Below are 72,089 nucleotides of genomic sequence, written 5' to 3' on the forward strand. Positions count from 1 at the left end.
ATGTCAGGTGATGTTTTTGGTAGAACCTCGAACAATCAAATTACCATGGTCCCTACTCCCACCTTGAACACCTCATCTACGAAGGTCAGGTGGTCAAAGGTCCAGTCGAATCCTCATTTGTTATGTGAGATTTACCTGGCTTTTATAGATAATTTGACCCATACCACGACTATGACTCTAATGACATCCCATTCTTATCCATACATGAAAATATGATCATAAGACTACAACGTATTTTCTACAGGAAGGCTGGGGGTAAGACATCAAGGAGGCACCTCTAGCTCATGGTTTGATGAATCCTGCCACACGGCTAAGATGGGACTAAAAAGTGCCCTCATGGAAGGGTCCCACGGGGAAATACAACTAGCTAGACGCATTTACAAAGAATCCACCACCGAGCCAAAAAAACATGGGAAGAAACAATTTGGCAGGAGCTGTTGGATGCTACCCAATCCAACAACAACAAATTGTTCTGGGAATTGTTAGGCAAGCGAGAGAAAGAGGGCAGGACTGGTGTAAGAAATCACATACAGCCAGAAAGATGGGTTGAACATTTTTTAAGTCTATATGATAAAACTGAGACCCCTACAATTTCCGCCATAGAGGAAGCAGGCTAAGACCCCCTCACAATCTTGGATGCGCATCTTGGTCTAGCTCCCCTTGAAGGGGGCTCACAGGACTCTAAGGGCCACATCCGCTTCACTATTAAAGAAACTGCTGAGGCTATTCGTTCTTTAAAACTTGGGAAAGCTCCAGGCCCAGACAAAATTCCAGGGGATCTTTACTACTCTGAGCCAACAGTTTGGACCTGGTATATTAATACACTCTCTAACAAAATCACTGAAGGGGGGCAGATCCCTATGACATGGAAGGGTGCCAAAATCATTCCCATTCATAAAAAGGGTAACGTAAACCACCCGACAAACTATAGACTAATGAGTCTAATTGACAATCTTCAAAAAATATTTGCCAAGCAACTTCTAGGCAGATTAACTCATTGGGCCACAGATCAGCACATCCTTTCTCCCCTTCAAGCTGGATTTCGATCAAGGATCAGCACAGTAGACCAGGTCTTGAGACTGGCCGTGCTGTACTAGAAATATACAGCCCTTGCAAAACAACCGCTATATATTGCTTTTGTTGATTTGAGATCAGCGTTTGACTTAGTTCAGAGGGAAAAGCTGTGGGAGCTGTTACAAAAAATAGGGACTCCAGTCAACTTAATCCAACTCCTGAAGTGGCTGCACGAGGATACATACGCGCAAGTGAGATGGGGTAACCTAGGCAAACTAACAGACAAAATCCCCATAAATAGGGGTGTTCGCCAGGGTTGTGTGTTGGCACCATTTTTAATCTCTATTTTCATTAATGAGGTGGTACAGGCCTTAATGACATGCCAGAATGATGCCCCTACCCTATGCGCCCAAAAAATCCTGATTCTTCTTTTTGCAGACGACTCCCTTCTTATTTCCAAATCTCCTATGGGCCTCCAAATTCTCATCAATAGATTCAACTCTTTCTGTCGAGATTACGGCTTAGAGTTGAATCATAAGAAAACTAAGTTAATGGCGCTCCATTCAGGAGTGCGGAAGAAATGTACCATTCACTTAGAAGGGAATCTCCTGGATAAGGTTTGTTCCATAGAATTATCTGGGTGTAAGGCTCACTGACAAGCTTAATTGGGTAGAACAGGTCAACAAAAGTGTGGGTCGTCTGCAGCATGGTGCAGCATCCATCCTGCATTTCTATAGGGGTACGACAGCAAAAACTGTCTCCCCGGCAATCAAGATCTATATTGCCAGAGCACAGGGTGCTGCTGCCTATGGTGCCGAGGTCTGGGGCTTTTCTGACTGCAACAGGCTAACCATTAGTGAGAATAGTTTCGCGAGGTCTCTATGTGCCTGTCCCCCTAGCACTCCAATGATACCACTGTTTTTAGATCTGGGCCTGAGACGCATAGCCGATTTAATCATTTTAAGACCACTCTTATATTGGATAATGCTATGGACTGTTCCAGAATTGGATGTTTACAAGACCTCACTCCAAGATCTGTTAAAGTGTTCCAACTCAACCACTATTCCCTGGGTCAAACATGTATCCAGATGGTTTAATAAACTAGGACTCGGTCACTTTTGGGAGAAACCCCACAAACTAGAAAAGGCCCACTCCAATGTACCGAAGCGTGTATACTGGTCCTATGTATGCAACGATTATATTACCCACAGAGCTTACGGTTCCCTAACAAATCTCTTCACAGATTTTAAGTGGTATCCACAATTTGAACCATATCTAGATACTATCCCTGACATTTTAGGCAAAAGCTTATATGCCAGATTCCGCTTTGGGTCGCTGCCGCTGAAGTCATTGGTGTGCAGATGGGGTACAAAAACAGATACAGATATATGTCCTGTTTGCAGCGTAAAAGCTGAAACAGTTGAACATTTTATGTTCTTTTGTCCTGCTTACTCTCTTCCCAGGTCTAAGTGGATCCGTAACATTTGCCGCGAAATGGGGATAAGAGACTGTGCTTCTGCTTTGAGGATTTTAAAAAGCCACCACTCTATGGTTTTAATCCACGCTGTCAGCAAGTATTTACTAGCAACAATTCCACTGTTAGGATTGTGTTTTAATCACAAGTGGTCTATACTTTTACTCCTTATAGAATTGTAGGGGGGGGTTGCAGCTGCATTGTGTATTGTTGAGGAAATTTTAACTGAATTGTATTTTATGTATTTATGTCAATCACTACTTGGATTTTACTACTATTATTATTATTGTATATTCGCTTTGATCATCAATTGATCGAATAAAGCATGTGTCAAATCACTGCCCCTACCCCTAATTCAGATGCATCAGTTTGAACAATGAATTTCTTGGAGTAACATGGGCGTTTTAGGACAGGTGCAGAGCACATGGCCTGTTTGAGCTCCTCAAAAGCTTTCTGACAGCTAGCTGTCCACAATACCTTTTTAGGCATCTTCTTCCTAGTGAGATCATTAAGTGGGGCTGCTATGGAGCCATAGTTTTTATTGAATCTCCTGTAATACCCAGTGAGGCCTAGGAAGGCTCTCACTTGGGTCTGAGTTGTGGGGGAACCCAATCCATGATTGTTTGGATTTTCCCCTGAAGTAGTGCAATCTGTTCTCCACCTACCAGGTGTCCCAGATAAACCACCTTTCCCTGCCCTATCTGGCACTTTGAGGCCTTGATAGTGAGGCCTGCCTTTTGCAGGGCCTCCAACACTTTCCAAAGGTGGACCAGGGGCTCATCCCAGGTGGAGCTAAAGACAGCTATATCATCAAGATATGCTGCACTAAAAGCCTCCAACCCTTGCAGGACTGTGTTCACCAACCTCTGAAAAGGGGCAGGTGCATTTTTCAAACCAAAGGGCATCACTGTAAATTGGTAGTGCCCTCCTATAGTTGAAAATGCAGTTTTAGGTTTAGCATCCTCAGCCAATTTGATCTGCCAATACACTGCAGTCAAATTAAAGGTGCTTAGATGCTTGGCAGATGCCAGTGTATCTATGAGCTCATCTGCCCTGGGTATAGGGTGAGCATCAGTTTTTGTTACCTGATTGAGACCTCTGTAGTCTACACAAAACCTCATCTCCCTTTTTCCATCTTTTGAGTGAGGCTTTGGTATAAGCACCACAGGACTCGCCCATGGGCTTTCAGAAGGTTCAACCACTCCTGAATCAAGCATTTTCTGAACCTCTTGTTTTATGCAGTCCCTGACATGGTCAGGCTGCCTATAGATTTTACTTTTGACAGGCAAGCTGTCTCCAGTATCAATTGTGTGTTCACACCAGGATGTGGTGCCTGGCACAGTTGAAAAGAGTTCAGAAAATTGTCCAAGGAGATTTATGCAGTTGTCTTTCTGTTCTGCAGTCAGGCAATCTGCTAAAACTACTCCCTCCACTAAAGCATCATTTTCAGTGGTGTAAAAGAGATCAGGGAGAGGGTCACTCTATTCTTCCTGTCCCTCATCTGTTGCCATGAGCAGGATGAGATCAGCCCTGTCATGGTAGGGTTTTAGGCGGTTGACATGAATCACCCTAAGGGGACTCCTGGCAGTGCCCAGGTCTACCAGATAGGTAACCTCAGCCTTTTTCTCAACAATTAGATTGGGGTACACTCCATTTGTCCTGGCTCTTGGGGCCACAGGCTCCAATACCCATACCTTCTGTCCTGGTTGGTACTGGATCAGAACAGCCTTCTGGTCATGCCATTGCTTCTGGAGCTCCTGGCTGGCCTGGAGGTTTTTACTGGCCTTTTTCATGTCCTGGGCCATTCTGGATCTTAGGCCCAGTACATAGTCCACTATGTCCGTTTGGGAGGTTTTAAAGGTTGTTCCCAACCCTCCTTCACAAGTGTTAGTGGACCTATTACAGGGTGTCCAAAGAGGAGTTCAAAGGGGCTGAAGCCCATTCCTTTCTGGTGTACCTCCCTGTAAGCAAAAAGGAGGCAAGGTAACAGGACATCCCATCTCCTCTTGAGTTTTTCAGGGAGTCCCATTATCATACCTTTGAGAGTTTTATTAAACCTCTCTACCAGTCCATTAGTCTGTGGAGGATAAGGAGTGATGAATTTGTAGGTTACACCACATTCCTTCCACATTGCTTTCAAGTATGCAGACATAAAGTTGCTACCCCTGTCTGATACAACCTCTTTAGGGAAACCCACCCTGGAAAAGATTCCCAGGAGGGCCTTTGCCACTGCAGGAGCTGTAGTGGTCCTTAGAGGAATTGCTTCAGGATATCTTTTGGCATGGTCCACAACCACCAAGATAAACCTATTGCCTGAAGCAGTAGGAGGGTCAAGGGGGCCAACTATGTCAACCACTACCCTTTCAAAGAGGACCCCAACCACAGGTAGTGGAATAAGGGGAGCCTTTGGTGTGCCACCAGTCTTGCCACTGGCTTGGCAGGTCACACAAGACTTGCAAAAATATTTAGTGTCCTCTGACATCCTAGGCCAGTGAAACAGGGAGGCAAGCCTCTCCCATGTTTTGATCTGGCCCAAATGCCCAGCCAAAGGAATGTCATGTGCAAGAGTTAGGAGAAGGAACTCTCTGTACTGCAGGGGAATGACCAATCTCCTAGCTGCTTCAGGTTTTGGGTCCCTTGCCTCGGTGTACAAGAGGTTGTCCTCCAGTAAAATCTATGTGAGTCACTGACATCCCCATTTTGCTGTTTGACAGCTTACTGTCTGAGACCCTCTAATGTGGGACAGGTTTGCTGTGCCACACTCAGCTCTTCCCTGGCAGGCCCCCCTCCACCCAAAAGCTCAACAGTGTCTGCTGCCAGCTCACCTGGTGAAGGTTCTGCACAGGGAGGAAATTATTCTTCCTCAGAAGGAGAATCATCTGTAGAGGGAGGGATAGTGGGTAGGGATGTACCCTTGCTAACCCTAGCTTTAAGGAGCACTTGGTCCATTGTTCCAGGATCCAAGTTACCCTGTCCTTTTTGCTTTTTGGCCTGAGCCCTTGTCAAAGCAAAAATATGCCCAGGAATGCCCAGCATTGCTGCATGAGCCTCCAACTCCACTTCTGCCCAAGCTGATGTCTTTAAATCGTTCCCTAGTAGACAGTCTACAGGTAAATCTGAGGCAACCACAACTTTCTTTGGACCAGTAACCCCACCCAGTTGAGATTCACAACATCCATGGGATGGCTAAGAGTGTTGTTATGAGCGTCTGTCACTTGGTACTGCTGACCAAGTAGGAGTTGTTCAGGGTGCACCAGTTTCTCTATCACCATGGTAACACTGGCACCTGGGTCCCTGTAGGCCTGAACCTCAACACCATTTATTAGGGGAAGTTGCTTGTACTTATCCATATTAAGGTGACAAGCAACCAAGGTGGCCAAATCAATGGCACCTTCAGAGACTAACACAGCCTCTCTCTATGGTCTCCCTAACAAGACCAACCCCAACTACATTACCAATAGTGAGCCCAGCTACTCCCTTGGATTGGCTATTTGTAGGTTTGCTCCCACCACCACTGCTATTACTAGGGGCACTAAAATTTGCAGTAGGGGTTGTGGTAGTGGGAGGTTTGGTGTTTTTCTTTGGACAACTGGCATCAGTTGTCCAATGGCCTTTGACTTTACACAAATAACACCAAGTCTTTTTAGGTTGATTATTGGAAGAGGATTTGGACCCACCACCCCACCAGAGGATTTTTGTGGGCCTGATGAAGACTCAGGGGGTCATTCCAACCCTGGCGGTCGGTGTTAAAGCGGTGGCCAACCCGCCAACAGACGGGCGGTAAAAGAAATGGAATTCTGACCCTGGCGGAAACCGCCAACAGAGACCGCCACTTTAACACTCCGACCGCCACGGCGGGACAGACAAACAGCGCGGCGGTCACCGCCAACAGACAGGCGGGAGTCAATGTACCGCCCACCCTATCACAACCCACCAATCCACCACCTTTTCCGAGGCGGTAGCCCCGCCGATAAAAACACGGCGGAAACAGCCATTTCAAACGGAAAACGCTCACCTCTACACACTCCACGAGGAATCTGGACAGCATGGAACCCGAACTACACATACTGCCAGCTATTGTATTTCTGCTCCTCTATCGCAGAAGACAATGGTGAGTACTGCACCTACGACACAGGGGAGGGGGGAGGAGAAAAGATTACGGGCACACACATACGCGACACACCCACCCTCACCCACACCCACCACTACACACACATCAATGCATAGCAACAACTCAGAGTGACACCCCCAAACCCCACGGAAGAATGCAAAGACAAAAGGAAATGATGATGAAATGGGAATTATATTGTACGGCTGAGTAAAAAAATATATCAAACATCTATAACTATATACATATATATATATAAAAAGTCCAGTCCGAATTGTGTAACAGCCATTGTTCGTGGGCCACTGGACAAAAACACATGGGCAAAGCCCACACAGGATACCCGAGTCCAATGGAGAGAACACTGCAGGGGCATCAGATAGGAAAACTACAGGCACCTCAGGGGGAAGGGAAGGGGGGTACCTCAGCCAGATGAGTCCATGACGCCAGATCCACAAGGGGCCTCCATGGCCACTGTGCCATCCTGGGGAGTGCAAAGCCACAGTCTCTCAAGTCTCTACAGTGGGTGGGTTGCCCACTGTGCCATCCTGGGGAGTGCAAAGCCACAGTCTCTCAAGTCTCTACAGTGGGTGGGTTGCCGACTCTTCCATCCTGGGGAGTGCAAAGCCACAGTCTCTCAAGTCTATACAGTGGGTGGGTTGCCCACTGTGCCATCCTGGGGAGTGCAAAGCCACAGTCTCTCAAGTGGAGTACAGACTCCACTGGTTCTGGAGGAGGCATGGTGCCCAGAGTGCTTCGTGCAGCCCTGCCCGACATAGATGCGGGCCTGCCCCTTCTGCCAATGGGCCAGCGGTGCTGGAGACGGCGGTGCTCAGTGGAGCGGTGCTTGAGATAAAGGGCCCAGCGGAGCGTTGCTTGAGATGAAGGGCCCAGCGGAGCGGTGCATGAGATGGCGGTTCCCAGCGGAGCGGTGCTTGAGATGAAGGGCCCAGCGGAGCGGTGCTTGAGACGGCGGTGCCCAGCGGAGCGGTGCTTGAGACGGCGGTGCCCAGCAGAGCGGTGCTTGAGATGAAGGGCCCAGCGGAGCGGTGCTTGAGACGGTGGTGCCCAGCGGAGCGGTGCTTGAGACGACGGTGCCCAGCGGAGCGGTGCTTGAGATGAAGGGCCCAGCGGAGCAGTGCATGAGACGGCGGTGCCCAGCGGAGCGGTGCTTGAGATGAAGGGCCCAGCGGAGCGGTGCATGAGACGGCGGTGCCCAGCGGAGCGGTGCTTGAGATGAAGGGCCCAGCGGAGCGGTGCTTGAGACGGCGGTGCCCAGCGGAGCGGTGCTTGACTTGAAGGGCCCTGTTCAGCGGTGCTTGACTTGAAGGGCCCTGTTCAGCGGTTCTTGACTTGAAGGGCCCTGTTCAGCGGTGCTTGACTTGAAGGGCCCTGTTCAGCGGTGCTTGACTTGAAGGGCCCTGTTCAGCGGTTCTTGACTTGAAGGGCCCTGTTCAGCGGTTCTTGAGACGGCGGTGCACTGTTCAGCGGTTCTTGACTTGAAGGGCCCTGTTCAGCGGTGCTTGACTTGAAGGGCCCTGTTCAGCGGTTCTTGAGACGGCGGTGCACTGTTCAGCGGTTCTTGACTTGAAGGGCCCTGTTCAGCGGTTCTTGAGACGGCGGTGCACTGTTCAGCGGTTCTTGACTTAAAGGGCCCTGTTCAGCGGTGCTTGACTTGAAGGGCCCTGTTCAGCGGTGCTTGACTTGAAGGGCCTTGTTCAGCGGTTCTTGAGACGCCGGTGCACTGTTCAGCGGTTCTTGACTTGAAGGACCCTTTTCAGCGGTGCTTGACTTGAAGGGCCCTGTTCAGCGGTGCTTGACTTGAAGGGCCCTGTTCAGCGGTGCTTGACTTGAAGGGCCCTGTTCAGCGGTTCTTGAGACGGCGGTGCACTGTTCAGCGGTTCTTGACTTGAAGGGCCCTGTTCAGCGGTGCTTGACTTGAAGGGCCCTGTTCAGCGGTTCTTGAGACGGCAGTGCACTGTTCAGCGGTTCTTGACTTGAAGGGCCCTGTTCAGTGGTGCTTGACTTGAAGGGCCCTGTTCAGCGGTGCTTGACTTGAAGGGCCCTGTTTAGCGGTGCTTGACTTGAAGGGCCCTGTTCAGCGGTTCTTGAGACAGCGGTTCACTGTTCAGCGGTTCTTGACTTGAAGGGCCCTGTTCAGCGGTGCTTGACTTGAAGGGCCCTGTTCAGCGGTTCTTGAGACGGTGGTGCACTGTTCAGCGGTTCTTGACTTGAAGGGCCCTGTTCAGCGGTGCTTGACTTGAAGGGCCCTGTTCAGCGGTGCTTGACTTGAAGGGCCCTGTTCAGCGGTTCTTGAGACGGCGGTGCACTGTTCAGCGGTGCTTGACTTGAAGGGCCCTGTTCAGCGGTTCTTGACTTGAAGGGCCCTGTTCAGCGGTGCTTGACATGAGTGTACAGGTCACCAGATCCGGCCATGCCATGGATTTCACTCGCCACCTGACATGTGGCTGCCAGGCCCTTCCTGCCCATCTGTCTCTTCGCTTGCGGGGCCCTCCTGTGCTGCCGTACCGGGCCTGTGGGTGTCCTCCTGCACACCTGGAATGGGGCTGGTGGGGCCCTCCTGGGCAGCTGGCCTGCTGCCGGACTTGTCGGGCCTGCTGCCCTTGCCACCCTTCCCTGCTCGTCTGTGGCCCTTTCCTCCCTTTGGCGGTGTGCCAGGTGGCACCCCACTTCCTGACAGAGCCGTGGAAGGGATTTTGGAGGCTGCTGTCTTTGGCCTCTTGCGCCGGGCACTGGCTTTCTTTGTTTTTTTTTCAGGTGGTAGGCTGGCCGTCTCTTTGCTCCTAGCCGAACTAGCTGGCCTTGAAGGTGGGGGACTCCAAAATCCTTGGACTATTGTCTTTGTAGGTCCAGGTTTTGTGGTGGCTGAGGTGCTGATTGCAGTCTTATGAGATGGACGGGGTGGGTGAGTTGTTGGAAAGAGGTCAAGTTTGGAGAGGAAAAGCAATTTCTCAAGAGAGGGACGGGTATGTGTAGTGGGTATGGGAGTGGAGGAAGAGGATGTGGTTGTAGGAGAGCCAAGTCTGGTGTCTTTGGGTGCAGGTGCTGGTGCTGGTGCTGGAGGCTGTCGTGAGGTGGATGGCTGTTGGGTGGGTGGCTGCCTGCGTTTGTGTGCTTTGGAAGAGGGGGTGACAGACACACTGGGAGAGGACACAGGGGACGTGTAAATGGTAGTGGGGGTGGTGACTGCACGTGTGCGGAGTGTCCTGGTGGGTGTGCTGGTGATGGACGTAGTGGCTGAAGATGTTGTGCATGCAAGTGTGAGTGGAGATATCACAGGGAGGGAAGAGGGAGACGAGGAGGAGGGGGACACAGAGGAGGCAGTGGCTGTTCGTATGTCTGCATGTGGATGTTGCTTGGGTGAATGCTTGTGTGATGTGTGGTGCTTATGTCTGGATGAGCTTCCCTTGGGTGTTGAGGTGTGTGCAGGCTGGTCTGATGGTATGTCTGGGATAGGCAGAGGTACAGGGGAGTGGGACTGGGTGGAGGAAGTTGGAGGAGGGAGGCAGGAGACAAGGACAATGGCTGCCGTCAGTGCTGAGGCCAGAGCGTTGAACGATCGCTGATGGGCAGCCTGACCAGAATGAATGCCCTCCAGGTATGCATTACTCCGGTGCACCTCCCTTTCGACACCCTGGATGGCATTCAAAAGGGTAGACTGCCCAACAATGAGCGCCCTCAGGAGGACAATGACCTCCTCACTGAGGGCAGTAGGGGTAACTGGGGCAGGGCCTGAGGTGCCTGGGGCGAAGGAGATGCCCACCTTCCTGGGTGAGCGGGCACGGGGCGAACGCTGAGGGGATGCTGGGAGGGCGGGGCTGGTGCGCTGGGTGGCGGCTGCACCTGTTGTTGCGGGGGGCACGGATGTTGCCGCCACCACAAGGGAGCTCCCTTCCGAGGACGAGTCGCTGGTGTCACCACGTGTCCCCGCTGTGGAGCTCCCCTCGCCCTCCGTCCCACTGGTGTACTCTGAGTCTGTTGCATGGCCCTCCAGGGCCATGTGGGATGCAGCTCCCTCGTGCTCCGATGCCACTTCTCCTCCGCCTGATGATGCTAATGCACACATGAACAGGAAGAGCACAAAAAAATGGGGGGGGGGGGGGAAATAAAGACATGTTGAGTGAATGCATTGGCGACACCGTTGGCGGAGAGGACAGACACAGAAGCCCCCTGCACTACGTCGCGCACTTGGGGTACACTACTCAATCAGTGGGACATGGCCTACAACCCTATGGACGACAACTCCACACATAGGTGACACAGGGCCATGAATAGCTGTACTAGGCAACCTACAGAGGTGGGGGACGGGGGCACAGGGCCATGCCTAACGGAGGGGCCTAGCCTACAGAAATCGCCCTGGCCTAGGGAGACCCACAGCCCTCTTCCCCCACCCAGACACCTCCACTGCGTGCTAAATCAGCAGAATGTGCTTGTACTCACCCCCTTGTGTCTGCTGTGATGTCCTCACGCGCCCATCCAAATCGGGGTAGGCCACTGTGAGAAGGTAGCCTCTTTCTAGCCTTGTTACCCCCACTTTTGGCCTGTTTGTGAGTGTATGTCAGGGTGTTTGTCACTGTTTTCACTGTCTCACAGGGATCCTGATAGCCAGGCCTCAGTGCTCATAGTGAAAACACTATGTTTTCAGTATGTTTGTTATGTGTCACTGGGATCCTGCTGGTCAGGACCCCAGTGCTCAGAGGTTTGTGGCCTATATGTATGTGTCACTGGGACCCTGTCACACAGGGCCCCAGTGCTCATAGGTGTGCATGTATATGTTCCCTGTGTGGTGCCTAACTGTCTCACTGAGGCTCTGCTAACCAGAACCTCAGTGGTTATGCTCTCTCATTACTTTCAAATTGTCACTAACAGGCTAGTGACCAATTTTACCAATTTACATTGGCTTACTGGAACACCCTTATAATTCCCTAGTATATGGTACTGAGGTACCCAGGGTATTGGGGTTCCAGGAGATCCCTATGGGCTGCAGCATTTCTTTTGCCACCCATAGGGAGCTCTGACAATTCTTACACAGGCCTGCCACTGCAGCCTGAGTGAAATAACGTCCACATTATTTCACAGCCATTTTACACTGCACTTAAGTAACTTATAAGTCACCTATATGTCTAACCTTTACCAGGTGCAAAGTTACTTAGTGTGAGGGCACCCTGGCACTAGCCAAGGTGCCCCCACATTGTTCAGAGCCAATTCCCTGAACTTTGTGAGTGCGGGGACACCATTACATGCGTGCACTACATATAGGTCGCTACCTATATGTAACTTCACAATGGTAACTCCGAATATGGCCATGTAATATGTCTATGATCATGGAATTGCCCCCTCTATGCCATCCTGGCATAGTTGGCACAATCCCATGATCCCAGTGGTCTGTAGCACAGACCCTGGTACTGCCAAACTGCCCTTCCTGGGGTTTCACTGCAGCTGCTGCTGCTGCCAACCCCTCAGACAGGTTTCTGCCCTCCTGGGGTCAAGCCAGGCTTGTCCCAGGATGGCAGAACAAAGGACTTCCTCTGAGAGAGGGTGTTACACCCTCTCCCTTTGGAAAATGGTGTGAAGGCAGGGGAGGAGTAGCCTCCCCCAGCCTCTGGAAATGCTTTCTTGGGCACAGATGTGCCCAATTCTGCATAAGCCAGTCTACACCGGTTCAGGGGACCCCTTAGCCCTGCTCTGGCGCGAAACTGGACAAAGGAAAGGGGAGTGACTACTCCCCTGACCTGCACCTCCCCTGGGAGGTGTCCAGAGCTCCTCCAGTGTGCTCCAGACCTCTGCCATCTTGGAAACAGAGGTGCTGCTGGCACACTGGACTGCTCTGAGTGGCCAGTGCCACCAGGTGACGTCAGAGACTCCTTCTGATAGGCTCCTTCAGGTGTTGCTAGCCTATCCTCTCTCCTAGGTAGCCAAACCCTCTATTCTGGCTATTTAGGGTCTCTGTCTCTGGGGAAACTTTAGATAATGAATGCAAGAGCTCATCCGAGTTCCTCTGCATCTCTCTCTTCACCTTCTGCCAAGGAATCGACTGCTGACCGCGCTGGAAGCCTGCAAAACTGCAACATAGTATCAAAGACGACTACTGCAACTCTGTAACGCTGATCCTGTCGCCTTCTCAACTGTTTTCCTGGTGGTGCATGCTGTGGGGGTAGTCTGCCTCCTCTCTGCACTAGAAGCTCCGAAGAAATCTCCCGTGGGTCGACGGAATCTTCCCCCTGCAACCGCAGGCACCAAAAAGCTGCATTACCGGTCCCTTGGGTCTCCTCTCAGCACGACGAGCGAGGTCCCTCGAATCCAGCAACTCTGTCCAAGTGACTCCCACAGTCCAGTGACTCTTCAGTCTAAGTTTGGTGGAGGTAAGTCCTTGCCTCCCCACGCCAGACTGCATTGCTGGGAACCGCGACTTTTGCAGCTACTCCGGCCCCTGTGCACTTCCGGCGGAAATCCTTTGTGCACAGCCAAGCCTGGGTCCACGGCACTCTAACCTGCATTGCACGACTTTCTAAGCTGGTCTCCGGCGACGTGGGACTCCTTTGTGTGACTTCGGGTGAGCACTGTTTCATACATCCTCGTAGTGCCTGTTTCTGGCACTTCTCTGGGTGCTATCTGCTGCTGAGAGGGCTTCTTGTCTTGCTCGACGTCCCCTCTACCTCCTGACGCGATTTGCGACATCCTGGTCCTTCCTGGGCCACAGCAGCGTCCAAAAACGCTAACCGCACGATTTGCAGCTAGTAAGGCTTGTTGGCGTTCTTTCGGCGAGAAAACACTTTTGCACGACTCTCCACGGCGAGATGGATCCGTCCACCAAAGAGCAAGTCTCTAGCCCTTTTCGTTCCTGCAGAAACCTCAGATTCTTCTGTCCAGTAGAAGCTTCTTTGCACCCACAGCTGGCATTTCCTGGGCATATGCCCATCTCCGACTTGCTTGTGACTTTTGGACTTGGTCCCCTTGTTCCACAGGTACCCTAGATTGGAAATCCATCGTTGTTGCATTGTTGGTTTGTGTCTTTCCTGCATTATTCCTCTATCACGACTTCTTTGTCCTTGGGGGAACTTTAGTGCACCTTGCACTCACTTTTCAGGGTCTTGGGGAGGGTTATTTTTCTAACTCTCACTATTGTCTAATAGTCCCAGCGACCCTCTACAAGGTCACATAGGTTTGGGGTCCATTCGTGGTTCGCATTCCACTTTTGGAGTATATGGTTTGTGTTGCCCCCATCCCTATGTGTCCCCATTGCATCCTATTGTAACTATACATTGTTTGCACTGTTTTCTAAGACTATACTGCATATTTTTGCTATTGTGTATATATATCTTGTGTATATTTCCTATCCTCTCACTGAGGGTACACTCTGAGATACTTTGGCATATTGTCATAAAAATAAAGTACCTTTATTTTTAGTATAACTGTGTATTGTGTTTTCTTATGATATTGTGCATATGACACTAGGTGGTACTGTAGGAGCTTCACTCGTCTCCTAGTTCAGCCTAAGCTGCTCTGCTAAGCTACTATTATCTATCAGCCTATGCTGCTAGACACCCTATACACTAATAAGGGATAACTGGGCCTGGTGCAAGGTGCAAGTACCCCTTGGTACTCACTACAAGCCAGTCCAGCCTCCTACAGAATGCCATCCAGGGGCTGGCATCTCAGATGCAGCAATGTAAAGCCTTCCTGGAGGGCATTCACAGTGGCTTGGTGGCCCTACAGAGATCGTTTCAGGCTCTGGCCTCTTCACTGACGGCAGCCAGTGTCCCTGTTTCTTTTGTCCCACCACCAACTACTACTTCCCAGTTCCAATCTCCTCATCCCTAACCCATCCCATGCACACATTCTGACAAGCATGCCCACAAAACATCACACAAGACTCGCACAGACAAGCACAGGTAGCACACTTCAGTCCACAAGCACTCACACAGCACACACAACATCATCCACTGCCTCCACTGTCTCCCCTTCTCTTCCCTCACAGACGTATCCACACTCACATCTGCATGCACTGCATCAACAGACCCTGAACCTTCCACCTGCACAGCCTTTCCCACAGACATGCACCCCACATACCACATGCGCAGTCACCACCACCACCATCACCTTCACCACCTCATGCAGCACACCCACCTCACTTTCAGGCATCACCACAACATCCATCCTTACGTCCTGTTTGCCCTCCCCCACCCTGTCTAACCCCCTCCAAAGACACACAAACAGACACACTCATCCCCAAAAGCCATCCACCTCAAACATGCACACTGTCCATGCACCTGCACCCAAGTCCAGCACACCTCCTCCTACAACCACTTCCCCTACTTCCACTCCCATTCCTCCTCCCACATCCTGCCCCATTGGCCCTAAGAAGCTTTTCCTTTCCCACCTTGACCTCTTCCCTCCCCCTCCCCCATCCTACCCATAAGAGGTCCCATCCCCCCCAGCCCAGTACCTTCAGCACCCAGTCTGACACTGTTCCACCCCCAAAGTCTCCAGCTGTCACTAAGGAGCACATGAATGCAATGACGTGCCCTGCCCCAAGGACACTCCTCCGCCCCCAAAACAGAGGGCTAAAATGGCGCCACCTTCCAAATAAACAACCAAAACTGTGGCGCGACCTCCAAAACCAAAGGCCAAGTACACCCCTCTAAAAACAAAGGCCATGGAGACCCCTCCCAAAACGAAGGACAAGGAGACCCTCCTAAAACAAAGGCCAAGGGGACCCCTCCCAAAACGAAGGCCAAGGACACCCCTCCAAAAAAGGACAAGAAGACCCCTCCCAACATGAAGCCAAGGAGACCCCTCCCAAAATGATGGCCAAGTACACCCCACCTAAAACAAAGGCCAAGGAGACCCCTCCCAAAACCAAGGTCAAGGACACCCCTTCAAAAAACGAAGGACAATGTGACCCCTCACAAAATGAAGGACAAGTAGACCCCTCCCAAAACGAAGGGCAAGGACACCCCTCTAAAAATGAATGCCAAGGAGACCCCTTCCAAAACCAAGGCCAAGGACACCCTTCCTAAAACAAAGGCCAAGGCTAAGGAGCCCCCTCCCGAACCAGAGGGCAAGGAGTCCCCTTCAGAACCAGAGTGCAAGGAGCCCCCTCAAGAACCAGTGGGCAGGGAGCTCCGTCAAGAACCAGCGGGCAAGGAGCCCCTCCAGAAACAGAGGGCAAGGAGCCCCCTCCGAATGTGTAGCCCTCCCCATCCCCCTGCCCCTAAGGTGCCTGCCTGCTATCTCCATGATGCCCCTGCCTATTGGAGTGCCAATGTTGTCAGGAGTCAAGTTGGGCCCTTGGACATTGTCCTGTGGCCATTTGTGTACTTTGACTGGCCAATGGGCCTGCTTGTACATATATACTTTGACATTATTTATATTTACGCTTGTTATCCAACATGATTACAGTGGTTGGACTAGAGGTATGTGTCCTAGCTTTATTTGCTCCTGGGTTCTGTTGCTGTTGATTTCCTCTGCAGCTGGTACGGGGTATGTGGTGTGTGTGTGTATGGTGTGTGTGTCACTCTCCCCTCCCTCCCTCTCTCCTTTGTGTTCTAGGCGGCTGTACTCACAGTTGTCGTCGTTGTCTTCGTCGGTGCTGGTGCTCCAGAATGGCCATGGTGTGGTACAGCATCAGGAAGACTTGTAGTTCAGGTTCCATGGCGGCCACGGACTCCTCTGTGTCCATGGAGGTGAGTGTCTCCTTTTATATGATTTGTTTCCGCCAGGCTTTTGGTGGCATTGCTACCGCCCTGGAAATCGTGGCAGTATGCTATATCATAATATGGTGGGTGGATCCTTGCCTTCGGCCTCTAGGTGGCTACCGCCATATTCAGTGGGCGTACCGCGCTGGCGATTGGTGTGGTACATTATCTGTCTATGGGAGGGATCACCACTTTGGTTATTATTTGGCGGTCATTACCCCTGGCCTGGCAACGGTACTACCGCCATCGCCGGCGTGGCGGTCACCTGACCGCCAAGGTCATAATGAGGGCCTATATTTTTTAGAGGTCAGCTATTGGATAAGACTGAACAGGTTGAAAATAAATGGTGAAAAAACAGATTGGTTGTGGCCAACCGACTGCGGTACCTTACCGGTACCTGTGAAAATTACCAAAAAACTAGGCACTCTGTTTGATGACACTCTATCTTTCGAGGCCCAGGTAAACAGGACTGTGAGTTCTTGTTTTTGGATAATTAGCATGTTGAAGAAAGTTCAGGTCTTTATTTCAAGGGATTTGAGGGCAACAGTGACCATTGCACTGATTACATCCACCACAATGCTCTCTATCTCAACGCTAGCCAGCTTTCTATCAACAGGCTTCAAATCATTCAGAATGCGGCTGCTCGGCTGGGGCTTCCAAGGCACTGCTCAATGAGGAAGGGGCTTAAATCCCTACATGGGCTTCCAGTAAAAAAGAGGGTGCTTTTTAAGGCCCCCTGTCTTACCCATAAAGCACTTCATGGACAAGGTTCACAATATCCAGATCAGCTCTAAGGTGGTATGTGCAGAGAAGAACATTGAGATTTGTGGGCCAGCATAAAGTAACTTTACCACGGTGCAGGAAAACTAGATGGGGAGCTTGGTCCTTAAGTGATGCTGCTGCTAGGCTTTGGAATTTTCTGCCTTCTCACATTAGTTCGGTAAGTGCTCATTTGCCATTCCGCAAACAGGTCAAGGTGTGACTTTTTGCATGTGAATAGTCCAAGGGGCACCTTCTACTAATCTTTTGCTATGGCTTGCCTGTTAATGGGGAGCTCTTCTGCCTATCTCTTTCCTCTTTTGGTGTCTTCCCGCAGGGGTCTCTCCCTGACTAGCACTTGAATATCTCTTTGGTTAAATGTGCTTTACAAATCATAAACACAAATCTCTTTTTTAGCCACAATGTGCATTTCCAGACCATTGATTGGGCCTCATGTAGCAAAGTACACAGCATATGTGTTATGGGCAATGTTTGTAATCTGACTGTTGCCATGTGTCATGGAGTGACTTGCAGGTATGTTGGAATCACTTGTGGTTGGACATCTGGGTTTGCAGGACCAAAATGGAGGCAGTGATGTAGCTTCCTATCGGGCAACATGTTGAGGGCCTTCTACAAGTACGATCAAGTCTCTGGGTGTCCCCAACCTACAAAGGACTAGTGGAGTCTACTGATGCAATCTGTCATAGTAAGGGGTGCCAGACATTAGTGGTGAGTTTCCCGGGGCTTGATGGTTAATTGTGTTCTGGATTTTAGGGATGTATCTCCGTTTCCATTTGCACATTTTGGACCTGATTCATACTTTGTCAGCGCCGCATTTGCATAATTTTTTTACTCAAACGCAGCACAAACGTACAAAATATAATTGAATTTTGAAGTTTGTGTTGCTTTTGTGTCAAAAAATGACTCAAATGTGGCGCTAAAAAAGTATAAATCAGGCCTTTTGTCTACAGTGTACATTACCATCACAAATATGTGGCATATCTGAGCAACATTAGTACTACCTCCATGACTCCATTGGGACAAATTTAACTTGGTTAAGTGTGCATTGTGGATATGTTTCCAGTGTGACATGAGTAATTCCATGTCACTTCTCCGGCCTACTGTACTGGTTTCAGCAACATGGTATGTTCTGGGAGCATCATTTCACAGTTATATTTTTGTGTATGTGACAAGTAAATGTCTGCATGACCTTGTGTGGTATCTGTGGGAATTAACTTGGGATTGGCTGTAAGAGGCTGGCCTGGTTTGTATTGGTACCAGGGGTACTTACACCCTACACCAGGTCCAGTTATCCCTTCTTTGTGAATGTAGTAGTGTTCTAGAAGCTTAGGCTGATAGAGGTAGCTATAGCAGAGCAGCTTAGGCTGAACTAGGAGACATGCAAAGCTCATGCAATACCACTTATAGTTACACCGTACTTCTGCACAAGTAAAGACAATACTCAGTGTTACCAAAAATAAAAGTATTTATTTGGGTGACTGTAGGAGGCTGGATTGGCTTGTAGTGAGTACCAAGGGGTACTTGCACCTTGCACCAGGCCCAGTTATCCCTTATTAGTGTATAGGGTGTCTAGCAGCTTAGGCTGATAGATAATGGTAGCTTAGCAGAGCATCTCAGGCTGAACTAGGAGACGTGTGAAGCTACTACAGTACCACTTAGTGTCATGTGCACAATATCATAAGAAAACACAATACACAGTTATACTAAAAATAAAGGTACTTTATTTTTATGAGAATATGCCAAAGTATCTCAGAGTGTATCCTCAGTGAGAGGATGGGAAATATACACAAGATATATATACACAATAGCAAAAATATGCAGTATAGTCTTAGAAAACAGTGCAAACAATGTATAGTTACAATAGGATGCAATGGGGAAACATAGGGATAGGGGCAACACAAACCATATACTCCAAAAGTGGAATGCGAACCACGAATGGACCCCAAACCTATGTGACCTTGTAGAGGGTCGCTGGGACTATTAGAAAATAGGGAGAGTTAGAAAAATAACCCTCCCCAAGACCCTGAAAAGTGAGTGCAAAGTGCACTAAAGTTCCCCTAAGGACAAAGAAGTCGTGTTAGAGGAATAATGCAGGAGAGACACAAACCAACAATTCAACAACTGTGGATTTCCAATCTAGGGTACCTGTGGAACAAGGGGACCAAGTCCAAAAGTCACAAGCAAGTCGGAGATGGGCAGATGCCCAGGAAATGCCAGCTGCGGGTGCAAAGAAGCTTCTACTGGACAGAAGAAGCTGAGGTTTCTGCAGGAACGAAAAGAGCTAGAGACTTCCCCTTTGGTGGACGGATCCCTCTCGCCGTGGACAGTTGTACAGAAGTGTTTTCCCACCAAAAGAACGCCAACAAGCCTTGCTAGCTGCAAATTGTGCGGTTAGCGTTTTTGGACGCTGCTTTGGCCCTGGCAGGACCAGGAGGTCGCAATTTGGACCAGGAGAGAGAGGGGATGTCGAGCAAGACAAGGAGCCCTCTCAGCAGCAGGTATCACCCGGAGAAGTGCCAGAAACAGGCACTACAAGGATGCGTGAAACGGTGCTCACCCGAAGTTGCACAAAGAAGTCCCACGTCGCCGAAGACCAATTTAGAAAGTCGTGCAATGCAGGTTAGAGTGCCGTGGACCCAGGCTGGACTGTGCACAAAGGATTTCCGCCGGAAGTGCACGGAGGCCGGAGTAGCTGCAAAAGTCGCGGTTCCCAGCAATGCAGCCCAGCGAGGTGAGGCAAGGACTTACCTCCACCAAACTTGGACTGAAGAGTCACTGGACTGTGGGGGCCACTTGGTCAGAGTCGCTGGATTCGAGGGACCTCGCTCGTCGTGCTGAGAGGAGACCCAAGGCACCGGTAATGCAGCTTTTTGGTGCCTGCGGTTGCAGGGGGAAGATTCCGTCGACCCACGGGAGATTTCTTCGGAGCTTCTGGTGCAGAGAGGAGGCAGACTACCCCCACAGCATGCACAAGCAGGAAAACATTCGAGAAGGCGGCAGGATCAGCGTTACAGAGTTGCAGTAGTCGTCTTAGCTACTTTGTTGCAGTTTTGCAGGCTTCCAGCGCGGTCAGCAGTCGATTCCTTATCAGAAGGTGAAGAGAGAGATGCAGAGGAACTCGACTGAGCTCTTGCATTCGTTATCTAAAGTTTCCCCAGAGACAGAGACCCTAAATAGCCAGAAAAGAGGGTTTGGCTACCTAGGAGAGAGGATAGGCTAGCAACACCTGAAGGAGCCTATCACAAGGAGTCTCTGACGTCACCTGGTGGCACTGGCCACTCAGAGCAGTCCAGTGTGCCAGCAGCACCTCTGTTTCCAAGATGGCAGAGGTCTGGAGCACACTGGAGGAGCTCTGGACACCTCCCAGGGGAGGTGCAGGGGAGTGGTCACTCCCCTTTCCTTTGTCCAGTTTCGCGCCAGAACAGGGCTAAGGGGTCCCCTGAACCGGTGTAGACTGGCTTATGCAGAATTGGGCACATCTGTGCCCAACAAAGCATTTCCAGAGGCTGGGGGAGGCTACTCCTCCCCTGCCTTCACACCATTTTCCAAAGGGAGAGGGTGTCACACCCTCTCTCAGAGGAAGTTCTTTGTTCTGCCATCCTGGGCCAGGCCTGGCTGGACCCCAGGAGGGCAGATGCCTGTCTGAGGGGTTGGCAGCAGCAGCAGCTGCAGTGAAACCCCAGGAAGGGCAGTTTGGCAGTACCAGGGTCTGTGCTACAGACCACTGGGATCATGGGATTGTGCCAACTATGCCAGGATGGCATAGAGGGGGCAATTCCATGATCATAGACATGTTACATGGCCATATTCGGAGTTACCATTGTGAGGCTACATATAGGTAGTGACCTATATGTAGTGCACGCGTGTAATGGTGTCCCCGCACTCACAAAGTCCAGGGAATTGGCTCTGAACAATGTGGGGGCACCTTGGCTAGTGCCAGGGTGCCCTCACACTAAGTAACTTTGCACCTAACCTTTACCAGGTAAAGGTTAGACATATAGGTGACTTATAAGTTACTTAAGTGCAGTGTAAAATGGCTGTAAAATAACGTGGACGTTATTTCACTCAGGCTGCAGTGGCAGGCCTGTGTAAGAATTGTCAGAGCTCCCTATGGGTGGCAAAAGAAATGCTGCAGCCCATAGGGATCTCCTGGAACCCCAATACCCTGGGTACCTCAGTACCATATACTAGGGAATTATAAGGGTGTTCCAGTAAGCCAATGTAAATTGGTAAAATGGTCACTAGCCTGTTAGTGACAATTTGGAAAGAAATGAGAGAGCATAACCACTGAGGTTCTGATTAGCAGAGCCTCAGTGAGACAGTTAGTCACTACACAGGTAACACATTCAGGCACACTTATGAGCACTGGGGCCCTGGGTTACCAGGGTCCCAGTGACACATACAACTAAAACAACATATATACAGTGAAAAATGGGGGTAACATGCCAGGCAAGATGGTACTTTCCTACAGTGACACATTCCCAAAAATATCTTAGAAACAATACACCTTCTGGAGGTGAGTATTATACACAATATATACACTATACACCAAAATTAGACAAGTAAATAGTCATAGAACAATGCAAACAGTAGGAAATCCTATAGAATACAATGGGAAAAAATAGGTCTAGGGGCAGCACAAACCATATACTGAAAAAGTGGAATCTAAATCTCAACTTCCCCCCTAGGCAAGTGTAGTGTGTGTAGAATCGCTGGGAGAGTAAGAATATGGTAAAGGTAAGTAAATTACCCCACCCCAGAGCCCAGAAAAGCAGAAGTAAAGTACTGCAAGTTTCCTTAGGACACACTACAACTCGTGATCGGGATTTTGAGGCAGTCAACCAAGTCTGCAAAGAACAACTGCTGGATTATTGGACCTGAAGACCTGCAAAGGAAGGGGACTAAGTCCAGAAGTCGAAAGAAGTTCCAGGGAGGACAGGAGCCCCTGCAAAAGAAGAGCCCCTTGTTAGTAGAAGACTGCAGAAATGCACCCTTGGAAGATGCCAGTGGGTTGCTACATGATGCAAAAGATGTCCCACGGGGAGAAGATTGTTGCTGATGAGATTTTGTCTTGGAAGGCACCAACAAGCCTTGGCTACGACAAAAGTGCGTTTTTCATCAAAATTGCGCTGGATGGACCCAGAAGAGACCTGGGGACCTGAACTCTGTATGAGGAGGAAGAGGGGGCTCTTAACACTTTAGAGAGCCCTCAGGATGTCAGCCAGCACCTCCAGAAGCCACAGGATCTAGGTTCAAAGGAGGTGCAAAACACAGTTGATGCAGCACAACAAAAGTAGTTCCCACGCTGCCGGAGAACAACTCAGTGAGCTGGCTGAGCGTCACACGCGGAGTGCTGGGGACCTGGGTCAGGCTGTGCATGAAGGAATTTTGCAAAGAGTGTACAGAGGCCTCAGGAGATGAAGAGGACACAATACACAGGGGTACCATTGTTCTCGGGGAAGGCAAGGTCCTACCTCCTCCAAATTGCATCAGCAGGACCTCAGGACAGTGTACGTTGAAGATGTCCACCCTCTGTGTCCTTAGGAGCACGCTCAGGCCATGAGAGGAGTCCCAGGGTACAAGTTGTCACCTTGGAAGGTGCCTGCTTGGAGCAGGGGAGTGAATCCATCACTCCACGGGAGATTTCTTTCGTCCTTATGGTGCAGAATGAAGACAGGGAGTCCCCAGAGCATGCACATCATGGAAACTGTTGCAGTTGGTGACTTAGAGCTGAGGTTGCTGATGAAAAGTGTCTCTTGTAGACACTTTGTTGCAGTTGCAGCGTTTCTTAGAGCAGGCTGCGGTTGAACCGAGGTCAGAAGAGTCTTAAGTTGTTGCAGAGGATTCCTGAAGGAAACTTACAAGCAGAATCTGAAGAGAACCAACAGGAGAGACCCTAAATAGCCCTGAGAGGGGGATTGGCTACCTTATCAGTTAAGGACCTATCATGAGGGGTCTCTGATGTCACCTGCTGGCACTGGCCACTCAGAGCCCTCCAGAGTGCCCCCACACCTTGCAAAGCAAGATGGCTGAAGTCTGTGACACACTGGAGGAGCTCTGGGCACCACCCCTGGGGTGGTGAGGGGCAGAGGAGTGGTCACTCCCCTTTTCTTTGTCCAGTTTCCCACCAGAGAAGGGGAGAAGGGGTCCCTGAACCAGTGTAGGCTGGTCTATGTAAGGATGGCACCATCTGTGCCCTTCAAAGCATTCTCAGAGGCTGGGGGATCCCAGCATTACGCAAAGAGAGTCAGCTGCTCTACTGATACTGGTTCCTTCTTTAATATTCAGTTACCTGCTATGGCCTTCCTATAGCTCTTTGCCCTTTTAGGTTTAATGCTCTGTCTTTCCCACAGAGTGTGACTATGAGGGGCAAACCCCCTCCGTTATATTCCAGACCAGAGGCTAACCACCTTTTCTCACAGGGTAAGTCCAATTCTTTAGGCCCCCTTGTCTTTTGGTCCCCAGTTTCTCCTGCATGTGTTTGCATGTGACATCCACTGCATGTTTCTGACACCCCTGTGTGCTGTGTTGTTGATTGAAGAGGCACTTTCATTTCACCACTGTTTACCTTATTTTCCCTTTAGGCCTGCCCCAAAACAAGATATTCAGGTAGGCACTACATATATTTATTCAATTTGAACACTTTCCATATTATCGACCATGTAACCTTGCTCCTTGTCCTATGAGGATCCCCGACCCTGATCAATGCTCCAGACCTTCCAACTCTTAGCGCGGGCAGAAACATGTTGGTCCCTTACTTTTAGACTCCTTGAGTCATCATTCTCAATGGAGTCCCTACCCTGTTTTTTATTCTTACCTACGCACACCTATATTAAAAAATCCCCAAGCGAAACAGGTGATTTGTAAGGTAATCTTATTATTATTCACCAATTCTTTATCTGTATCCCTTGTACTATCCAGCTAGATCTAATTTCAGCACTCCCTCTGCAATTCCTTTAGCAATGAGGTTGAGTCCGCCCAGGTAGTATCATCTTACCTGGGTGGGGCTAGGCGGTCATATGATGAAGCATGACACTATAATGTGTGTGAGACCACCTGGTCCGTAAAGGGAACTCCCTCTAAGGCATAGCCACTCTCCACACCCATTCCATGTATGGAGAATACACGCCCAACTAGCGCTTCCTGAACAGGGCCTAATAGTCCAGTTCCCTCCAGCTACACCCCACACCTTTTGCGTATTTACGGTTTTCTAGTTAAAATGGGAGCATGTGTGGGTTTGAGTTACTCCCGACACTCTCCTCTTGTGTTTCAACAGTTGGGCACTACACAGACATACACATTAGGCCACAAACTATGAGCACTGGGGTCCTGGCTAGCTGGAACCCATTAAGACAGGCAAAACATACTGACATATAGGTTTTTATCTATGAGCACTGGGGTCCTGGCTAGCAGGATCCCAGTGACACAATAAAAACACACTGACACACACTCACAAACAGGCCAAAAGTGGGGGTAACCATGCTAGAAAGAGGCTACTTTCTCACATTGGCCTACTATTGTATGACAACAGGTGACTGAGGTATGCTTCATGAGGCAAAGCATTGAAGGTGATGTGGTCTCCTACTTTGTCAATGGTTACTGTGATTGCACAACTTCAACCATGCAACTGTAGTTGTCTGAGATCCTGATTTTCCTGTGGGCAACTATAGACAGTTCAGAAGGCATGCATATGGTATGGTACATGCGGGGGCCACTTTGGTGGTGTTTGTTACTGGGGCCTACTTGACATCATGGCTATGTTTGCTAATCAGAGCTGTTGTTCAAGTTTGACCAGGAACATGTGGTGAGCCTTTTTCTCTTTGTTTTTGCATCAACATACCAGGCAAGCGAAGGAGACCGTCAAGCACTTACCTATTTGTTCCACACAGACACAATGTTGACCAAGTCGCTTATTCCCAATTCCTCCTAGATGTTAGGTGCCTCCCACTTAAATGCACATGATCAGCTTCAGAGCACCCCAGGGAAAAGGGGATGGATGAAAGAGAGAGACACTGGAGCCACAGGTCCAGATCTGAATGACTGTGATGGTACTTCAAAAGCTGCGATTTCCTATGATAAATTACTTATCAGCCAAACCACTCATAACTCGTAACCATGTATATAATAGTCTTTGACAACTATGTGCAAGCTAGGTGTACCTGTTAGGTTCCCCTTTCCTGCTTTAGATTGCTCCCCCTCTCTCTTGAAATTTCCTGGAAACGGTGTGGATTGCCTGTAACTAAATAGGAACCTTGAACCTCCTATAATATCTATGATTACTCCCACTATGACCCCAGATTGATCCTACGTCACCTTAATTAATGTACTTGAAGTGCAGTGGATATTTTTGTTTGATAACCTTGCTGAGGTTTCCTAAGATGCTGACTCACTCAGCTCCATAGACATTTAAATAGGTAACAAATAATCACAACAAATTCTCAGGTAATTAGGTTTGCAGATAGTCATGGATAGAATGCACTGTACTTGGAATTCCAAGGAACACACATTCAGTGTCTTTTAATCACAATGAAAACATAGGCGTAATATCAAAAGATTATGGTGCAAAGTTTGCGTCACTACAAAACATCGGGTTAATACCAAAAGATCACAGTACAATGTTTGTAACACTCTGGGAACAATCGGATTAGTATCAAAAGATCACAGTGCAATGTTTGTAACACTCTGGGAACATAGGGTTAATATCAATAACACAGGCTATCGGTTTAGTAACTGTTACATCACAGCATAATTTCAGCATAGCAATGAAACTTTCAGGCCATTTGCAGAATATATCGTATCACCAGCACCAATTATGCAAGTGTCATATTAAACTTAGCGATAACAAACATATTCACAATACATTGTTTTTATGAAAATTGCATGAAAGAACTTCCTTTCTGCAATATATAGCAAGCGACAATGATAAGCGTTATTGCACGACTAACAACGAGCATCCCAGTGACCTTAAACGGCAGTGATGTGCCTTCTTAGGCGCATCGTGCTCTGAAACATCCGACTTTCGAATATCAAGTCAACAAATGTCAAGTTTTCACAAATAAATGCTTTTTGAGTGAGCGCAGCACGTTAACGCCTTTTTTGTAGTCAATTCTCTTAATCTCTTCAACTCCTCAGAAGCGGCATTCAGGATACAGGACTGAACATGAAGATAAAATGCAGAGCAGAGACACCATCCAAATAGAAGCATACCTCACACACGCACATACCCAAGACATCTTCATCCACACACCAGACAACTACTTCCTCAACTTCCAAATCTCCAAACCCTTCTGATGACCGCCCCATGATCTGAAGGAGAGCTTCCTTTTCGACCTTGCCCTTTCCTCTGTTACCTTCAAACTCTCTCCCAAACCTAAGAGGCCTCCACCCACATCCAAACCCACCCCATCCACATCGAAGTTCTCCTCTGTCACATCTACTACCACTGCAAGCACCTATACCCTGCCTCCCAAGAAGATGCCCACCCCTCCTAAGAAACAGTCCACCTCTCCCAAATCCAAACGCACCCATCCCAAATCCGACCCCCCCCCCCCCCACCCCCCCAAGGATGATCCCTGAGGTTCCTGTCTGTCCACTTGATGCCTTTCCTGTGGAGGTTCCCTGGCAATGATTGGAATCAATTGTGGGCACAACCATGTGTATGGACACTACTTGCTTTCTACATCATTCTTTCCAAGGTTCTCCAAGGGCTTAAACTGAGCATGCACTTCTGCTGAGAGTCCTGACTTGCCAAGTGGTGCCATATCCAGTCCCTGGGCCCTTAGAAGTGGAAGCTGGTGACCTAAAAAAATGCATGCATCACGGCTGTTGCATGAGAAAAATTGATGCAGCACCTGTACCCCGGCTGAAAAATTGCTGCATTGCCTCAGAAATCAACATATTGCCTGTTTCAGCACAGATCCATCACTGCCATGCATCTGGATTTTCCATACATCATCTCTGGGCATTAAGGTGATCATTACAACCCTGGCGGTCGGTGTTAAAGTGGCAGTAAAACCGCCAACAGGCTGACGGTAAAAAAAATGGAATCACGACCGTGGCGGAAACCGCCAACATAGACAGAAACTTTAACACTCCGACCGCCACGGCAGTACAAACAAACACCACAGTGGTAACCGGCAACAGACAGGCGGAAGACAATGTACCGCCCACAGTATCATGAGAGGCCAATCCGCCACCTTTTCCGGGGCGGATTCACCGCGAACAAAAACACGGCGGAAACAGGACTTGGAAGGGAAAACGCTCACCTCTACACACCCCACGAGGAACCAGGATGCCATGGAACCAGAACTCCAGATACTCCCTGCCTCTACCAGGAGCACGAATGCCGGCGGCGAAGACCACTGTGAGTACTGCACCTACGACACAGGGAAGGGGGAGGGAAAAGAGAGTGACACACACACGCAACACACAAAACCCCCACCCTCACCCACTGCAACACACACACGCTAATACATCATGATACATTACAGTTACACCCCCCAACCCCGGAAGAATGCAAAGACAAAAGGAAATTATTTGAATGTTTGTAATCTATTAAAATCCAGTATTCAAAAATAAATATACACTATAAACAAATATATACACCAAGAATACAAGTCCAGGGATTGCACCATTAAAGTCTGTGGACCATTGGGCCCAAAATGCATGGGCGAGGCCCACACTCAATACCCGATCAAAACGGGAGAGAACACTGCAGGGGCATCAGATAGAAATACAACAGGCACCTCAGGGGGAAGGGCAGGGGGGCTCCTCAGCCGGATGAGTGCACGACGCCAGATCCACGAGGGGGCTCCATGCCCACTGCTGTATCCTGGGGAGTGCAAAGCCACAGTCTCACAAGTCTTTTCAGTGGATGGTTTGCCCACTGCTCTATCCTGGGGAGTGCAAAGCCACAGTCTCACAAGTCTCTCCAGTAGGTGGGTTGCCCACCGCTTTATCCTGGGGAGAGCAAAGCCACAGTCTCACAAGTCTCTCAAGTGGGTGGTTTGCCCACTGCTTTATCCTGGGGAGTGCAAAGCCACAGTCTCACAAGTCTTTTCATTGGGTGGTTTGCCCACTGCTCTATCCTGGGGAGTGCAAAGCCACAGTCTCACAAGTCTCTCCAGTGGGTGGGTTGCCCACTGCTTTATCCTGGGGAGTGCAACGCCACAGTCTCACAAGTGTCTCAAGTGGGTGGTTTGCCCACAGCTTTATCCTGGAGAGTGCAAAGTCACAGTCTCACAAGTCTCTCAAGTGAGAGGATTGCCCACTGTTGTATCCTGGGGAGTGCAAAGCCACAGTCTCACAAGTCTCTCAAGTGGGTGGTTTGCCCACTGCTGTATCCTGGGGAGAGCAAAGCCACAGTCTCACAAGTCTTTTCAGTGGGTGGTTTGCCCACTGCTCTATCCTGGGGAGTGCAAAGCCACAGTCTCTCAAGTGGATAACAGTCTCCACTGGTTCTGGAGGGGGCTTTGTGCCCAGAGTGCTTCATCCTGCCAAGTACTGAGGTAGTGGATGTAAATCTCCACAGGTTCTGGAGGGGGCTTTGTGCCCAGAGTGCTTCATCCAGCCAAGGACTGAGGTAGTGGATGTAAATCTCCACTGGTTCTGGAGGGGGCTTTGTGCCCAGAGTGCTTCATCCTGCTCGTGGTGGCCTCAGTAGCGTCGGAGCTTTCGGTGCTCATTGGCCTGCGGTGCTTGTGGCGGCGGTGTCCTTGGCAGCGGTGCTTGTGGCGGCAGTGTCCTTGGCAGGGGTGCTGGTGGCGGTCTTGTCTGCCGTGCAGGTTTGCGGCAACTTGCCTTTCTTTCTGTGCCCCTTCCCCACCTTGGATGGTGGCGCAGCTGTCTTGCCACTCCCAACTGTACTCCTGGGAGAGCCTTTGGTGGCAGATGCTTTGCCTTTCTCCCGCCGGGCAGTGGCCACCTTTTTATGCTTCTGAGGTGGGGGACTGTCCGTGGTCTGGCTCCGTGGCACTCTGGCTGCCCTGCTGCTTGGCGCACTCCAGAAGCCGGTTACTGCTGGCACCACTGTTCCTGCTGATGTGGTGGCTGAGATGCTGGGTTGGGACCTGGAAAGGCGGGCCCTAGGGGACTGAAGGGGTGGGGGAGGTGAGGGGAAGAGGTCAAGGTTGGACGGGCAAAGTTTTTTGGACTCACTGGGACGGGTAGATGGAGGGGGTTTGGGAGTGGAGGAAGAGGTAGTGGTTGTAGGAGGTGTACGTTTGCTGACTTTGGGTGAAGGTGCATAGGCTGGAGGCTGTCGTGAGGTGGATGGCTGTTGGGTGGGTGTGTGGCTGCGTTTGTGTACCTTAGGAGGTGGGCTCACAGACACACTGGGAGAGGACACAGGGGATGTGTGAATGGTAGTGGGGGTGGTGAGTGCTTGTGAGCGGGGTGTGGTGATGAGTGTGCTGGTGATGGACGTAGTGGCTGAAGATCTAGTGCATGCAGGTGTGAGTGGAGACGAGACAGGGAGGAGGCGGGGGACGTGGAGGAGGGGGACACAGTGGAGGCAGTGGATGTTCGTATGTCTGCATGGGTATGATGCTTGTGTGAGTGCCTGTGGGATGTGTGGTGCTTTTGTGTGCCTGAGCTTCCCTTGTGTGTTGAGGTGTGTGCATGCTGGTCTGATGGTGTGCTTAGGATAGGCTGTGGTACAGGTGTTTGGGGCTGGGTGGAGGAAGTTGGAGGGGGGAGGCTGGACACAGGAACAATGGCTGCCATCAGTGCTGAGGCCAGAGTAAAAAAAAGCTAACTGTTGGGCTGCCTGACCAGAATGAATGCCCTCCAGGTATGCATTTGTCTGTTGCAACTGCCTCTCTACACCCTGGATGGCATTCAAAATGGTAGACTGGCCAACAGTGAGGGACCTGAGGAGGTCAACTGCCTCCTCACTGAGGGCAGCAGGGCTGACAGGGGCAGGGGCTGAGGTGCCTGGGACGAAGGAGATGCCCACCCTCCTGGGTGAGTGGCCACTGGGCACACGCTGAGGGGCTGCTGGGAGGGCGATGCTGGTAGGGATGGTGGCGGCTGTACCTGTAGATGCGGGGGTCACAGAGGGGCCCGCCACCGCAAGGGAGCTCCGATCGGAGGAGTAGTCCGTGTTGCTGGTCTCAGCTCCTGTCCCTGCCGTGGAGCTCCCCTCGCCCTCAGTCCCACTGGTGGCTTCAGACTCCGTTGTGTCACCCTCCAGGGCCATGTGGGATGCAGCTCCCTCCTGCTCCGGTGCCACTGCTCCTCCGCCTGATGCACACAAAAACAGGGAGACCACAAAAAGGGGGGGGGGAGACAGAAGAAAGAGATGTTGAGAGCATGCAATACTGCTACCGTTGGCGGACACTAAAGACACAGAAGCCCCCTGCACTACGCCGTGCACTTTGAGTTCCCTAATTAATCACAGGGACATGGGGTACAAGGCCTATGCCTGATTGGTGCACACATGGAAGTCACAGGAGCCTAACTAGGTGTAGTTGGCTCTGAACACAGGTAGGGTGGGGTGCCACATGGCCTGCCTTAGGAAGGGACCTTGCCCACTAAACTCGCCCTGGACTAGGGGAACCTACAGACCACCTCCCCACCCAGACACCTCCAAAGCGCGCAGATTCAGCTGAATGAGAGTGTACTCACCCCCTTGTGGCTGTTGTGATGCCCTTAAGAGCCCATCCAACTCCAGATACGCCACTGCCAGGATCCGGAGGATCAGGGGGGTCATGGTGCGATGGGCACCCCTCCCAAGTTGGGAGGCCATCCCCAGCTGGGCCTCCGCCGTCTTATTGCTCCAGCGGCGAATGTCCTCCCATCAGGCAGTGGGTGCTCCGTATGTGGCGGACCCCCAGGGTCCAGACTTCCTTGGCGATGGCACGCCAAATATCCTTCTTCTGGTGGGCGCTGACCTACAGGAATAGTACAGGGGAAAAGGAGAAGATATAGCCTTCCGCACCGTTACAGTCATTGGCCTGCATCCCTACCCTTGCCATGACGCACATGCACTCACCGTTGTTTCATGCACGCCTCATTCTCCCCCCCATCTTCCATTCACACCACTCCACACAGGCATTGCCCATTCAGCATGCTCACAGTGTACTTACCTGTTTGTCTGGAGGACCGTAGAGTAGCGTGTACTGGGGGAGGACCCCATCCACTAGTTTCTCCAACTCCTCCGTGCTGAAGGCAGGGGCCCTTTCCCCAGACACATGAGCCATTGCCTCTTCCAGACTGAGGTCACAGCAGCACTTGCAGTTTAGGTCCTCTCCTGTCGAAGATCAGGTATCAAGTGAGTGAACAGAGTGAACAGAGAGAAAATGGTGGTCACGTCCGCGGCGGTGCGTACCGTCACCGCCGGCGTACATCGTCATTGGCTCCTGGGACCATAGGGTCCAATGTTAACCAATGCAGGATTGCGTTGTGGTCTTCGAACGCCTACCGCTACAGTGTACAACGCCAGCGCAGTTACCTCATATCCCCTTGTCCCACATTACACGTCAGGCAGCTGCCATTTCAGGGGGCCATATGGCATTAATTTTAAATGCGTCACACATATCTAGGCCTTGCATACACACTAATACAGGCACATAGCAGATTTAAATGAATGTGGAATAAAGTTGTGTTTTCGTACCTCAGTGTTGGCTGACTCTCTGCTCGCTGTTCTCCTCCATAGAGCACGTCCGCCGGGGCAGGTGAGGAGATGGCGGCATCCTCCTGTGTACAGACCGCTGGTGGACCTGTGGACAATGGAGGAGCGACATGTAATTGTCACATACAGACTGGACCGTGCCACAATCCATGAACTGTGTGCCCAGTTGGAGCTAGACCTGATGTCAGCTATCCGCCATCCAACAGGAGTACCCCCTCTAGTGCAGCTCCTGTCAGTAATCCATTTCCTGGCAAGTGGGTCTTTTCAAACTACAGTGGCCATAGCATCAGGGATGTCCCAGCCTACGTTCTCCAACGTGTTGTCCAGAGTGTTGTCTGCCCTGCTGAAACACATGCGCAGCTACATCGTTTTCCCTCAGGTGGAGGATTTGCCTACAGTGAAAGGTGACTTCTATGCCCTGGGACATATCCCCAACATCATTGGTGCCATTGATGGGACACATGTGGCCTTGGTACCCCCCGCAGGAGTGAACAGGTGTACAGAAACCGGAAGAGTTACCATTCGATGAATGTGCAGATGGTGCGTTTGGCCGACCAGTACATCTCCCAAGTGAATGGCAAGTTTCCTGGCTCTGTGCATGACGCTTACATTCTGAGGAATAGCAGCATCCCTTATGTAATGGGGCAACTCCAGAGGCACCGTGTGTAGCTATTAGGTGAGGACATGGAACCTATGCAGTGTGACTAGGTGTCTGGGTCTGGGGATATCCCTAAGAGTTAGTGTGTGTCTAACAGTTGTCCCTTGACATTTGCAGGTGACTCTGGTTACCCCAACCTGTCATGGCTACTGACCGCAGTGAGAAATCCCAGGACAAGGGCAGAGGAACGCTACAATGAGGCCCATGGGGGAACTAGGAGGGTTACAGAGAGGACCTTCGGCCTCCTGAAGGCCAGGTTCCGGTGCCTCCATATGACAGGCGGTTCCCTATTCTACTCACCATAGAAGGTGTGCAAGATCATCGTGGCCTGCTGTATGCTTCACAACTTGGCAGATGGAGGTGTTGTGGCAGCTGTGGAGCCTGTGGACAGTGAAGATGAGGAAGCAGAAGAAGAGGATATCGACAACAGAAACATGGTGATTCATCAATACTTCCAGTGAGACACAGGTAAGAAGACATCACTGCCTGCTACATCTGATACCCTTGTTCTACCTCTCATCTGTCTGTCACTTTCACCCAGTGTATGGACCCTGAGTTGCCACTTTCCCTTTCAATTTCACAGATGTGGGTCCCACTGTGTGACATCTGCTTTGTTTCCTCATAGACTAGAGCTGCGTGACATAGGTATGTTGACAATACAATGGATATAGCAGTTTTCCACAGTTATTGCAAATACACATTTTCGAAAGCACAGACTGACTCCAGATAGTTTTGTGATTTAAGGGTGTTTATTTAAGTGCAAAATAGTGGAGGGGGTTGTAAAATGGTCAGGGGGGGAAACAACCTGAACAACTACGTTTGAATTACTACTTGCTTAAACAACGAATCTTGAAGTACTACTGGGTCTTAACAACGAAGTTTTGAACAACTACTGGTTTAACAACGATTTTACCTTAACAACTAATGCTAGAACAACGAATTTTAAGGTAAGTGAATTATTTTTTGATGAATTTTAAGGTGAGTGTTGTGTTTTGTTTTTTATTTGTTTAGGGTTTAATTATTATATGTTTAATTTTTTAAAGTATATTGTGTAGATTAAGTCATGGATTATATGGGTTGTGGATGTTATGGGTGGGGTTTTGTATTAATACTCAGGTGTTTTTTTATATGTTGTAATTTATGTTGTGGGTTTAGGGGCGGGATATATGGGATGTAGGGGTTATGGGTGGGGAAGTGTATTAATACTCAGGTATTAATTTAAGTAATTGTGTATTTTTTATATGTTGTAATTTATGTTGTAGGTTTAGGGGTGGGATGTATGGGATGTAGGGGTTTTGGCTGAGGAAGGGTATTAATACGCAGGTATTAATTTAAGTATTTGTCTTTTTTTATATGTTGTAATTTATGTTGTGGGTTTAGGGGCGGGATATATGGGATGTAGGGGTTATGGGTGGGGAAGTGTATTAATACTCAGGTATTAATTTAAGTTATTGTGTTTTCTTATATGTTGTAATTTATGTTGGGGGTTTAGGGGTGGGATATATGGGATGTAGGGGTTATGGGTGTGGAAGTGTATTAATACTCAGGTATTAATTTAAGTATTTGTCTTTTTTTATATGTTGTAATTGATGTGGTTTTAGGGGTGGGATATAGGGGATGTAGGGGTTATGGGTGGGGGAAGTGTATTAATACTCAGGTATTGATGTAAGTACTTGTGTTTGTTTATATGTTGTAATTTATGTTGTGGGTTTAGGGGCGGGATATAGGGGATATAGGGGTTATGGGTGGGGAAGTGTATTAATACTCAGGTATTAATTTAAGTTATTGTGTTTTATTATATGTTGTAATTTATGTTGGGGGTTTAGGTGTGGGATATAGGGGATGTAGGGGTTGTGGGTGGGGTAAGTGTATTAATACTCAGGTATTAATTTAAGTCCTTGTGTTTTTTTATATGTTGTAATTTATGTTGTGGGTTTAGGGGCGGGATATAGGGGATGTAGGGGTTATGGGTGGGGAAGTGTATTAATACTCAGGTATTAATTTAAGTACTTGTGTTTTTTTATATGTTGTAATTTATTTTGTAGGTTTAGGGGTGGGATGTATGGGATGTAGGGGTTTTGGCTGGGGAAGTGTATTAATACTCAGGTATTAATTTAAGTTATTGTGTTTTCTTATATGTTGTAATTTATGTTGGGGGTTTAGGGGTGGGATATATGGGATGTAGGGGTTATGGGTGGGGAAGTGTATTAATTCTCAGGTAGTAATTTAAGTTATTGTGTTTTCTTATATGTTGTAATTTATGTTGGGGTTTAGGTGTGGGATATAGGGTATGTAGGGGTTGTGGGTGGGGTAAGTGTATTAATACTCATGTATTAATTTAAGTACGTGTGTTTGTTTATATGTTGTAATTTATGTAGTGGGTTTAGGGGTGGGATATATGGGATGTAGGGGTTATGGGTGGGGAAGTGTGTTAATACTCAGGTATTAATTTAAGTTATTGTGTTTTTTTATATGTTGTAATTTATGTTGTGGGTTTAGGGGTGGTATATGTGGGATGTAGGGGTTATGGGTGGGGAAGTGTATTAATAGTTAGGTATTAATTTAAGTATTTGTGTTTTTTTATTTGTTGTAATTTATGTTGTGAGGGGTGGTATATGTGGGATGTAGGGGTTATGGGTGGAGCTGTGTATTAATAGTTAGGTATTAATTTAAGTCCTTGTGTTTTTTTATATGTTGTAATTGTTTTTGTGGGTTTTGGTGTGGGATATATGGGATGTTGGAGTTATGGGTGGGGGAGTGTATAAATATTTGGGTATTAATTTAAGTAGTTGTATTTTATTAGTTTGGTATTATTTATTGTATTTAATTAATTGTTTTTTTTTTATTGAAAGTATATTTAGAATTAGGGGTGGGATATGGTGGATGTAGGGTTTATGGTTGGGGTATTGTTTTTATGAATATGTATTTATTTACATGTTTGAGGTTTTTGACTTTATGTTATTTATTTTTTTGGGATGCAATTTGCTTTATTGGTGGATTCTGATTTGGATATGTATTGATAGTTTATATTTTTTTTATTATGGGTGAATTATATTTTTGTGTTATATTTTTAGGTTTTGTATTTGTTTTTGGTTATTGAAGGTGTAAAAATAAATTAGTTTTAAAATAGTTATGTTTAAAAATGTATATTTGATTTTTTAATAGTATAGTAGTTGGTATAGTAGGTTTTGGAATATAATAATTATATATTTTTTATTTATAATGTTTATTAGATTAAAAAAATACCGTGAATTTTTAATTTTGTTAAAATATATATATATATTTTTTATTATATTTTTTTGATGTTATGTAATTAATAATCTTCATATTTTTTAATTATTTTTTAGGATGTATAATTTTTTATAGATATTAATTTGTTTGCATATTATTTCTAAAAATTAATTAGTTAAAAAATTATTTTTAGGTTATATATAGAATAGTTGTATTTTTTGTAGGTGTTAAAAATTTTTGCAATTGCAATAATGTTTTTTTCCATGCACATTAAATGAAACAAAAAAAAATGGCATTCATTTTTTTCAAAATATTTTTTATTTTGATCAAAAGCAAGTTTAAAAAAAGCAAAAAAAAATTTGTAAGTATTATTTGATTTTTACATATTTTTGGAAATTTTTTCATTATTTATTTATACTTCTTTATCTATTTTTAGTGTTATTTTCTTAATTTCCCTATTATAGTCTATGAGTGAAATAGTCAGTTTTCTATTTTTAGTGGTCTTCCATGTTTACGTTGTTTGACGTCTTCTGTATTCAGTCGGAGGAGCGTCGCGGTCAAGATAGGACGGAAGCGGAGACCTCATTCAGGTAAGTGGGATTATAACTTTTTTTATAGTATGTAGTCGGGTATTTTTATTACAGAAATGGTTGTCGGAGGTAGTTACAAGGTAGGTAGTAGATTTTCAGTGTTAGTTATGTTTGTTATGTTTAATTATTTCTTTTCGTATAGTTTTGTATATGATAGTGGTTTCGTAAAAGTAAACAAATTTGTTTAGCAGTGTTATATCTTATAAATGCTTATACTGCTTTTGTTGTAGTTGGAAAGAATTGAATATATTTTTGAAAAAATTATTTTTGGGATTTTTGAGGGAGTCAGTTGTTCGTTTTATTAAAAAAAATGTAGTTTTTGTAATAGGTTATGTGGTTAAAAAAAAATTGTGTTAGTAGTATCCTTTATATCGTTTTCATGTATTTTTCTTGATAGTTAATTTTTTATAAATGATGTGGTTTTGGTTAGTATGTGATAATTTTTTTTACTTTTTTTTGGTAAAAAAAAAGTATATTTGGTATTTTACATTATTTAGATATATTTCCAATTTCCTGTTTAGTGAAGTATTATATTTTATTTTTTGATTGTTATTATAGTATATAGAGTTGTTTTTTGTATCAAGATTTTAATCTGAATATTTGTGATTAGTTTTTGGATGATTAATGTTTTTTTTTCTTTTCTCAGTATGAGATGCTTCTTTCTATATTAATCAAGAAGATTTATTCACCATCATGTGTTTGGATAAAGACATGAAAACTTCAAAGGTAGGAACAATATTTGTTGTGCAAATTTAGTGTAAAAATAATTTGAAAAATGCTAATTTAATTCATGGTGTTTTTTTTTTTAGAACTGGCAAGTAATTTTTGTAAGTGGGTTAGTTCAATCAATCAATAGTTTATTCGGTCCAGGTTTGGACCATTTGAAAAGTTAAAAGTGATCATACATACCAAGAGATGAAAGTCATAAAACATTACATAATAATAAAAGAGATAGAAAATAAAAATATGTAAAAAGGGCATTGGCAGTTAAAACAAGAAGAAAGTTCATAAAACTACATAAAAGGTTTCATAAGTAGTTAAGACAAGACTCTCAAAAATAATCTCTGGATCTTACCCTATGCAAGACGCTAAATGCTGGGATGATACTGATCAGTTGTTAAAAACATAAAAAACATTATAAAAAGGGTTTATACAAAAAGTGAGACATAAAAACTACATACAGTAGCTTCTATTGGCAAAAGTTAGAAATCAACCAATGGAAAATGATGCCCTAAGTTAATCAGTTCCATTGGATAAGTTGATCAAATAAATTGCATCTTATCATTTGTAAAGTTATATATGCTGAGGAGCTATAGATCACATCTGTTGGGGCAACCCGCGAGACAGCATGCTCAGGGATACAGTCTTTAATCCTCGATAGGTCACGCTGGTAGTTTTATTTAGAATCCCAGACTAATGTAACAGGTGCTGGTTTACTAACTTCTGGGCTGTTCTTCAACCGGTGGATTAAGATCTGTAATGATCCTACTGCGGATTTTCCATGCTGCTGCCAAATATTTAGAAACAGAGCTCACTATCAGCATGGAAGTATCATATTTGTATATTCTATATGTACTGTTACGGTTTTGTGTTGGCAGTGTTTTACACAAAGGGGTAATCCACTTCGCTCGAGGGCATTTGTACAGGGGACAGAAAAATAGTACATGCTCAGGAGTTTCCTTACATAGATGACAATTTGTACATTTGTCAGATAAGGGACTGTTGGTCGACCAACGGGCCGTAAAGCTGTTGACTGCCAATGTTCCATATCTGAACTGGAGTAGTAAAGAGCGAGCACGGGCTGGTATAGGGAGATCCAGGAAGCTTTCAGGCAGAGGTTCATGCTTAACCAGCAGAAACTCTGCTGTAAGCCGACCTAATCCATTTGAACCGAGAGATACCTCATGGATCTTTTCCCAGTATCGGTCTTTGATCAGGCGTTTAGCGTTACCAGGAATCATCTCGGGATTCTCCCAATACTGGGATAAATTCAGTTTAACCCAGGCTGCATTCATCTCCCTTAGCCATCGTACTTTTTCCCATCCATAGCAAGGTGGCAATAATTCTTTAACTGCTGACCTGAAAGGTTCGAGTTCATCCGTTTTCCATAGTCTGACCCAGTAGAGAAGTGGTCTTAAGTATGCTGTGTCTTTAATACTGTTTAGACCCAGATCCAGTCTTAGGGGGAGCATCGGCGTACCTTTCCCTAGTCTGGATATGTGTCTAAGGAAATTATTTTCTTTGACTTGGAGAGTGTCCATTTGTCTGTGGAATCCCCAGAGTTCCGCTCCATATAGGGCCGCGGCGCGGATTTGAGCTTTGTATATTTCGGAGATGAGGGTCAGAGGGGGACTTGTTGCAGTGCTAGCTTTGCGTCCTATCACTCCACATCTTTGGCTGATTATTAGTGCCCCTTTCCTTATAGGTGCATCCCAGCTGCCCTTATCGGATAATCTGATTCCCAGATAATCATATTCCCTTACCCTCTCCAAAAAAATTGAATCTATCTTTATATTTACTCTAAGCTTCTTGTTCGGGGCACTGCATATCATGAGTTTAGTTTTCTTGAGGTTTATGTCTAGCCCGTAATCTCTGCAGAATACCCCGAACTGGTTAACCAGATTCTGGATTCCCATGGGTGATTTGGACAGGAGGATAGTGTCATCTGCATAAAGTAAGCATGGAACTTTGGTCCCAGCCAGCTTTGGGGAGTCATTCATACAGTTTGCTAAATACTTAATACAGTTATTTATGTATAGAAGAAAAAGAGTTGGGGCCAGAACGCACCCCTGTCTGACTCCTCTCTCAATAGCCACTGATTCTGTTAGACCATCATTCTTGCCGCTCCTGATTTGAGCATAAGTATTCTCATGTAATCGGCTGATAAGTTTCAAAAGGCCGTGTGGGACACCCATATTGGCTAGTGTCAACCATAGCTGGTTTCTGGGGACCAAATTGAACGCAGCTCTAAGATCAATAAAAACTACAAAAAGATGGCCCCCTCCTATTTCCACAGTCTTCCATTTTATTGTTAGGAATCTTAGCACCTGATCTATGGTGCTAACTGCTGGCCTGAACCCTGCTTGCAAATCAGAAATGGCATTGGTTTCCAGAATCCATTCTTCTAGACGGGCCAAAATTTGCTTAGCAAAACGTTTTTGAAAATTGTCGATTAAGGAAATTGGGCGGTAGTTAGCAGGGTTAGAGGGGTTATCTTTCTTAAAGATGGGAACTATCTCTGCTCCCATCCAGGAGCTCGGGAAAGGTGCTCCTGCAGTTACCGCATTGGAAATGAGGTTCAAATATGGGGCCCATATATCTGGGTTTGTCTTGTATAAATCGCCTGGTATTTTATCAAGGCCAGGGGCCTTTCCCCATTTCAATGACGCAATCGCAGCTTTAGTTTCTGCCAGGGTAAATTCAATTTTGGATGTCTCAATGATCGTGATATGGGTCAATTCCCTGGAAGTAGCACCAGTGATCCCAGAGTATAATCGGGAGAAATGGTCTGTCCACTCTACAGGGAGTATTGAGGCACCAGGCGAACAATTGGGTTCCTCGCTGGCATCAGCCACCAATTTCCAAAATTTCGAGGTGTCATTTGATTTGGCAGACTCCAGGAGGGAAACCCATCTAGATTCATCCCATGTCCTACGGGCTCTACCTTGTTCCTGTTTATAATCTTTCCTAGCTTCCCTTATATGATCTGACTGACCTCCTCTTAAAGATCTCAACAGTTTGTGCTGTGCTTCCCTGCATGCGGCGTTGAACCACCTTGCGTTGCACTTCTTATTAACTTCTTTTACAGATTCTTTGGTAAAAAGATTTTTTAGAGAATTAAAAAATTGTGTGTGGGCTGCTATAAGCCCACCACTAACTTCTAAAGGCTGAGATATACGATCCATGTGATCAGCCAACTGCCTGTACGCAGATGTCAAGGTGTCTGTATCGGTGTTCAGGGATTCCCATCTAACATTTCGTCTATTATTAGTGAGTGCGAGCTGTTGTTCGTGGGTCTTGGAACAGGCGACTTCAAGTAGGGGTAATAGGTTTCTAAGGAATAAAATCAATGGTTCGTGGTCACTTTCCTCATGTTCTACAATGTTCATGTCAGCCATATAGCCCCACAGGCGGATATCAAGCAAAATATAGTCTATCTGGCTCTTCTGTGCCCCGTGCCTGAATGTGGGGTGAAGATTGGGGTCCGAGCGGGAACAACCATTACAGGCCCGCAGGCCATGTGCCAATGTGATATCCACAACCTGGTGTGTTAATCTATTTGTTTTTGGTCTTTTGCTTGATACCAATTGAGGGATTCCCCAGTAGGCATCTTCATTTTTGTATAATTCCTGGGCCAGCGAGTAAGGTTCAAAAGTGACATTAAAATCTCCAGCAATAAGGATAAAATGGGAGGGTGATTTACAAGAAAGAAAGCTGTCCAAAATAGTCAATGTGTCGGACTCATTTTTGCTGCCCAGGCTCCTGTTATATATATTGATTATTAGGAGTGGTTTCTCACTAAGAGATGGTATTGATAGGCCCATTAAATCTGGGCAGCCCAAGTCAATTGTTTCAATCCGACATTTAAAGGAACAGCTGAGCCATATAAGCAGGCCACCTGAGGGTCTCCCTGAATTCACCTTAGTTGCTGGGACCCAGTAACTTTGATAACCGATTCTATATTTGGGCTCCAATGCCCACGTTTCTTGGAAAAGACATATTTTGTGTTCGTCTATGAATTTGCCCCATTCAGGGTTGTTCATTTTATTCTCCAACCCTGCAATATTCCAACTAAGGATGGTATCTAGGCCATCCGTTTTGTCATGGGGTGTTTCGGCCACAGGGTTTTTTCTTGCAAGTGGGGTACCGTGGGGAAGTTTTATACCCTTTTCAATCGTATCTATACCAGTCATGATTGGGTTTTCAGCTGCAGTATTGCCCAGAATATTTCTTACCCCGTCTCGATCGGGGGGTGATGTGAGCAGTTCGAGTGTCTGTAATGGTGGTGGAAATCCAGGTTTACTGGAGTCTAATAAATCTATGGCTAAATTAATCTCGATCGCCTTGCTCTCCTTGTTTGCACCCCCAATACAGATTTCAGAATACTCAGAGAAATCTGGCTGAGCAGGTACGGAGATTAGTGTAGGGTCTCTAGCGTCTACAGTAGGGGTTTGTTCGACCTCCGGGTTGCCTTGCCCTATTTCGTGAGTTTCATTATTTCCGACTATAGGGTACTTTTTATCCCAAATGTTTGAACCTTGAGGCTGGAGTAAGCTGTATTCAGTGCTGGCGTTTAGTCAATCATTTTCAGAGAGCGAGAGCGAGAAAGGGCTACATCTCGGCTGTGGGTCAGGCTGCACCTGTACCCTAGTGGGATCTCTGAGTGACATTGTTACCCCCTTAGTAGTTGGTACAGCTTTGTGAGGGTAAAAAGCCTGGAGCCTACAAAGTGAGATTGCTCCCCCTAGAGGGTTAGAATGACACACATTCAAAGAAAGCTGTTGGACAAGGGAAGGCGCATCAAAATTAATAACAATGCAGTCCCCTGTACCGGGGTTTTTGAGTGGACCCACCCAACCCACCCTCCTCACCATTAATATTGAGGGTATCATATAGAAAGCAAATCTAGCATATCTATGTAGCCAGTGGATGACCTTATTTTTCAGTTCTATAAATGATTCGGGAATATTAGGTTTAAGCTTAGGAACATTCGTGATAACAAGCACATAAGGGCAAGCTTCCGGTGGTAGGTGTAAAGTTCTCATATTGGATCCTAGATCCCTATGCATCCGGTCTGCTGGAGGGTTGGTATAGTTCTTGTACAGTTTTGCGCCCATGTTTATGGAAGAAGCAATCTCATCAGTCCGCCTTGGGAAGAGGGGGTCACTCTTTGAGTGCCAGGTTTTAGGGAGATTGGCCAGTCTGACAATAGAAGCCTTCGCTGGTTGATGCGAAGAATCAGGGCAGAGTGATTGAGGATTGTGGACCGTGCTTGGTGATAGAGGAGGGCTGCTGGCACTGTTGATTGGAGGGCATGGTGGAAAATGTTGTTGAGAATATTGTAAATCCGATGAGGAAGAGGTGGTTGGCTGATTGAGTTTGATGAGAGCGTCAAGTTTCTCCTCAATAGCTGATAGGCGGGTTGTTATAGGGTATAATTTTTTGGAGAGCTCGTCTTTTATAAAATCTGTTATGAGAGCTATGTCCAAGCTGCCGTTGTTTGTAGCTTGGGCAAATGTGCAGTCCTTTGTCCGAGTAGGCACGGCATGATTGGGGGAGTTCAAAACACGGGCCCGTTTATTCTTTAAGTTCACCTCCCCACGTTTCCTTTTGCCCTTTGAGCTGTGCTTTGGGGAGGGTGCAGGCCTATCTGGCATAGTCTGTGAAGTTTCTAAAGAATATATGACTTTGTCCACTGGCTCTGCGACGGGCATTCGGGTAGTTTGGGTAGTTGGAGGTGGGGTTGCCGGGGCAGGGTGGAGAACTGGTGTGTAAAAAGGTTGTGGTGGGGTTTTCGATGGGGCATCCGTTGGTGGGGGAGCAGTCAATCGGCGCTCTACCAATTCAATTTCTTTTTCTAATGCCCCTACCGCTTTTTGGAGGAAGCCATCTAGAGTCTTGTTGTTATCGGCTTTTTCCAAGGGCATCCCTCCCTTCCGTCTACCCATCTTGTTTTGGTAAGACGCTTAGATCCAGCCCCAAGGTTTGACAGTCTATCTCCGTGGGTGCTGATCCTCACCTTTTCCCACCCTCTTTTTACTCTGCTGGGGCTTTATTAAAAAAAGCTGGGGCGCCAGGAGGGCCTGAAGTACTGCTCACCTATATTAGGAAGGTGTCTGGGTGGGTAAGGTATGTTCGTCCGCTGGTCACCGAACTCGGGAGTCAGAATAAAAAAGGTATGGCCCAGCCCGGCCTCCTCCGGTCACTGACGGGCGCAGGACGGGCCCGCCCTTGGCCCGGGCGCTGCCCGCGTGCATCCCGCGCTGCGGGAGCGCGAGGATAATTTTAAAGGGCTCCTGCCCGTGTAACTCCTCCTCTCCTCCTCCCGGCAGCACGCAGCGCTACCCGCGACGGCGGGAGCGCAAGGATAATTTTAAAGGGCTCCTGCCCGTGTAACTCCCCCTCTCCTCCTCCCGGCAGCACGCAGCGCTACCCGCGACGGCGGGAGCGCGAGGATAATTTTAAAGGGCTCCTGCCCGTGTAACTCCTCCTCTCCTCCTCCCGGCAGCACGCAGAGCTACCCCTCTGGGGTTAGTTGTTGTTAGTAATGTAGAATGTATGCTAGACTGTTGAGGTAGTCTGATGGTGTTATTGTATCAAATTGTTGTATTAGTGCCAAAATTATTTCGGTCATTATTTTGCTTTTTTTATTTGTGTGTGGATTCAGGCTACCTGACAGTGATTGAGCAAGTCTCATTTCTTGGAAACTTTGTTCCTTTTTCAAAATTTCCATGAAATGATACAGGTTTGGGTGGGGTTTACCTATTACTTTATTGAAGGTGTTGTGCCATCCTTCTATGGCATTATTAGTTTTTGCACCACCTTCTAAACAGGTTTGGCAGCAGTTCCACCATTCTATTGGAAATCTTGGCTTTCGTCTGCGACCAGATCCGTTTAGGTGTCCAATCCAGGTTTCTTCGAAGTAATTTAGTAAGGCTTCTAATTTTTCTTCATTTTGTGTATAATAGTTAGACTCTGTTATTGTGGTGTAATACTCATCTACTTTTGTAGGTGGTACAAAGCATAATGCTGTGAGTTTTTTTAATTCAAATTGTAGTATGCAATCTGAGAAATATTCTCTACTTAGAGATGATTTTTTTATTCTTCGCCAATATGCTTGTGAAAAGTGGAAGAAGCATCCTTGAATTTGGGTTTGTGGATATATTTTTAGTATTGTATTGATCATTGATAATTCGAAATCTAGTATTACTTTTCTAGGTGTTTTATTTACTGTTTTGTTTTTGATTGTTGATACAAATTCACTGTAAGTAGAGGAATGTTTATCAGTTAGTAATGCATACACTAGGGGGATTGTAGTGTTATTTTTTGTGGCATGTATGGTGTAAATTTGAGTGAATGGATGGGGTGTAGACTTAAAGGTTCCATCCATCATCCAAATTTCACTATTTTGTAGGTTTAGTAAGTTGGATGTTGTGCTGAATATTAGTATTCTTTTTTGAGGGTTTTCGTTGTCGTGGATGAGGAAATTTTCTTTGGAGAAGGTAATTGTTAGTTCTGAGGGGATGTTAATGTCTTCATAGGTTTGTGGTGTTATATGTTGGGGATTACTTGCCAGTTTTTCTCGTTGAAATATTCTCCTAAGGTTTGGTACAGAAGGCATGCTGCCTGAAATCTGTATTGGAATATTTTGTACTACCTCCCTTATAACCTGTCCGCAGGAGTCATTGGAGGTATGTGCAATGTTTTTTATTTTTTGTATGTTTTCTCTTATTTAAATTTCTATTGCAGAGGCAGAGTGGTTGTGATCTGTTGTTTTAACAACGGTGTTTTCTAGAGTTACAGCTCTGCCTCTACAATGTGAAGAGTAGAATTGTACACACCTCCAATGGCTCCTGAGGTTGACAACCTTGTCTCTGCAATAAAGATAACCTTCATACTTTAGTAGCTGGTTTCCGGTTCTTGAGGTTATGTAACTTGCTTCTCCTTGCGATGCCATTTGTGAAATATCTGTAAATAATATAAAAGAAACAGGTTAAAAGAAGTTTGCGGTTTTTATTATTAAATTTGTGGTGGATTTAGTTTACCACTTAGTAAGTTAATTAAAATATATAATGTAATCTATTTGTAATTATTTGGGGTTGGTGGTTGGGGGGGTGGGGTGTTTTTGGTTTTGGGGAGTGGGTGTGGGGTTAGGGGATTTTAGGTTTTGGGGTGGGGTTGGGGGTGTGGGGTGTTTTTGGTTTTGGGGAGTGGGTGTGGGGTAAGGGGATTTTAGGTTTTGGGGTGGGGTTGGGGGTGTGGGGCGTTTTTGGTTTTGGGGAGTGGTTGTGGGGTCAGGGGATTTTAGGTTTTTGGGTGGGGTTGGGGGGTGGGGCGTTTTTGGTTTTGGTTTTGGGGAGTGGGTGTGGGGTTAGGGGATTTTAGGTTTTAGGGTGGGGTTATGGGTGTGGGGCGTTTTTGGTTTTGGGGAGTGGGTGTGGGGTCAGGGGATTTTATGTTTTGGGGTGGGGCGTTTTTGGTTTGGGGAGTGGGTGTGGGGTCTGGGGATTTTAGGTTTTGGGATGGGGTTGGGGGTGTGGGGCGTTTTTGGTTTTGGGGAGTGGGTGTGGGGTCAGGGGATTTTAGGTTTTGGGATGGGGTTGGGGGTGTGGGGCTTTTTTGGTTTTGGGGAGTGGGTGTGGGGTAAGGGGATTTTAGGTTTTGGGATGTGGTTGGAGGTGTGGGGCGTTTTTGGTTTCGGGGAGTGGGTGTGGGGTCACGGGATTTTAGGTTTTAGGGTGGGGTTATGGGTGTGGGGCGTTTTTGGTTTTGGGGAGTGGGTGTGGGGTCAGGGGATTTTATGTTTTGGGGTTGGTGGTTGGGGGGTGGGGCGTTTTTGGTTTTGGGGAGTGGGTGTGGGGTCAGGGGATTTTAGGTTTTGAGATTGGGTTGGAGGTGTGGGGCATTTTTGGTTTTGGGGAGTGGGTGTGGGGTAAGGGGATTTTAGGTTTTGGGATGGGGTTGGGGGTGTGGGGCGTTTTTGGTTTTGGGGAGTGGGTGTGGGGTCAGGGGATTTTAGGTTTTTGGGTGGGGTTGGGGTGTGGGGCGTTTTTGGTTTTGGGGAGTGGGTGTGGGGTAAGGGGATTTTAGGTTTTGGGGTGAGGTTGGGGGTGTGCGGCGTTTTTGGTTTTGGGGCATGGGTGTGGGGTCAGGGGATTTTAGGTTTTAGGGTGGGGTTGTGGGTGTGGGGCGTTTTTAGTTTTGGGGAGGGGGTGGGGGCTAGGGGTTTGTTTTGTTTTATTTAACTAGAGAATTTGGTTGTATGTGATAATGAAAATATTATACTTACTTTGAGTTTTTTTCGTATTTTAGAAGTTTTTTTATTTTTATTGATTTCTTTCAATTTTTTAGCTTTTCTGGTGTTTTTTTGGGTTCTTCGAATCTGTAAGAAATAAGAAAAAGTGTATTATTTTAGTTTATTCTTTTGTTTTATTAATTATTTAGTTATTTTGATTGAGGAGTAATTTTTTTAGTAGGTTTCAAATTTGGTGAATAATATTTTGTTTTAGGTTAAATTTATTAGGTGATTTTTCTCTTTTTTTAAAAATAATTTGTACTTTTAATATTTTATATATATATTTTAATTCTATTTTGGTATTCATTATTTAACAATTTTTTTAATGCATTTGTTTATGGTTTAGTGAAATTGTTTTTAAATAATGGTAATGGTTTACCTTTGATGTTGAAGGTGTTCTTTTTTGGTTAGATTCTTGATATTTATGCCTGTAACAAAATAGTACGAAAGGTATGTTAATTATATATTATTTTAGCTGTGTTATAGGTTAGTAAATTTATTTACATTTATTTATTATGAATATTTTACCTTGTTATCTCAGTAGATGGCGGTATTGGATAAATTATATTTTGATTCTTTTCCGTAGTGATATGCTCGTCTTCTCTGTAAGTTGTTCGGTGTATTAATGGGTAGAAAATGGAGGTGGTTCGTATTTATATGTGTTTTTTTGTAACTATTGTTTTATTTGTAAATTGAATGTGTTTTGGATGTGTTTTTTTATTGCAAATTCCTTTGTGATGTTAGATTTATATAATTGTGGAGTGTATTTGTTTTGTAGTTTGCATTTTTTTTTAAGTTTGTATCGTTTTATGTGGGTTTTTTTTAGTGTTGTGTTTGTTTTATAATTATTTAAGTATTATTTATTTTATTTTAAAACGGTGTTTATATGTTTTGGATTTTTGTGATGTTTTGTGTTTTTGTATGTAGAAAATATATAGTTATTTTCATTTTCGTTTAATTTTTACGTAGTAATGTATTGGTTTTAATATTTTATTTATTAATCGTTATTGTTTAGTTGTGGTATTAATTATTAATATTGGAGTTCGTTTTAAATATATTCGGTGTTTAGGCGTGTTCGGTGTTGGATAGTATTTGGGTATTCGTTGTTTAGCTAGTCATTTGTTTGGGCAGTAGTAATTTTAGGATACGTTGTTTCAGTATTCGTTGTTTGGGTAGTAGTTTGTTTGGTTACTAGTTATTTGGGGAGTCGTTATTTAGGTAATTTATTATTTGGGTAGTCGTTGTTTAGGTAGTAGTTATTTGTGGAGTCGTTGTTTAGGTAGTCGTCGTTTACATAGTAGTCGTTTCATGGAAGATTTGTGATTTAGTGGTTTTCGTAGTCGTTAAATAGGTGTTCGTTGTTAAGGAATAATTTAGTTAATGTTTTTTCGTTGTTTAGGCTTCGTTGTAAAATAATTCGTTTTATAGGTTTTTTCGGTGTTGGGAAGTCGTTGTTTAAGTAGTAGTTGTTTAGGTAGTAGTGGTTTAGTGTCATATTCGTCAGGGGTGATGGTGGAGGAATGTGAGTCCAGTCTATTAGTCTCACAGGTGCATTGTCCAAAGGGGCATAGGAAGTGGAGCTGGGGCAGTTTAAGGATGGACAGGGTGACAAAGTGGGACAGAAGGATGACAATCAGGGTGGTCTCATTTTTTGGTGGGGGTCTTGGCATTGTTCTCTGTCTTTGTCCTGGATCTCAGGGACCATTTGCGGGGTGGTTCTCCATCTGCAGGGAGTGGGGTGCTGGTGTCATGGTCCTGTGGCGGTGCGTCTTGTCCACTAGCACCAGCAGAGGTGGTGGGCAGTTCATCATCCAGGCTAGTGTCAGGGGCCCCTTGTTGTGCCACAGTGTCCCTCCTGGTGTTGACGAGTTCCTTCAGCACCCCTACAATGGTGCCCAGGGTGGTATTGATGGATTTGAGTTCCTCCCTGAACCCCAAATACTGTTCCTCCTGCAGCCGCTGGGTCTCCTGAAACTTGGCCAGTACCATTGCCATCGTCTCCTAGGAATGGTGGGAGGCTCCCATGATGTTGGAGAGGGCCTCATGGAGAGTGGGTTCCCTGGGCCTGTCCTCCCCCGTCGCACAGCAGCCCTCCCAGTTCCCCTGTGTTCCTGTGCCTCTGTCCCCTGAACCGTGTGCACACTGCCACTGCCCCCAGGTCCCTGGTGTTGTTGGGGTGGTGGGTTAGCCCAGGTTCCCTGTAGTGGTGGACACACTGCTGCTTGACGTGTCCTGGGGACAGAGGTATGGGCCCGCTGGGTGGGTGCTGTGCTGGTGTTTCCAGAGGGGGGAGGCTCTGTTGTGGCTTGTGCCAGTGTGAGGGGAACCGACTGACCCGAGGTCCCAGATGGGACGGGCTGGTCATCTAGATCCAGTTGGACAGAGCTGCTGTCATCACTGTGGGCCTATTTTGTGGGTGGAGTGGACATGTCTGGAACCTCCTGTCCGGTGACGTTGGGTAGGGGTCCTGCAGGGGTGTAAAGCATGATTATTGCATCTGTGTGTGCCATGGTGTGCAATGGGTGGGTGACCCTGTACCCCAGTGCTTGCATTCTCTTATAGGATCTTGTGTGCTAAATGTTTAGGGGTGTGTGTGGGTATGTGCAGTGGCCATGCATTGGTGATGGGTGTCCATGCTCTGTTGTTGCATGCAGGGCTTGGTGTTGGGATGTGTGGTTTGTGATATGGGACATATGTGAGGAGTTGGAGTGATGGGGTGAGGGTGAGGGTGGGGGTATGTGATAGCATGCAGGTAGGGTGGGGGATGAAGTAGTGAAAGCTTTGCCTTACCAGAGTCCATTCCTCCAGCTACTCCTGTGAGGCCCTCAGGATGCAGTATAGCCAAGACCTGCTCCTCCCATGTTGTTAGTTCTGGTGGAGGAGGTGGGGGTCCGCCGTCAGTCCTCTGAACTGCAATCTGGTGTCTTGAGACCACGGAACGTACCTTCCCCCGTAGGTCGTTCCACCTCTTCCTGATGTCATCCTGTGTTCTTGGGTGCTGTCCCACTGCGTTGACCCTATCCACAATTCTGCGCCATAGCTCCATCTTCGTAGCTATGGTGGTGTGCTGCACCTGTGCTCCAAATAGCTGTGGCTCTACCCGGATGATTTCCTCCACCATGACCCTGAGCTCCTCCTCAGAAAACCTGGGGTGTCTTTGCGGTGCCATGGGGTGGTGTGGGTGATGTGTGGGGTGGTGTGTGTTGTGATGTGTGGGGTGATGTTTAGGGGTGTGTGGTGTTTTGTGCGTGGATGTTGTGTGAGTGATGGTGTTGATTGCCTGTGGATGCTAGTTTGTAGTGTCTCTTTCTGGCCTTCAGTCGCAATTGTGGTCGTAAGGGTTTGTGGGAAATGTGGGTGTGTGTTTTATATTGTATTGGGTGTGTGGGAGTGGTGTGTGTATGTGTATCAGGTGAGTGTATTTCGATTTGTCCAATGTGGTAGTGTTTTGTAAATGTGTGTGTCTTTTGAGCGCGGCGATGTGTACCGCCAATGGAATACCGCGCTTGAAAGACCGCCGCGTGGATTCGTGGGTTGTGATAGTGTGGGCGTATTCCTGTTGGGGTGACGGTGGAGGTTTTGTTATCACCAGTTTATCACTGACCTTTGGTGTGGTGGACTTGTGTGGGTGTCTAGATTTTGGCGGATTCCGAGCTGTGGGTCGTAATAGCTGCGGAGAAATTCCGCGGGCGCAGCGGTGTGTTGGCGGTGTTCTGCTCGGCTGAAAGCAGGAAAAAACGCCAATGTTGTAATGACACTCTTAATCTTCAACATCAGCACAAGCAACCAAGGTTGTGTGGCCAGAAATTTAAGTATTATTGTCCTGTGGTGAATGAATCGACGCATTGCATACCAGGCTGGGAAAAAATTGACGCACAGCCTCACTTGAGAGTAAGCACTCAACGCATCACTTACTTTTCTGACATATCACCTCTCCTGCGGCTTTATTTTTGATACATACTTGGTACTTTCTGCTAAAACAACGCATCCATTGATTCCTATGGATTAAGACTCTTTTAATTTTAAAAATGTATATCTTTTCTTGTGCATGTTGGATTTTCATCACTTTGGTCTTGTTTTATTCAGAAACAATATTGGCTATTTTTCTAAACTGGTGTGGAGTACTTTTTGGGTGTTTTCACTGTGTTACTGTGTATGTGTACAAATACTTTACACATTGCCTCTGAGATCAGCCTGACTGCTTGTGCCGAGCTACCAAAGGGGGTAACCATGGGTCATCTTAGGTGTGTGACTCCCTTGCCTTGACTAGAGTGAGGGTCCCTACTTGGACAGGGTGTAAGCTGACTGCCAGCCAGAGACTCCATTTCTAACACATATGACAACATGGGCTGCAACCTGGGCAAACCCCAGATGTCAAGCTCCATGATGGCTCAACTAATTTCCCCAGTGTTTGGTGTCAAACACTGTGCTTTTTAACCCTGAGCATGATTCTTGTGCCCAGGATTATCTAGCATGTACCTTGATGGCATCCTTAGAGGATACCCACCAAGTTGCCAGTTTTCTCTTGCCTTAACAGGCTCCCCTGAGCCATTTGCCACCATGACAAGAGTCTGCCATCCTAGTGGTTGTGCTAGCACTTCCCACAGGACAGAGACAGAGGACTTGGGCAGCTAGGAGGTCACAACTCCACCCCCCCCTGGGATGGCTAGTGTTTACAGTGATCAAGAAGGTGAGCCTCAAAGGCTTTTACCACCCTTGATATGTAGTCTCTTGTCCCCCACTCGAGGAAAAAGCTCTTCCCACCCTGTCCAGGCTGTCAGGTGGGAAAATTAGTTATTCAGGAGGCGCACACATCCAATCTGCTAGCCACACCTTTAAGGTGGGCTAAGAGATCTGTACGGCTGAGGAACGGTTCTGCCATGTTTATAAACCTTGGAATTAGAGGGTTCTGGGTAGAAAAGTGATGTACTCACACAGGAAGCTGTCACCTCAGGGGCGGACTAGCTGCAGGGACCAGGAGGCCATTGTCCACTTCCACCAGATCCTTAATGCCCCTAAACTAGGAATTAAGGGGCTCACCTGGCACCAGAACATCAGTTCTGACTTTGAATCAGAGAAGAGGTACAGACAACACGCAGTCACCAATAACAGGACTTTGGTTTCTGCTGCAGTGCAAAGAGAGAGCACTTAACTACCCTGAGGAGGCCATATACTGGAGCTATGTGTTTGACATGTGCCCATGGCAAAAGTTAATTGCTCTCAGCAAGAGGGACTCCAGTAGATGCCAGAAACTGAAGCAGACTCCGGTGAGTGGAACCAGTCATCTGCAATCTGCAGAAGGATTGTCAGGCTGTGTCACAAGAATTGCAAGTCATAAGGCCCCTCTTGAGTAAGCCCAAATCAGTGACTTGCACCCTGGGAGTTGTAGTGAGGGTCATACCAAGTTTCCAGCCAGTACACCACTTCTGTAGATCTCCAGCCATAGAATAGACATGTCTGTCGATAATTTTTGCCACTGCCAAAACCTTGTTGGTAACCAGCTCAGTAATAAACTGTCCCTAAACATCACCAACTCCAGGGCAACTCCCAGCAATAGTGAATGAGGTCAGCAACGACCCCACTGCTGGGGTCCTGCATCCTGAAGAAGGTGACTTCGACTAAGTGTCAACCATCTTTGGCACAACCCTCCATGACTGACAGCTTGTAAGGTCACCTCTGCACTCGGAGCTCTGGATGTGGTGGCAGATTGTTAGCTGTGGAATCCAGGTCCTGGGACCCCAAAGAACTCTACTCTCCGAGGGTAGAGTGTAACTCCATCTCCAAGTGTGTGTTTTTTTAGAGTGCTGCACCTTTGATTTACACCACTCAAAGTTCCCGGTCTTTTTTTAGGACAGCAAGGTTACCTCTTCACCTGCACTCCGTGGGCAAGGTAAAAAGGTACTGTCTATAGAAATGCGATCTAGGGTCCCCTCAGACCATAACTCCAGAAGGGTTCCATAGAACTCACCCCACGAGTGACCGATTGCACACTATGGCCCTCATTACAACCCTGGCAGTAAAACCCGCTTACCGCCTTGCTGACGGCCGTCGAGATACCGTGGCTGCGGCAGAAATCCTCTACAGATATTACGACCCACATCTCGTAATCAGCCACAATACAGACACCCACACAAGTCCGCCACACCAAAGGTCATTGATAAACTGGCGATAGCAAAACCTACACCATCACGCCAACAGAAGTACGCCCACACTATCATGACCCACAAATCAACGCGGAGGTCATTCAACCACAGTAATCCATTGGCGGTACACAGCACCGTGCTCAAAATATACACACATTTACAAAACACTACCACATTGGACAATTCAAAATACACACACCTGATACACATACACACACCACACCCACACACCCACAACACTATAAAACACCCACCCACATTACCCACAACCCTTTACAATGATTTTCTTGGAAGAAGCAGACAGAGAGAGAGAGAGAATAGCAAACACAACCCAGCATCCACAGGCACACAACACCATCAATTATACAACATCCACGCACATCATACAACACACACCAACACAACACATCACACACCACAACAAACAGCACCTCACACATCACCCACACCACATAATGGCACCTCAAAGACACCCCAGGTTTTCTGAGGAGGAGCTCAGGGTCATGGTGGAGGAAATCATCCGGGTAGAGCCACAGCTATTCGGATCACAGGTGCAGCAGACATCCATTGCAAGGAAGATGGAGCTATGGCGGAGAATTGTCGACAGTGTCAACGCAGTGGGACAGCATCCAAGAACACGGGATGATATCAGGAATAGGGGGAACGACCTATTGGGGAAGGTGCGTGTTCTGTGGTATCCAGACACCAGGTAGCAGTACAGAGGACTGGCGGTGGACCCCCACCTCCCCCCCCCACAACTAACAACATGGGAGGAACAAGTCTTGGCGATCATGCATCCTGAGGGCCTCGCAGGAGTAGCAGGAGGACTGGACTCTGGTAAGGCATATCTTTACTTTTATATCCCCCCACCTGCATGCTATCACAAACGCCTAGCCCAACCCTCACACCCATCATCCCAACACCCCACTGATAACCCACTATCACAATCCACACATCCCAAAACCTAGGCCTGCATGTTACACCAATGCATGGACCCCCATCACGAAAGCATGTCCAGTACAGATACTCACCCAGGCCCACAATTACCAATCACAGAAAGGCCAAAGACAATAAGCTAAGCACAGGAGTAGAGGGTAACTCACCCATTGGACAAGATGGCACACACAGATACAATAACTATGTATTTACCCCCCAACAGGACCCCTACCCAACGTCACGGGACAGGAGGTGCCAGACATACCCAGTCCCCCAACAGAAGAGGCCCACCGTGCCGACAGCAGCTCTGTACGCCTGGATCAAGATGATCAGCCCGGCCCATCTGGGGCCTCGGGACAGTCGGCTCCCCTGCCACTGTCACAAACCACCACTGTACCTCCCCCCTCAGGAAACACCACCACAGCACCCACCCAGCGGGCCCATCCCTCTGTCCCCAGGACACCTTTATCAGCAGTGTGTCCACCACGACAGGGACCCCAGGCAAACCCACCAACCCAAGACAATCAGGGACCTGGGGTCAGTGGCAGTGGGCACATGGTTCAGGGGACAGAGGCACAGGATAACAGGGAAGATGAGAGGACTGCTGTGCGACAGGGGGAGGACAGGCCCAGGGAGCCCACTCTCCATGAGGCACTCTCCAACATCATGGGAGCATACCACCATTCCCAGGAGATCATGGGCACATTACTGGCCACGTTTCAGGAGACCCAGCGGCTGCAGGAGGAACACTACCTGGGGATCAGGGAGGACTTGAAGTCCATTAACAACACCCTGGTCACCATTGAAGGGGTTCTGGCAGACATGGCCAACACCAAGAGGGACACAGTGGCCCACCAAAGGGCCCCTGACACTAGCCTGAAAGATGAACAGCCCTCCACCTCCGCCGACGCTAGTGGACAGGAGGTCCCGCCACAGGACCAACAGGCCACCAGCACCCCACCCCCTGCAGAAGGAGAACCAGCCCGCAAACGGTCCCTGAGATCCAGGAACAAGACAGAGAACATTGCCAAGACCCCCACCAGGAAATAACACTCTCCTGATTGTCACCCTTCTGTCCCACTATGTTAACCTGTCCACCTTGAAATGCCATTACACAACTTCCTATGCCCACTTGGACATTGCACCTGTGATACCAATAGACTGGACTCTACCATGGACATTCCTCCACCATCACCCCAGCCCACTGCACAGTCCCCTCCACTTATTAGCACAGAAATAAACACCCTTGAATCACAAATCAATCTGGAGTCAGTCTGTACTTTCACAAATGTGTAATTGCAACCTATCTGAAAAATAGCAATGTCAATGTTTATTTCCACATACCAATGTTCAACAGTTATTTGGCAGCAGTAAACATAGCAGAAAGCAGAAAGTGGTACACAGATCTGTAAAATGGAAAGTGAACTGTCATGGTCCATACACAGAGGTAAAAAGGCAGAATGATGCAATGTCCTACAGTAGTATGATATGAGAGGAGCAGTGCCAATCTCTTACCTGTGTCTCACTGGAAGTATTGCATGATGATGTTGTTTCGGTTGTCTATATCTTCTTCTTCTGCCTCCTCTTCTTCACTGTCCACAGGCTTCACATCTGCCACAAGACCAACATCAGGCCCATCCTCCTGCAGCAAAGGCACCTGGCGTCGCAAAGCCAGGTTGTGCAACATACATCATGCACCGATTATCTGGCACACCTTCTTCGGTGAGTAGTATAGGGAACCACCTGTCAGATGGAGGCATCGGAACTTGCCTTCAGGAGGCCGAACGTACGCACAATTATCCTCCTAGTTCGCCCATGTGCCTCATTGTAGTGTTCCTCTGCCCTTGTCCTGGAATTCCTCACTGGGGTCAGTCACCATGACAGGTTGGGGTAACCAGAGTCACCTGCAAATATCGAGGGACAACTGTTAGACATACACCAACCTTTAGGGACTCTCCCATACCCAGACACCTATGTAAACTGTGTTGGGACCTTGGGCTCACCTATTAGCCACACACGGTGCCTCTGGAGTTGCCCCATCACATAAGGGATGCTGCTATTTCTCCAAATGTAAGCGTCATGCACAGCGCCAGGATACTTGGCATTCTCATGAGAGATGTACAGGCCTGCCAAACACACCATCTGCACATTCATCGAATGGTAGCTTTTGCGGTTTCTGTACACCTGTTCATTCCTGCGCGGGGGGGGACAAATGCCACATGTGTACCATCAATGGCACCAATGATATTGGGGATATGTCCCAGGGCATAGAAGTCACCTTTCACTGTGGGCAAATCCTCCACCTGTGGGAATACAATGTAGCTGCACATGTATTTCAGCAGGGCAGTCAACACTCTGGACAACACGTTAGAGAACATTGGCTGTGACATCCCTGATACCATGGCCACTGTTGCTTGAAAGAACCCACTGGCCAGGAAATGGAGCACTGACAGGACCTGCACTAGAGGGGGGATTCCTGTGGGATGGCGGATAGCTGACATCAAGTCTGGCTCCAACTGGGAACACAGTTCATGGATTGTGGCTCGATCAAGTATGTAGGTGATAATGATGTGTCTTTCTCCCATTGTCGACAGGTCCACCAGGGGTCTGTATTACCGGAAGATGACGCCATCTCATCATCTGCCCCAGCTGACGTGCCCTATGGAGGAGAAGGGTGAGCAGAGGGTCATACACCACAGAGGTTGCACAAGGGTGTTTAGAACAATTGTGATGTAATCGGTGTTTTGCCCTGTATATCCGTATTCCTGCCCAAAAGTGCTGTGACGCAGTTAGGTGCCCTGCCATGTGGCCCCCTGAAATGGCGGCTGCCTGACCTGTAAGGAGGGACAAGGGGAAATGAGATAACTGCGCTGGCGTTGTGCATCGTTACGGTAGGCGGACGAAGACCGCGGCGCAATTCAACATTGGTTATCATTGGGCCCTATGGGTTCCAGGAGCCAATGACGACGTACACCGGCGGTGGCGGTACGCACCGCTGCAGACTTGACCACCATTTTCTATCTGTTCACTCACTTGATACCTGACCTTCAACAGGAGAGGACCTACACTGCAAGTGCTGCTGTGACCTGAGTCTGGAAGCAACAATGGCTACAGTGTCTGGGGAAAGGGCCCCTGCCTTCACCGTGGAGGAGTTGGACAACCTGTTGTCTGGGGTCCTTCCCCAGTACATGCTACTCTACGGTCCACCAGACAAACAGGTGAGTACACAGTGAGCATGATGGATGGGACATGAATGTATGAAGTGGCGTCAATGGAAGATACAGGTGGGGGGTGGGCAGAGGCCAGCATGTGAGGATGGTCAGTGTATGTGTTTTTGGGCCAGGGTGGGAGGTTGTGGCCAATGAGTAAGATGAACAGGATGGGGAGTAAAATCCATTCTTACTTTACTTTTCCTCTAGGTCAATGCCCACCAGAAGAAGGGTATTTGGCGTGCCATCGCCAAGGAAGTGCAGACCCTAGGGGTCTACCATAGATGGAGCACCCACTGCCGCAAAAGATGGGAGGACCTGCACCGTTGGACCAAGAAGACGGCAGAGGCCCACCTGGGGATGGCCTCCAAACGTGGAAGGGGTGCCCATCGCACCATGACCCCCCTAATGTACCGGATTCCGGCGGTGGCATATCCGGAGTTGGATGGGGGCTTGAGGGTAACACAGCAGCCACAAGGGGGTGAGTACAGTCTCATTCAGCTGACTCTGCACGCTTTATGAGGTTTCTGGGTGTGGGAAGTGGGCTGTGGGTTCCTATAGGCCAGGGCAAACATGCCAGGGTAGATCCATTGTTAGGCAGGCTCAGTGCCAATCCAACCCCAAAAGTGGTAGTGGCCCTCTACACCTAGTCAGGCTCCTGTGGGTTCCAGGTGTGCATCAAATGGGCCTAGGCACAGTCCCCCATGGGCAAGTGATTTTCCCCAGAACTATTAGTGCATGGCCGAGTGCATAGGGCTGCTCCCTGTGTGTTGTGTCCGCCAATGGTGGTGTTGTTGCAGGCATTGACCATGTGTCTCTTCTGTCTTTTCTCCCCTTTTTGTTTTGTCACCCTGTCTTTGTGTGCATTAGCATCATCTGGCGGAGGAGCATTGGCACCGGAGAAGGAGGGAGCTGCAACCCACATGGCCCAGGAGGGTGAATGTACGGAGTCTGAAGGCACCAGTGGGACGGAGGGCAAGGGGAGCTCCACGATGGGGACAGGAGGAGACACCAGTGACAACGACTCCTCCTCTGATGGGAGCTCCCCTGCAGTGGCGGGCACCTCTGTGCCCACCGCATCAACAGGTACAGCCGCCACCCCCCCTACCATCACCGCCCTCCCAGCAGCCCCTCATTGAGTTTCCCGTGCCCGCTCACCCAGGAGGGTGGGCATCTCCTTCGCCCCAGGCGCCTCAGGCCCTGCCCCAGTCAGCCCTGCTGCCCTCAGTGAGGAGGCTATTGACCTCCTGAGATTCCTCACTGTTGGGCAATCAACCATTTTGAATGCCATCCAGGGTGTCGAGAGGCATTTGCAGCAAACCAATGCATACCTGGAGGGCATTCATTCTGGCGTGGCGGCCCAACAGAGAGCATTTCAGGCTCTGGCCTCAGCAGTGATGGCAAGCATTGTCCCTGTGTCCAGCCTCCCCCCTCCAACTTCCACTACCCAGACCCAATCCCCTCTACCTCAGCCTATCCCAAGCACACCATCAGACCAGCATGCACACTCATCAACACACAAGAGTAGACATGGCAAACCTAAGCACCACACATCCCACAGGCACTCACACAAGCTCCATCCCCATGCAGACACACCAACATCCACTGCCTTCACTGTGTCCCCCTCCTCCATGTCCTCCTCCTCCCTCCCAGTCTCGTCTCCACTCACATCTACATGCAGTACATCCTCAGCCACTACCCCCATCACCAGCACGCCCATCACCACACACCGCTCACGTGCAATCACCACCCCCACTACCATGCACATGTCCCCTGTGTCCTCTCCCAGTGTGTCTGTGAGTCCTCCTCCCAAAGTACGCAAACGCCGGAACACACCCACTCAACAGTCATCCACCTCACAACTGCCTCCAGCCCATGCACCCTCACCCAAACTCAGCAGACGTACACCTCCTACAACCACTACCTCTTCCTCCACTCCCAAACCCCCTCCATATTCCCTTCCCAGTGTGTCTAAAAAACTTTTTGTCGCTAACATTGACCTCTTCCCTACACCTCCCCTCCCCGTCCTTCCCCTAGGGCCAGGATGTCCAGATCCCAGTCCAGCTCCTCAGCCACGAAATTCTCGAGCACTGTGGTCCCTGCAAGTCCAGTAACATCGCGGGCCGTACCCATCAGGGCTGCCAGTGTGACACATAGTGAGACCAAGGATCACCCTATTCTGCCATCTGGCAAGGTGAAGAAGGGGACAACATGCCATAGGGAAAAGCCGCACCAACCACCCAGCAAGGCCTCCTCCAAGACAAAAGAGGCCAGTGCCAACGTCCCAGCAGCGACTTCCAAGGCGGGGATGGGACACAAGGCTAAAGGGAAGTCAGCTCAGGGCAAGGAGCCACTGGGTGAGGGACTGGTGACACCCCTTCTGCAAGACAGAACAGCAACCTGTACGGCGGTGGCCACCGCCGCAACCACCGCCTCCTGCACGCCCACCTGCACGCCCACCTGCACACCCACTTGCACGTCTGCTGCCTCTGCTACAGTCCCCAGCATCATCCCCAGTGGGCAGACGTCCTGGTGTCTCCCTCCACAGGTGCTGACACATGCACCACCGCCAGCATCTCTGCCGCTGACACCGCCACCTGCCCCGCGAAGTGCTCAGACAGTGCCACCACAGCCGACATGAACATCATCCCCAGTGGGCAGTTGTCCGAGGCTGCAGGAGACGTCCTGGACCCTGCACAGAGTACATGAGGCACCACTACCAGCACTGGCAGTGCCAGCATTTGGCAGGTGAAGTCGCCACAGGGTGGAGTGTGTCTCTGCCTCCCTGGAGTATCATGCTATCTGTTACCAGGAAATCTCGTGGCTTTGACACCCAGGTGCTGGAATGGGAACTACCACACACCATGTGCAGCACTCTGGGCACAAAGCCTCCTCCAGAACCAGTGGAGAGATACATCCACTCACCCAGTCCTTGGCAGGATGAAGCGCTCTGAGCACAAAGCCCCATCCAGAACCAGTGGAGAACAGCATCCACTACCCCAGTCCTTAGCAGGATGAAGCACTCTGGGCACAAAGCCCCCTCCAGAACCAGTGGAGAACAGCATCCACTACCCCAGTCCTTGACAGGATGAAGCACTCCGGGCACCAAGCCCCCTCCAGGACCAGTGGAGAGATACATCCACTCACCCAGTCCTTGGCAGGATGAAGCACTCTGGGCACAAAGCCCCCTCCAGAACCAGTGGAGAGATACATCCACTGGAGAGACTTTGGCCTTGCACTCCCCAGGATCAATCAGTGGGCAAACCACCCACTTGAGAGACTTGTGAGACTGTGGCCTTGCACTCCCGAGGACCAATCAGTGGGCAAACCACCCACTTGAGAGACTTGTGAGACTGTGGCTTTGCACTCCCCAGGACCAATCAGTGGGCAAACCACCCACTTGAGAGACTTGTGAGACTGTGGCTTTGCACTTCCCTATGAGCAAACAGTAAGCAACCCACCCACCTGAGAGACTTGTGAGACTGTGGCTTTGCACTCCGCAGGAGCAAACAGTGGGCATGGAGCCCCCTTGTGGAGCAGTGGCGTCATCCCATCATCCGGCTGAGGTGCCCCCCTCCCCTTCCCCCTGAGGTGCGTGTTTGTTTTGACCTGATGCCCCTGCAGTGTCCTCTCCATTTTGAGGCAGGTATCATGTGTGGGCTTCGCCCATGCATTTTGGGACCACTGGTCACTGGACAATAAATGGAACACTATCTGGACTTGTGCAGTTGCTGTACATATTTGTACATAATAATCTGTTACAGACCTGTTTCCCTCTCTGGATTTTCGATAATAATACTTGTTACAATCATTTAATTGTGTCCTTGCGTTCTTCCAGAGGGTTACGGGATGTATATGTAATTTTGATGCATGTATTTGTGTGTATGGTGTTGTGGGTGGGGGTGTTGCGTGTTACATGTGTGTGTCACTCTCTTTTCCCCCCCCTCTCCTGTGTGCTAGGTGCACTACTCACCGTGGTCATAGTCACCGTCTTTGATGTTCCTGGTAGAAGAGGGGGTAAACCAACATTGGTAGCACCTGTAACTCGGGCTCCATGGCGTCCTGGTTCCTCGTTGGGTGTCAAGAGGTGAGTGGTTTCCCTTCCAAGTAATGTTTCTGCTATGCTTTTGATGGCGTTGGTACTGCCCTGGAAAAGCTGGCGGATTGGTGCCTTGTAATACAGTGGGCGGTACATTGTCTTCCGCCTGTCTGTTGGCGGTTACCGCCGTGGTGTTTGTTTCTACCGCCGTGGCGGTCGGAGTGTTAAAGTGGCTGTCTGTGTTGGCGGTTTCCGCCATGGTCGTAATTCCCTTTTTTTTACTGCAGGTCTGTTGGCAGTATTACCGCCAGGGTTGTAATGAGGGCCTATGTTTTCCCCCAGTGACTTCAATGGTATTCGCTTGACAACTAAAAGTGCATCTATTTTTAAATGCTGTAACAATCCACAGCTCCAGTTGCATGTAGGATACAAAGTTTGTTTTGGTGTCTAGATTAAAACAAAAATCTACTTTAATTTTTCAAACTTGTGTTTGATTTCTTGCAAGTTGTGTAAATTACTTATCGTCCATATTGGTGTTCTGAAATGCTTTACACATGTTCCTCTAAGTAGCCTGACTGCTCTTTGCCACTCTACCAGGACTGAGCTAAGGTTTACTGGTGTGAACCAGATGTCGACTTCGGGTAATGTGTTAGTATTTCATGGTAAGACCCCCCAGTCATACCAGATTAATACTGCCAGTTTGCTACATCTTTCCGCTCCAAGTGCAGAAACGTACAAGTTCCTCCTGGAGCCTCTTACACTGGACAGGCAAAAGCTGTGGATTGCTTACTTGTCAGATTGATGACACCTTTAACCTCTTAAGTGCGGGCGCCGGCCACTGGCCGACGCCCACACTACCTCCCTGGTGCGGGTCACGACCAGTGGCCAACACCAGGGAGAGGGTTAATAAAGCCTCGGGTGCGTTGCACCCGAGTATTTTTATTTATTTTTTGTTCCCTTGGAGACACGGAAGCTTTTCCATGTCGCCCCCAGCCCCCAACCCGCCCCTTTGTGACGTCCCTGACGTTACTATGTGGATTTCCCCATCGGAGCAGGAAGCGGCCTTGCACCACTAGACACCAGGGATTTCACTTGAGGGGGGTCGGCCCCCTCGGAAAATGGGACCCCCCCCCCCCCCCGGGGGCATATTTAAAAAAAAAAAGGTAGGTGCCCCTTGGGGGGGGGGGGGGGGGGCGCGATCGCCCCCCCCCCCCCAGAGGCAAAATGTTATTTAAAAAAATAAATAAATGGACAGGGGGTCGCCCGTGGGCAGGGCGACCTCCTGTGGGGGCAATATTTTTTTAGGTGTTGTAGGGTTTCCCTGGGGGCCATTTATATAGATATATCTATGTAGGTATATCTATGTACATGGATATATCTATAGATAGATCTATAGATATATATAGATATATGTATATATATATGTATACATATATATATAGACCTATCTATAGATATATCTATGTAGATAGGTATATATATAGAGATAGATCTATATATATATAGAGAGAGAGATAGATCTATATATATATATATATATATATATCACCTTTGTCAATATGTGTGTGGTTTCCCTGGGGACTGCGATCGGCCCCCAGGAAAACCAGACCCACATATAAAAGTGAGATATATATATATATATATATATATATACATATACATATATGCCACCAGTTGTCTTGCAGTTGCAGCTTGCGTCTTCAAAGCAATGCACATACTTCAATTGACGCTTGCTTTTCAACTGTAGCTTTTAGGCAGCAATAAAAAAGTCAATTAAGTATTGTGATTATGTTTCTGCTACAAAAGGGTCAGACTTGTCTAGTGGCAGTTTTAGTGCCATAAAGAAGAGCAGAAGGTTTATATGCCTACTGCAAAGAGCAAATCTGTATTTTATGTAAATAGCTGAGTACATTAATAAAGTCAGCCATTACCTGCGCTATAATACAAATGAAATGTATGTGCGGGGTGGAGGGCAGCTATGGAGAGATGAAGGGCACTTTTGCTGGGTGGTAATGAGGGAATCCGAGGAGGAGGGAGTGGGAGCACCAATAATGATTGTTGGACTGGGCGCAGGAGGTGCTAAAGACTGTGACGAATGGTATGTGACAAGGTGTTTTTTGAGTGTATTGAAAGAACGTGCTGATTGAGGGAAGAAGCGCAGGTAAGGTGGCCTCTACTATTGCACGTATCTCACACACACCATCGATTTTGTGACTGTCTACGTAGGCTAGTGTTTTAGAGCAACAGTTTAGCCAATAGCAGAGATGGCATCTTGATGGATGACTGCTGCCGTCACTCAGGTTATAGAGGACAGCTCTGACATAGGATCAGAGACTGAGACATCAGATACTGAGACAGCATCTGAGGGATAGGACAATGGCGCAGACTCTGGGAGTGATTTTTCAGTCGGAGGAGTCCCATTCGATAACTCCTCTTCCAGTAAATTATGAGGGAGGTGATGAGGACAGCCCTTCTGTCCCTTCGCAAGCAGTCTGTGCAACTGGGTAATAGTGGGTTAGCCCAACCCAGGGAGCAGGTGAATGCAGCGGCAAGCAGAGAGAGAGACTGCTCTCTTGGGAGCTCCCCAATTTAGTTCAGCCCCAAATTCCACCGCCCAAATCGTATTGTGGAGACCTCAAAATTATCTATCGCTAAACAAACTGGTTTTGTAAGGCAGGCACCTGTGTTTTTGGTCCTGGGTTTGGCGGCCATATAGAGAAACACACTAAACCCAAACACTTCTGGAAACTAGACATTCAGGGGAGTCCACAGAGGTGTGACTTGTGTGGATTCCCCAAAGTTTTCTTACCCAGAATACCCTGCAAAGCTGAAATGTTGAATAAAAACTATATTTTTCTCGCATTGCTGTCACACAAACTACAGGAATATGCTGGGATCCACAAAATTCCTACCACCCAGTGATTCCATACCTGTCCTGATAAAAATACTACCCCACTTGAGTGCCTACACCTAGTGCCTGCGTCAGGAATGGATCACCCCAGGGTCAACAGCTGCCTCATGTAAGGACCAACAATGACCGTTGTGTGATCTATTCCTATCGCGGGCACCAGGCCTACCCACACAAGTGAGGTACCATTTTTATCGGGAGACTTGGGGGAACGCTGGGTGGAAAGAAATTTGTGGCTCCTCTCAGATTCCAGAACTTTCTGTCACCGAAATGAGAGGAAAAAGTGTTTTTGGGCCAAATTGTGATGTTTGCAAAGGATTCTAGGTAACAGAACCTGGTCAGAGCCCCACAAGTCACCCCATCTTGGATTCCCCTGGGTTTCTAGTTTTCAAAAATGCTCTGGTTTGCTTGGTTTCTCTAGGTGCCGGCTGAGCTAGAGGCCAAACTCCACAGGTAGGCACTGTTTTCTAAGAAAAAATGTGATGTGTCCACGTTGTGTTTTGGGGCATTTCCTGTCGCGGACGCTAGGCCTACCCACACAAGGGAGGTATAATTTTTATCGGGAGACTTAGGGGAACGTTGGGTGGAAGGAAATTTGTGGCTCCTCTCAGATTCCAAAACTTTCTGTCACCGAAATGTGAGGAAAACTTGTTTTTTTAGCCACATTTTGAGGTTTGCAAAGGATTCTGGGTAACATAACCTGGTCAGAGCCCCACAAGTCACCCCATCTTGGATTCCCCTTGGTCTCTAGTTTTCATAAATGTACAGGTTTGGTAGGTTTCCCTAGGTGCCGGCTGAACTAGAGGCCGAAATCTACAGGTAGGCACTTTGCAAAAAACAACTCTGTTTTCTGTCAAAAAATTGGATGTGTCCACGTTGTGTTTTGGGGCATTTCCTGTCGCGGGCGCTAGGCCTACCCACACAAGTGAGGTATAATTTTTATCGGGAGACTTGGGGGAACGCTGGGTGGAAGGAAATTTGTGGCTCCTCTCAGATTCCAGAACTTTCTGTCACCGAAATGTGAGGAAAACTTGTTTTCTAGCCACATTTTGAGGTTTGCAAAGGATTCTGGGTAACAGAACCTGGTCAGAGCCCCACAAGTCACCCCATCTTGACTTCCTCTAGGTCTCTAGTTTTAAAAAATGCACAGGTTTGGTAGGTTTCCCTAGGTGCCGGCTGAGCTAGAGGCAAAAATCTACAGGTAGGCACTTTGCAAAAAACAGCTCTGTTTTCTGTCAAAAAATGGAATGTGTCCACGTTGTGTTTTGGGACATTTCCTGTCACGGGCGCTAGGCCTACCCACACAAGTGAGGTATTATTAAGTCGGGAGACTTGGGGGAACATAGAATAGCAAAACAAGTGTTATTGCCCCTTATCTTTCTCTACATTTTTTCCTTCCAAATATAAGAGAGTGTGTAAAAAAAGATGTCTATTTGAGAAATGCAATCACATGCTAGTATGGGCACCCCGGAAATCAGAGATGTGCAAATAACCACTGCTCCTCAAAACCTTATCTTGAGCCCATTTTGGAAATGCAAAGGTTTTCTTGATACCTACTTTTTACTCTTCATATTTCTGCAAATGAATTGCTGTATACCCAGTACAGAATGAAAACCAACTGCAGGGTGCAGCTCATTTATTGGCTCTGGGTACCTAGGGTTCTTGATGAACCTACAAGCCCTATATATCCTGCAACCAGAAGAGTCCAGCAAACGTAACGGTATATTGCTTTAAAAAATCTGACATTGCAGGAAAAAGTTATAGAGTAAAACATAAAGAAAAATGGCTGTTGTTTTCAGCTCAATTTCAATATTTTTGACTTCAGCTGTTATTTTCTGTAGGAAAACCTTGTAGGATCTACACAAATCACCCCTTGCTGAATTCAGAATTTTGTCTACTTTTCAGAAATGTTTAGCTTTCTGGGATCCAGCATTGGTTTCACACCCATTCCTGTCACTAACCGGAAGGAGGCTAAAAGCACCAAAAATAGTAAAAATGGGGTATGTCCCAGTAAAATGCCAAATTTGTGTTGAAAAATGTGGTTTTCTGATTCAAGTCTGCCCGTTCCTGAAAGGTGGGAAGATGGTGATTTTCGCACCAGAAACCCTTTGTTGATGCCATTTTCAGGGAAAAAAACACAAGCCTTCTTTGGCAGCCTTTTTTTTTCATTTTTTTGGGAAAATAGAAATTGTCACAGTATTTTGGCTAATTTCTTGGTCTCCTCCAGGGGAAACCACAAACTCTGGGTACCATCAGAATCCCTAGGATGTTGGAAAAAAAGGACACACATTTTGCGTGGGTAGCTTATGTGGACAAAAAGTTATGAAGGCCTAAGCGCGAACTACCCCAAATTGCCAAAAAAGGGCTCAGCACTGGGGGGGGGGGGAACGGCCCAGCAGCTAAGGGGTTAATGTATACATTACGTAGGCATCGGCACCTTACCCTCAACCCACAAAGTGTTTTCAGAAATTTGGATTTACATTTCAAATGGCTAATTTCTGAACTTGGATTGCAACTAATTTCCATCGAAATTTACCGTGTTGGAATGTGTTACTAATCTGGGCAAGCCAAGTATCTGGGGGATACGGTCTCAGGTTTCCAAAAGTTGAATCTGTGACCCTGTCAGCTGCAAGGTTCTGCAGGACGAACTGTTATTTTGAATGTATACAGAAATGCATTTGAGTTGAATTCTGTATGAGACTGCAGTTCTTATTGACAACTGGAAACATAGTTTATGAAGCCATACAGTTTTACTAATTTGGAGAATCAGATGTAGATTTATTGTAATTCAGAATACGCTTTTATATCACCCAACCCTCTCCAACACTAAGCCAGGAAAACAGCATAGCTTGAATGCCTTTAACAAGGCGCAAATAAGTGATGCTTCACTTTTTTTTATTTAATCACCCTAGAATCCACAGTTGTTATTAATTTACTTTTAATAATACAATAAATTAAAATTAATTCCTATGACCGTCCCGATAAATCTGTGCCAGTGATCTTTCCAGTTTGCAAATAGAACGTATCTTTAAAAACCCAGGGTGCTCTGTCGACAATCAAGCTAGCCATTCTTGTTTGATATTTAGAAGGGATATAAATACTACACTCCTAATACTTTACACAGCTAGGAAACGCAATCACAAGAGACTAGGAGGATAATGTGATCTGCAATGCTCATTAGTTTCTAGTTATTCATTCACAGATATGTCACACAAAGACGTGCAATAGACAGAGAGCGTCGGTGGTGTGGTGTCGAGCCTCTCGGAGGATGGAAATAGAGCATCTCACTGTGCAGAAGGCCTTTTCTTTCTCCTTTGATGAACATATTTCTGCCTGTCATCTGGGCTCGTGCATTTGACAGTCGCGCCGGGACCCTCGAGATTAATCAAACGGACTGCTGTTTGCGGTGAACCGACTTATGACAGGCTGTTTATTTGTGGGTGACATCCCGTCCAAACAACTTTGCGAAATAGTGGACGTATTGATTGGTAATGGGGGGCATTTCTTGGAATAGGTGACAAATAACATTGCGGAACAATCAGGTGGTGGTCACGCATCATAATGAATGAAAGAACGTATTTGATGCAGGTTAGGGCAACCAAAACTTTAAGGCCCAAAAGTGGGACATTTCGCAAAAAATAGGACTATCATTTTACTTCAACCTAGCGCACAGAATGACGGCGCTTATCAACACAAAATTACAGCAGAGGAACTAAGAACATAAATAGAAATGCAATTTTTAAGGCCATTATTATGTCTGTCAATAAAGTTGCTTTTCTTTTCAGGCTACCCCCTCTAAAAACCATGACATGAGCTAAATTTCCCGAGATCAGCTGGGACAGTTGGTGAACACCCGAGACTGTCCCGACAAATCCGGGATGTGTGGTCACCCTAAAGGAGGTGGAAAGGAAAGGTAGGTGGCACAATAATGACCTGCCTGTTTTTATTTAGTGAGTTTGAAACTCAATAACTTATCATTCGTGCAGTTTCACCCATCCTTGTACTCGTACATCCTTTCATCCACCCACTGACTCATCCAGGTATTCTTGTATTCATCTACCTACAAAAAAACACACTGTGAGAGGCTGGCCTAGCTTATAGTGGGTACCTAGTGGTACTTACACCTTGTGCCAGGTCCAGTTATCCCTTATTAGTAGATTAGAAGTGTTCTAGCAGCTTAGGCTGATAGAGGTAGCTATAGCAGAGCAGCTTAGGCTGAACTAGGAGACATGCAAAGCTCCTACTGTACCACTTATATCATATAGCACTATATCATAAGAAGCACAATACTCAGAGTTACTAAAAATAAAAGGTACTTTATTTTACTGACAATATGCCAAAAGTATCTCAGAGGATATACTCCCTTAGGAGGTAAGTAATATACACAAAATATACACACAAACCAAAATCAGGTAAGTAAACAGTTAGAAAAGTAGTGCAAACACTGTAGAACACAATAGAATGCAATAGGAGACAATAGGCCTAGGGGCAACACAAACCATATACTCCAAAAGTGGAATGCGAACCACAAATGGACCCCAGGCCTGTTGTAGTGTGTGTAGAGGGTCCCTGGGAGTGTGAGAAAACACTAAGGGTGTCCAAGATACCCCACCCCAAAACCCTGGAAAGTAGGAGTAAAGTTATCCTACTACCCCGGAAAGACCGTAAAGTCGAGATAGGGGATTCTGCAAGGACAACAACTGACTGCAAAGCACTGAAGACGGATTCCTGGACCTGAGGACCTGCAAAGGAAGGGGACCAAGTCCAAGAGTCATGCAAGTGTCCAGGGAGGGCAGGAGCCCACTAAATCCTGGAAGAAGGTGCAAAAGGGCTGCCTCAGAGTGGAAGAAGTCAAAGATTCTGCAACAACGGAAGGTGCCAGGAACTTCTCCTTTGGTCAGAAGATGTCCCACGGCGTGCTGGAGGATGCAGAGTTGTTTCCACACAGAAAGACTGCAAACAAGCCTTGTTAGCTGCAAGAATTGTGGTTGAGGATTTTGGGTGCTGCCAGGGCCCAGGAAGGACCAGGAGGTCACCCCTTGGAGGAGGAGACAGAGGGGGCGCTCAGCAACACACAGAGCTCACGAAAAAGCAGGCAGGACCTGCAGAAGCCCCTCAACAGGCACTCAGAAGATCTGAGGACGATGGTCCACTCAGAGCAACAAAGGAGGGTCCCACGACGCCGGAGTCCAACTCAGGGAGTTGGGCAATGCAGGTCGGAGTGCTGGGGACCTGGGCTAGGATGTGTGAGAAAGTAGCCTCTTTCTAGCCTTGTTACCCCCACTTTTGGCCTGTTTGTGAGTACATGTCAGGGTGTTTTCACTGTCTCACTGGGACCCTGCTAGCCAGGGCCCAGTGCTCATAGTGAAGACCCTCTTTTGTCAGTATGTTTGTTATGTGTCACTGGGACCCTGCTAGCCAGGACCCCAGTGCTCATAAGTTTGTGACCTATATGTGTTCCCTGTGTGATGCCTAACTGTCTCACTGAGGCTCTGCTAACCAGAACCTCAGTGGTTATGCTCTCTCTGCTTTCTAAGTTTGTAACTAACAGGCTAGTGACTACATTTACCGTTTCACATTGGCATACTGGTACACACATATAATTCCCTAGTATATGGTACTGAGGTACCCAGGGTATTGGGGTTCCAGGAGATCCCTATGGGCTGCAGCATTTCTTTTGCCACCCATAGGGAGCTCTGACAATTCTTACACAGGCCTGCCAGTGCAGCCTGAGTGAAATAACGTCCACGTTATTTCACAGCCATTTACCACTGCACTTAAGTAACTTATAAGTCACCTATATGTCTAACCTTCACCTGGTGACGGTTGGGTGCAAAGTTACTTAGTGTGTGGGCACCCTGGCACTAGCCAAGGTGCCCCCACATCCTTCAGGGCAAATTCCCCGGACTTTGTGAGTGCGGGGACACCATTACACGCGTGCACTGTACATAGGTCACTACCTATGTACAGCGTCACAATGGTAACTCTGAACATGGCCATGTAACATGTCTAAGATCATGGAATTGTCCCCCCAATGCCATTCTGGCATTGGGGGGACAATTCCATGATCCCCCGGGTCTCTAGTATACTACCCGGGTACTGCCAAACTGCCTTTCCGGGGTCTCCACTACAGCTGCTGCTGCTGCCAACCCCCTCAGACAGGTTTCTGCCCTCCTGGGGTCCAGCCAGCCCTGGCCCAGGAAGGCAGAACAAAGGATTTCCTCTGAGAGAGGGTGTAACACCCTCTCCCTTTGGAAATAAGTGTCAGGGCTAGGGAGGAGTAGCCTCCCCCAGCCTCTGGAAATGCTTTGATGGGCACAGATGGTGCCCATCTCTGCATAAGCCAGTCTACACCGGTTTACGGATCCCCCAGCCCTGCTCTGGCGCGAAACTGGACAAAGGAAAGGGGAGTGACCACTCCCCTGACCTGCACTTCCCATGGGAGGTGCCCAGAGGTCCTCCAGTGTGTCCCAGACCTCTGCCATCTTGGAAACAGAGGTGTTTGTGGCACACTGGACTGTTCTGAATGGCCAGTGCCAGCAGGTGACATCAGAGGCTCCTTCTGATGGGCTCTTACCTCCTTCCTTGGTAGCCAAAGCTCCTTTTCTGGCTATTTAGGGTCTCTGCTTTGGGGAATTCTTCAGATAACGAATGCAATAGCTTAGCAGAGTTCCTCTGCATCTCCCTCTTCACCTTCTACTAAAGGATCGACCGCTGACTGCTCCAGGACGCCTGCAAAACCACAACAAAGTAGCAAGACGACTCCCAGCAACATTGTAGCGCCTAATCCTGCTGGCTTTCTCGACTGTTTCCTGGTGGTGCATGCTCTGGGGGTAGCCTGCCTTCACCCTGCACCAGAAGCTCCAAAGAAATCTCCTGTGGGTCGACGGAATCTTCCCCCTGCTAACGGAGGCACCAAAAGACAACATCACTGGTCCTCTGGGTCCCCTCTCATCCTGACGAGAGTGGTCCCTGGAACACAGCAACTCTGTCAAAGTGACTCCCACAGTCCAGTGACTCTTCAGTCCAACTTTGGTGGAGGTAAGTTCTTGCCTCCCCACGCTAGACTGCAAAGCTGTGTACCTCGTGATTTGCAGCTGCTCCGGCTCCTGTGCACTCTTCCAGGATTTCCTTTGTGCACAGGCACGCCTGGGTCCCCAGCACTCCGTCCTGCAGTGCACAACCTTCCAAGTTGTTCTCCGGCATCGTAGGACTCCCTTTTGTGACTTCACGTGGACTCCAGTTCACTTTTCTTCTAAGTGCCTGTTGGGGTACTTCTGCGGGTGCTGCCTGCTTTTCTGAGGACTCACTGAGTTGCTGAGTGCCTCCTCTGTCTCCTCTTCCAAGTCGCAACATCCTGGTCCCTCCTGGGCCCCTGCAGCACCCAAAAATCTCTACTGCAGCCCTTACAGTTAGCAAGGCTTGTTTGTGGTCTTTCTGCGTGGGAACACCTCTGCAAGCTTCATCGCGACGTGGGACATCCATCTTCCAAAGGGAAGGTTCCTAGTCCTCTTCTTTCTTGCAGAATTCCAAGCTTCTTCCAACCGGCTGTAGCTTCCTTGCACCTTCAGCTGGCATTTCCTGGGCTCCTGCCCACTCTCAACACTTTCGCGACTATTGGACTTGGTCCCCTTGTCTTACAGGTACTCAGGTCCAGAAATCCGTTGTCAGTGTACTGCTGGTGTGTGTTCTTCCTGCAGAATCCCCCTATCACGACTTCTGTGCTCTCTGGGTGTAGTAGGTGCACTTTACTCCTATTTTTCAGGGTCTTGGGGTGGGGTATTTTTCTAACCCTCACTGTTTTCTTATAGTCCGAGCGACCCTCTACAAGCTCACATATGTCTGGGGTCCATTCGTGGTTCGCATTCCACTTTTGGAGTATATGGTTTGTGTTGCCCCTATACCTATGTGCTCCCATTGCAATCTATTGTAATTCTACACTGTTTGCATTACTTTTCTTGCTATTACTTACCTAACTTTGGTTTGTGTACATATAACTTGTGTATAGTACTTACCTTCTTACTGAGGGTACTCACTGAGATACTTTTGGCATATTGTCATAAAAATAAAGTACCTTTATTTTTAGTAACTCTGTGTTTTGTGTTTTCTTACGATATTGTGTATATGATATAAGTGGTATAGTAGGAGCTTTACATGTCTCCTAGTTCAGCCTAAGCTGCTTTGCCATAGCTATCTTCTATCAGTCTAAGCTGCTAGAAACACATCTTCTACACTAATAAGGGATAACTGGACCTGGCACAAGGTGTAAGTACCTCTGGTACCCACTACAAGCCAGGCCAGCCTCCTACATTGGTTGTGCAGCGATGGGATAAGTACTTGTAACTACTTACCACTTTGCCACTGTGTACTTTTCATAAGAGAATCATATACAAAACAGTTCAGTGGATGTACACTTAACCAAAATGTTTTGCTTTTCTTCTCTAAAACCTTTTACAAAGTTCTGAAAAGTTTCTTAAAACTTCTAAAAGTTTTCTAAAAGTTAGAAAGAGTTTTTTTTCTCTGTGCTTTCTAAAAGTTCTGAAACTTTTTCTTCCTTCTCACTATCTCTAAACCTTTTGCTATCATGTCTGCGGTAGATTCAGCTCTTAAAACTGTCAATACAACTTATGACAATT

The sequence above is a fragment of the Pleurodeles waltl genome, chromosome 11 (assembly GCF_031143425.1).
Source record: "Pleurodeles waltl isolate 20211129_DDA chromosome 11, aPleWal1.hap1.20221129, whole genome shotgun sequence".
Lineage (NCBI taxonomy): Eukaryota > Metazoa > Chordata > Amphibia > Caudata > Salamandridae > Pleurodeles > Pleurodeles waltl.